The sequence below is a fragment of the Euphorbia lathyris genome, chromosome 8 (genome assembly GCF_963576675.1).
Source record: "Euphorbia lathyris chromosome 8, ddEupLath1.1, whole genome shotgun sequence".
NCBI lineage: Eukaryota > Viridiplantae > Streptophyta > Magnoliopsida > Malpighiales > Euphorbiaceae > Euphorbia > Euphorbia lathyris.
The window spans coordinates 60237537-60309625 of NC_088917.1; the positions used below are offsets into that span (position 1 = coordinate 60237537).

Below are 72089 nucleotides of genomic sequence, written 5' to 3' on the forward strand. Positions count from 1 at the left end.
GTAGATATATCAAATGGCTCAAACCTAATCAAAATGATAATACTACCACCAACATCAATCCTCCTAACCCTAACCCTAATTCCACCAATTTAGTTACTCTAATTACTCCTACTCCAATCCCTAATTCTGACCAAGAACTTCCTCTAAACTTCCTTCAAATTCCAAACCAACACCCCTACCAAACTTCACCACTTTCAGGTGAATCCACACTACTTCCAATTGAACCACCGCGGCCGGCCAATGCCACGTCAGCTTTAGGGTTACTGCTGCAATCATCAAAGTTCAAGGAGATGATGGAGATGACTGCAATGGCGGATTACTCGTCAACCGAGTTCGAACCGCAGCTATCTACGTTCCCGGAGGATATCCAAACATTTTTTGATACCGGCAGCTGCTACGCTGAAGGAGACGACATGATCTTTAGCGACCTCAATTCGTACGTGCCGCAAATGTTCCACTGCGATTTCTGAGAAAAATTGGTCCGGGATCGCTCAGATTATGCCACATCAACAACAATGTTGATGTGGCACAATATGAGTGTGTAGTCCGAGACCACAGTAGAATCACTCGATTTAAAAATTATTCTCTAAAAAATTTTAATGAATAGGTTTTTTTCTGTGAATATGAGAGGCCACTAAAGGTCTCTAGCCCTTCTAATGTGTTGAAGGGAACTTATAGATGTTTAGGGTTTACACAATAAATTTAATAAGGTAGAGATATGATATATAGATTGATGAACTAATCAGGCCAATAATTGATTTGGCTAATTAAATTATTTGCTTTATTTATTTTGTAGATCAACAAAACAAAAAATAAGGGTTATTTTTCTTCATTAATTTATTTTTTTTCTTAATCTTCAGTAAGTTGTAATTTTTTACATTTTTATCTATCAATAATATATTTGGATTTGGATTCTTTCTTTCCCATTTCTATCATCTTTCATATTCAGATTATCAATGTTCTATAATTATGTTTTGAAAATTGTTCTATAGCTCAGGGGAGCTTATCAAAGTATCTTTCAAGATGGTTTTAAAATTTCTGTTTTAAATGTTTGAAAGATAATATCTAGCTCAAGGGGAGCTTATGTTTTATGAATTTGATTAATGAACTATAAAAACCTGTAAATTTTGCTAATCATAAAAAAAATAGAGAGAATGTTAAATACCCATAATTAGACAATTAAGTTTTAAGACATGTTATTATATTTTAATAAATCAAATTAAGTCTTAGATAAGTTTATTCCACGAATATATCTAATTAAAAGGCTTATAATAAATAAATTATTTTTTAGTTCATTAATAAAGATTAAAATATTTTTCACTAAAAAATAATCATACATGCATGAAAGGTTTATCAAAAAGAGTATCCATAAATTAATTCTTTCATATGCATGTACATGTATACATGCCATGCTTAATGAAAATACACTATATAATATTAAACCAAACACATGGTATATTTGGTATATCATTGAGATAATATTAATAAGTAGTTATAGGCATGTATACTTGGCTAAAGAGTTGTAAAATAAATAAATGTGTTGATGAATATTAACCCTTCCATTTTAGTGTCAAATACTATGCTTAAAAGATATATACATTTATCTAATTAATTCCAAAACCATTTATAGTTAAAAGTTGACTTTTGGAAGTGGCATTAAAAGAATTATTTAGATGAATAACCTTACTATTTGCTTTCATGGAGTTAATGTATAAATTTAAATATTTCCCACATTGTTTTCTAGATTTATAGCTCTTCATTCGACCAAAAAAAATTCCCACACCATTTACCATCTCTAGTGGTTGTTAATTTGTTGTTTACTTATCTAGGTAGAATAACAACTGACCACTGGAGTGGTACGTAACAATCAAATTATATTCATTACATAATTTAGTGACAAACTATTTGGGTCTCACCTATTCCATCAATGGAAATGAGTGTTTACATAATTGAAATCAAAATTTTGTATTTTTTTAGGTAAAAAATATTAAGTGTATATCACAAGTGGGTCCTACAAAAGTTGGAAGTAACAAACTTTTGTTACTTATGGTTGTTATGTGGCACCAATAAATAACAAACATTGTCACTAATAATTGCTTATATATGGCATCAATAATGTTGACTTTAAAGGAATTAGTTTGATAATTAACTTACTATTTGTATTGGATTTGGATTGTCTCCCGTTCAAATATAACAGGAGATATCCTGTTAACTTAATCCAATCCACTAATTTCAAATGAAAGGCTAGGGTTAAAATACTCAATTTTTAAAAGTAAAAAAAAGCCTTATTATTACTGCACCTTAATGAGATGTGTACTATATACTAAAACTCCAATTCTATGATATGTATTCTTCATGTTTTATTGTGGAACGCAACTTTATTCCTTTTTCAACCGATTTCAAAATTCAATAGATTATACTCCATCCATTGCAAAATTATTGTTATACTTAAACAGATCACACATATTAAAGAAATAATTAATTATATTAATTAAATATAGGGTTAATTTCATATAAGTGCCATGTGGTTTCACTTTTTTGCAGATAGGTTCTTGTGCTTTGTTTTTGAGCAAATAAAGGATTGTACTTTTCTCCGTTTGCGGAATTGAGGAAGAGACACAAACGGAGTTAGAATCGATGATGTGTCCAATGGCAATTTTGCCATTTTTAAAAATCGGTATATAAATTTAAAAGGTTAATTTCATATAAGTGCCCTGTGGTTTCACTTTTTTGCAAATAGATTCTTGTGCTTTTTTTTTAGCAAATAAAGAATTGTACTTTTCTCCGTTTGCGGAATTGAGGAAAAGGCACAAAATCATGAACCCTAACTCCACCTTCTTCCTCAAATTCATGAACCTTAATCTCCATATTCTTTTCTTTTTTAAGAATATATGATCTAAATTATGAACCCTAACTCTACATCCTCCAGATTCTTCCTCAACCTAAAATTCTGAAAATTGAGAATAATATGCAATTGGGCATAAAAATATCAAAATATCAAAATATGAATTCATTAGATTTCATAAACTTTCCCAATCACATATCAAAATATGAATACATTATGTCCCAAAATGTTAATCTGTCCAAAAATTTGTTTAAATAATTGGCAAAAGCATAATTGTTTGAGCTCCTAATTGCTACTTTATCCAAAAAAAAAAGATAAACAAATTGGCAACTGATAGATGGTGTTTGCCATAAAGTGCTACTTTGTCCAAAAAAGATTACAACTTCAATCACACAAAAAACACTACAACCTTAACCATTAATTTTCTGATGGCCTCAGAAGCCCAAATCTTTCAGATAATCCTTCAAGACAAGATACTCTACTAGGAGGTTTGAATTGTTGTGAAGGAATGATGAGGTTGAGGGCATACTTGGATTCGAAGAACCTCTACCTAGATTTCCAAAACCTCTACCTAGATTTCCAGAACCTCTACCTCTGGTTTTTCTGCTACCTCCTCCTCTCATTGCTGTATAACAAAATACCACATAAATAAAGAGCTATGTAAAAGAAATGGGTCCTTAATCTAAAACCGAAATTAAATTGCATCAAACGAAACCAATACCACTGATTGGCTTTGTACCCTTCATGTTTCAACAGAAACAGTAACATTGTGCATTGGTGTAAGCTGAGAAGCAGTAGCATTGTGCATTGGTGTAGGCTGAGAAGTAGTAGCATTCATCTGTGAATATAGTTTAAAGTGTTAAGAATGAGAAAAAAAACATGAATTATTCACCAAGAGCAGTATTTTATGGGCACAAATTCAACTTTATTAGCACAAACTATAAATGGCATAACCTGTACATTTTGACCAGCCCTTTTGCGCCTCCTTCTTTACGATGGAGTTTCCCCAGTTATACTAGCTTTGCATCCCTTTGCATTATGTCCATATTGATTGCATTTACCACATTTGACAGCACCCCCTGCCCTAGAAACCTTATAGGGGTTCCTAGGCTCATCCGGCTGTCTAATTCTTCTCTTTTTAGGCCTATCAGGTGGCTTTTGAACAATCCAGGGGTGGATATCTGGGTATTGAGTCCTCTCCCACTCTTCCTTAGAAGGTGACGCGGCCTCGCGCGGTCGTGGAGCGAGGCCGATCTTAGGGATAAGTGTACCCCGTCGTTATCAAGTAATAAATTCTGGTTAAGTCCAGGTTATCGTCCACAGGATTTATTTCTGCAAGTATCGAGTTACTTGGTTTCAGGTGTTATCTAGGCTTAGGGGGTTTTGAGTTGGTTTTTCTAAGTTAATCTACTCCTAGGTTGAATTATACTATTCCTGGCTAAGTTATCTGATTCTAACTAAGTTATTCTACGCCTAATTAAGTTACTCTACCCCTAATTAAGTTAAACTACTCCTAAGTGATCTTTTACCAATGCAATTATCCGAAGGAACATGAAGGGGTACGATGATAATGAAAATAGATTGTTTGAGCAATTGAATTAAACCCTAAGTCACTTGTGTCCGAGGCGATTAACCCGACCTATCCTCCTAAAGTCCCTAGTTCGTGATTCCCTTGTAAGGCCGAAACTAGCTCTAAGGCTCAGCAATTTGGGCTTAATCTTCTATAGGGTCGTCAATCCTATAGGCACTGACTAGGTCAGATTCAGCTCGCAATATGTGCCAACTTGATTTTGGGATTATCGAATGAGTTAAACCAATCAGACAAAGCGTAAGACAAAGATTAAAGCATTAAAACAATTGAATGAACAAGAACTATAATATATATCAAAGATGAAAGTATTGTCACGAAGTTACAATGAGCTTAGGATTCATAACATGTATCAGAGGCTAGACAGAATATAAAAGAAGAAAAATCCCTTTCAGGGAACCTGTCTACCAATGCAGGCGTCTTCCTAGGACTTAAGGATGGAGCTTGAGCAATCCTCGGTGAACGGAGCTTCGGAGGTGTCTTAATGGAGGTTTGAAGGATATGGAGGAGGTGGAGAGGATTTCTCAAGATGAAAAGCTAAGAAAATTACAAAGATAAAAGATAGCTAATTTACATTGGAAAAATCCTATTTATAGACGCGGTTCGGGCCCTTTTCTTGACCTAATTCGTGTCCTTATGCGTGTAGGAAGTCGTGGGGTCCGTAGTGGCATCGTGGGGGCGAAATTGGTCTTTTTGACCAATTCCCGCAGGTCTGCTCGCCGAGCAGGCACTGCTGCTCGGCGAGCAGGCGCTGCTCGCTGCGAGCAGGCAATGCCTGCTCGGCGAGCTAGCCTACGAAGGCCAGTTCGTCGAGCAGTCCAGCCCGATGCGCTCCCGCGCGGTCGCCGAAATGCCAATAACGTGTCTTTTCGTCCGAACTTATTCCCTGCGCATGCATAAAAACTCCAAACAACATTAGTCCAAAGGCTAAATTGACCCGCCAATCGTTTATTTGAGCAAACGCTTCGTTTGGTGCGACTTTTGACGGATCAATTAGCTTCAAAAGATAACGGAATTATTAGATGCATGCTAATTTGGCCGTATTTGCATAAATTGATCACAAAATGACCCTAAACAGCGAAAAGTAAATAAAACATTTCCAATTTCTAACTAACTCACACAAAAGCATTTAAATGCGAGAATTGCTCGCTTATTAACCAAATAACACTAAAACCCGTCATAAAGCCATACCCAAAGATAGGGGTTTTTGACCCCTATCAAACCTCCTCGCACTTAAAACTTTACTTGTCCCCAAGTAAACTAAAAAACTAAACCCGCAATCACAAGCAAGCTAGAAAACCTCCCGGTTTGACTAGGTTCTTGACACAATTTCGAGCATCTGTAATTACATGCATTCGGAAATACAAAGTAGAGACACGATATCCAAAAGCCGCATTTCAATTATCATGGGTCATATGTTTTAAGGAAAAGGACACATGTTCAATTAAACGAGCTTGAGGGGATCGCTAAGTAAAACACCTCACCATAGGTGGTTCACTCATTTCACACAATTTTGGTGGCTAAAGTGTTTATTCTCGGCTTATGTTCTTGCTTAGGATTACGTTGATTTTGCACGTTCATCCGAGTTCCTCTACTATGCTATATGACTCCGATGATATCAAAAACAACCTCGAATTGGGGTTGTAATGTGGTTAGAGGGTTAAAGGTACAACAAGGGTTAATAGTTCTAGTGCTAGAAAAACAAAGTTCAAATGGCTTTAGCAAATATGAAGTGATTGAGCTTTTTATTCATCCATTGTTTTCTTGAGACGTTTTGATTTAAAGAACTGGGGAATGAAGTTCTCCCCCTTTAGTTTGTCTCTTTCCTTTTCTTTTCTTTTTTCTGTTTTTCTCTTTTTCTCTCTTTTTTTTCTTTTTTTTTGGATAGTGATGCTTATTCACTTCTTAGCCTTTTGGCTTGCTACTAGGATGCCATAAACAAAGATAAAGCGCTAGAACGACAAAGGCTCGATGTGAGCTTTGCAAAAACTTTGGGTTAAGTAGCAAATCAAGTGATGGTTTGCAAAAACAGGTTAGAACGAAAGAAAAATCTATAAACTACAAAAATATAGGCTCAAAAGGGCTTCCTAGAGTGGATGAAAAAGAGAAAATAAGGTAAAGAAAAAGGGTTAATTCTAATGAGGCTAATTTCATCGTTTATCATCTCAAATCATTGCATGTAGGTTCAACACAGTATTAGGTGCAAAATCTGTAATCTTCCACAAGTCAAAGCATTCACACAAAAATGTCAAGAAAAAGAGCTTTTTGATGTTCGCTCTTAGGCTCAAATTCAACTCACAATTCTTTGGGTTTCAATTTTGTGTTTACTAGTTCTCCCCAAACTCAAGTTTAACATCACATGCCTTCAATTCTTAAGTTATCTACCTAAGTAATGATTTTGACATTTCTTCAAAAGTAGGGTCTAAATGCAAACTTTAGCTCATGCTTTTACAGATACAAGGATTGTGTCCTACACCTAAACTAGTTGTCATGCAATCTTAGATTCGGTTCTCAGCCCTCAAAGACAAATAACGAAGTTTAGATTCGAAGGAGGTTCACGGTTTTAGGTCCTAAACATGCAAAACATAAATAAAACCCGAAAAACGCAAAACTAAACTAGACACAACGCAACAAAAATAAAAAATTTATACAATTTTTGTAAGTTTGTCTACCCCTCCTCCTCACACTAAAAATATGCAATAAGTTCCAACATTGCATCACAAATCATAAAGAACAAGTGTAGAGAGTTAGGGTGGAGAAGACAACTTACTGATCGGCGGGGGGGTATGGCCAAGGCATGTTGTAGCGTTCGCAGTAATCTGCCGCTACGTATTCAAGACCTGAAAGCCTTCGGTCCATATTCTGCTCAAAGTTCGTGAACCGTTGGTCCATCTGTTGAACAGTGTTAAAGGTCCGTAGGTTAAGATCTCGCATTTCTGCCATCATGGTGTTGATGGCTTGGAACTGGGCCTCCGTCCCCGGTGCTTGGTGTTCCGTTTGGTCACCTGCTGCTGCAGCTTCTCCTTCCTCAGGTTCGTCGTGCTCTTCCTCTCTTTGTCGTGGTGGGTTCCTTGCCCGTTTTCTTGTCCTCCCACTTGAGCTTGCTCCTCCAGATGGGTTCCTGTTCATAACTGAATGGAAAGTAGACTTTCCTAGAAATGCAGAGTTAAGCAAGGTGGGGTGGAAACCATCTTCCTGAATGTCCAAATCCTTGAATTGGCTATCAAGGAAGTTGGTAACCAAATGACCAAGGCCAACGAACCCGCGTTTTTTACTTGTTTGGCTTGAAAAGCCTTCAAAGATGGCTTTGATATTATCAGCGGGTTTATGGTTGGCCACACACCACAGTATGAGCAATTCTGTCTTTGAGACCTTATTGCTCTCATTTTTCCCTAACAAGTTGTGAGCCACAAACTTATGGACAAGGTTTAGCACTGGGTCTCGAAGGTGGATTGGGCTAGCAGTGCGGGAGTCAAATTCTGATAAGCCTGTTAATTGCTCCCAAGCTTTATCTTTTGTCATGGGTTCCTCAAAACCCGAGACTGCCTCTGGATGGTTATAGACTCCCATCAAGGCTGCTAACGTGATGTCATTGAGACGATAGGGTACACCGTTTAGTCTGAAAGAATGCTTACCACACCCCAAGGGCAGCTCTTTTCTCAAAGTGGTCAGAAACTCTACAGTGAGGTCATAGTACACTAGGGTCCTTTTCGTGGCCAGTCTATGCCAACCATGGAATTTTAGGACTTCATTGAAGTCCTTTTCTAGACCTATAGATGCTAGATATTTCTGATCAACAATGATTCGAGTGGCAAGGTCTTGCCTAGAAAACCACTGATATAACAGTCCCTCTCGCTCATCTACCAATCCAAAAGGTGAGTTATACATAGCTTGCAGGGTATCGCTGAATTCGACGTCAGAGTCGGCTTCATTGTCAACCGCGATCTTACCCTTGCCTTTCCTTCCCATCGTACCTGAGGAATAGACCAAACGGACTAGTTAGAATCTTTTCACAAAACATAAACATAAATCCCCAAACAACCAACAATTAGGTATAGACCAAAGTTTAGAAGCTTAGGGACAAAAACTATGCACTTTCAGTCCCTAAGCCTTTTACCCGTAATTCCAAATTCGTGTAAAATCAATGATGCCCAGTGACCAAAATGTGTCAAGAGTGTGATATAGAATTCTATTAGCAAGTTTTCAACTATAAATTGAATAGTTGGATTTTGAGCTAAAATGGAGATTTTACCCAAATTGAGCAATTTCTCCAAATTTTCACAAATTAAGAACAAAAATCATACCCAAATCACATATTGATCATAATGTAACTATAAATTGCAAGAATATCAAGAATTTAGAAGCAAGTAAAAGGTTATTTAAGAGAAAAGCTAAAAACCCAAAACTTAGGTTTTGTCCCAAATCCTAAAAATTAACACCCTAAACTAAAATTTAAACCTAGAAACATGTTAGAAATCAAAAATGGGTAAAGATTCATACCTTATTTGTTGAATTCGGGTTAGTATGGAAGATTTGAGGGGTTAGGTTTTGAGAGAAAGAAAAAGAAGAGAAGGAAAGGAAGAAAGAAAGAATGGAAAAAAGAAGAGAAAAAAGAAATAAGAAGAAAGTGGGGAAGGGGATGATGAGTCACCCCCCTCTTTTTCTTTTTTCTTTCTTTTTTCTTTTTCCTTTCTTTTTTTCTTTCTTTCTTTCTTTCTCTTTTTTTTTGGTTCGGGATTAAAATCCCGAACAGCTCGTGTCGGCCGAGCAGATTGGCTCGGCCGACCAGCCCGGCGAGCTGGGCGGCAGTGCCCAGTTCACCCGGGCTGGTTCGAATTTTTTTTTTTTTGGAGAGTATGGGGGAGGGAAAAACTTGACAATGTAAAAAAATGAGATTAAAATTCAACAACCAAAATCAACAAAAATAAAAGAACGGAAATGCAGAAGTAAATTGTTCAAGCTTTGAATTTAAACCGAGGAGAACTCGATTTCTCCCCCTTACTCAATCCTTTCTCAGGATCTTTGGATTCTTCTCCGTTATGCTTGGGAGAGAACCCTGTGGCCTTTCCTGCCTGTCCCTATTGATCTGAGCTACCTGATTGCTCAAATCTTTGCAGAAGGCTTCATTGTTGGCAAGCCTAGCTGAGATCTCCTTCAAAAGAGTGACCACCTCGTCAGATTCCTTAGGAGGTTGCATTGGCCCTTGATTCTGATGTTGATATGGGGGCATGCCAAGCCCCTGATCTCTATGCTCCTGAACAAAACCGCTAGGAGGTCGAAGCACATTCTGATTTGAATTCCCATAAGATAATTTCGGGTGCTGAGGCCTCCTGTAGTTGTTGCTGTTGTTGTAGGAGTTGTGATTGTTGGGGTTGTAGTTGTTATAGTTCTGGTTGTACCTCGGTAGTCCCCCAACGTAATTGACCATCTCCATCCCGTCTCCAGCGAAAGGGCTACCTGCTTGACATTCCTTTCCATGGTGGTCGCCGCCACAGTGCACACAGGTGGGAGGTTGGTTGAATTGAGCCAACAGGACGTCCATCTTCCTACTTATATCCGCAACACTCGAATTTTGTTCTTGTTCTTCCACAGCAAATACCCGCTGCCTTGTGGGACCAGCGAGCTTATGTTCTTGCCACTGCACACTCTTTCTGGCCAGCTCATTAATCATGTCATATGCCTCTGTTGCTGTCTTCCTAAACAAATCTCCACCCGCTGCGGAGTCCACAATAGCCCTGTTGGTGGGTGTCAATCCGTGATAGAAGACGCTCACTAATTGATGTTTGGGTATGTCATGATGAGGGCACATGCACAGCATTTTTCTGAATCGGGTCCAAGATGTGTGGAGCGCTTCGTGCTCGGGTTGGTGGAAGGATGTGATCTCACCCCTGAGCATTGCTGTCTTCGAGGGAGGAAAGTAGTAGGACAAGAATTCCTTCTCCAACCCTGCCCAAGTCGTGATTGATCCGGGCTCCAGTGTTCTCAGCCATTCCAAAGATTGCCCAGTTAGAGAAAACGGGAACAACTTCAGCCTAGCAGCATCTTGGGGAACCCCATTTGTTCTTGCAGTGTCTGCGCACATTAGGAAGCGATCCAGGTGATCATTCGGGCTCTCATGTGCTTCTCCTCCAAACAATCCGGTCTGTTGGATCAAGTGAATTATACCGGACTTGATTTCGTATGTATTAGCCGGAATATTCGGAGCGGCAATGCCGGACAAATGCTGGTGCCGGTGTGGTGCCAGGATCTCACTCATCAGACGAGTGTCATTTTCTGGCCCGGTGTTCTCAGTATTCCGTTCATTGTTCCGTTCATTGTCAGTCATCTTGATAGGCTCGATGATCTCGTCTTGCTTCAGCTTTCTGATTTGTTTGCTCCTGCGAAGAGTACGTTCAAGTTCAGGGTTAAGAGGGACACACGGTATTTTCGCTGATCTCGTAGGCATACGCTGAGAAGAGATAAATACAAGAAATAAATGAAAGCGGAAGGAAAATCATACACATCATACAAGATTGCACAGTTTTGTACAAGTATTGGTTTATATCGACAATTATGGGTTGATGTACATGGCATAGATTATTAGAGATAAACAAGTATGCATATGAACAAATATAAATGTAAGAGTGTACAAGTACAAAATGGTATAAACAAGCACATATAGACACGTATAGATGAAGTTGACAAGTATAAATACACATTCGTATAAACGAATATAAACAAGTGTAAGTATAAACAAGTATGACTATTATAAACAAGTATATATAAACAAGTATATATAAACAAGTATAAACGATATAGATACGTATGAACAAGTATCATGATTATAAACAAGTATATATATAGGCAAGTATAAGCTATAGGCAAGTATGAATGATATAAACAAAGATATTCACAATGAATGCCTAAACTAACAAATCGACCGAGCAGTCCAGCCCGATGCGCTCCCGCGCGGTCGTCGAAATGCCAATAACGTGTCTTTTCGTCCGAACTTATTCCCTGTGCATGAACAAAAACTCCAAACAAAATTAGTCCAAAGGCTAAATGACCCGCCCATCGCTTATTTGAGCAAACGCTTCGTTTGGTGCGACTTTTGACGGATCAATTAGCTTCAAAAGATAACGGAATTATTAGATGCATGCTAATTTGGCCGTATTTGCATAAATTGATCACAAAATGAGCCTAAACAGCGAAAAGTAAATAAAACATTTCCAATTTCTAACTAACTCACACAAAAGCATTTAAATGCGAGAATTGCTCGCTTATTAACCAAATAACACTAAAACCCGTCCTAAAACCGTACCCAAAGATAGGGGTTTTTGACCCCTATCAGAAGGTACGGGCTTGAATGTATGGCTGTATACATTTAAGTATGTGGACTTGTGGAAGTACTTGTCCACATACTTTTCCGGTTGCTCCCTGTTCATATAAATGGCAGAAATAGCATGCCTACAAGGGATACCTAACAAATCCCACATTCTACATGTGCATGTCCTAGAATTTAAATCTACTGAAACACATCTATTGAAGCTTGAGACTTCATATAATTTAGGACCAAAAGATGTACTAGAACAAGTCCTACTTGATAATTTCAATTGTTCTAACTTTTTTTTGAATCTTAGGGCATATTTCCCCACTGTACCTTCGCATACCAAGAAATTTTATATAGTGTCTCTTCATTAAATTTTTTCTAACACTTTCTACCATTGAAATAATAGGCAGACATCTAGCATCTTTAATATATGCATTGAAGGACTCACACATATTGTTTTGAAGTGCATCTGACTTTGCCCTCTGACTGAAATTATACCTGGCCCATGTTTTAGGATCATGTTGCATGACCCAATCATAAGCTTGTTGGTCAAACTCCTTCAATTTGCTCATATGATGCTCCCAAAGCTTGACCGTTCCATCAGAAGTGGCATCCCACAAATATGTCTTGTATTCCAAACCTTTGAATAACTTCTTCATGTTCTCGTACATATGTTTTACACAATGTCTGTGTTCAACATTAGGCATCAACTCCTTGAATGACTCAACCAAGCCCTGCAAATAAAAAACCAATAACAACATTAATCAACTCGTGTTCGCATTCAGTAGTAACAAATAATATGCATGAATGAAGCAAGTATAAATATCACCTTTTGTTGATCAGACATAAAAACCCAGCCAGTCTCTTCCACATTTCCAAAATCATCTTGAAGTAGTCCTAAGAACCAAGACCATGATTCTTTGCATTTTGAACCCACAACAGCCAAAGCAAGAGGGAACATGTTCTCATTCCCATCTCTTGCTATAGCAGACAGTATATGTCCTCCCATATAGCTCTTCAAATGGCAACCATCAAGACAAATTAAAGGTCTAATACCTGAGAAATATCCTTGTTTTTGTGCAGCCAACCTGTAATACAAATAATTAAACATAACTATTTCTCTAGGCAAATTGCCTATATCTGCTGCATCAGTCATCTCATTTCTATCCTCATGTACTAGAATTAATTATGTCTTCATCTTCGCCATACTTCTAGGATTAGTGACTTTCACTATCTCGACATAATCATACAATCTCTTGTATTGTTCCTTTACCTCACCTTCAATAATTTCCTTAGCTGCTGTTTTGGCCCTATAACATTCGAATATTGACACCTCAAAACCTAACTCTCTCTTTATTTTTTTTCTTTATCACATGTACTTTCCAGTCATCATCATCTCTAAAATCCTCTAGGAACTTCTCTGCTATAAATTCAACACTGATCAATTTATTGTCATAATCTCTTGGGCAACTACGAATAGGCTAGAAAGACTTGATCCGAAAGTTCATGCTATCCCTTAGTTTTGATGCTCTTATCTTAAAACTACATTTGTTGTCTTTACAACCCATATGTATCACATCTTTGCAGTTTTTCCTGAACTTGTAGGAATAACCTCTTGCAATTGCCCAAGCCCTAAGTGCTTTCCTAAATTGTGTTGCTGACATAAATCTCATCCCAAGAGCCAATTGAGTACCAACTTCTTCCCTATACACAATATTTGTGTCAAGACCATCATCATCCGAACCATTTACACTACCCAATTCATCATCTAGATCGGGTGCATCCTCATCAAATTCTCCCATATCTTCATCAGTCATTTCTAGTGGTGCATTTTGTTGTTCGGTTGGTGGTGCAATTAGTTGAGCATCCATTGTTTCAGTGTCTAATAAATTTGGGTCAGCAACATCATCATTCGGCTCATATACACTACCTAATTCATCATCTAGATCAGGTGCAACCTCATCAAATTCTCTCATATCTTCATCAGCAATTCAGTGTGTGGTGCACTCATTATTTCTGTGTGTGGTGCACTCATATCAAACATTGACATTCCCTCAAACTGAAAGAAAAGAGACATGAGATAGTTAAAAATTAAACTTCAAAATAAACTAACTTTACACTACACACAAATATCAAGTACTGATACATTCACATACTTTAGCCAAACACCCTAACCCTAAAAAACACATTAACAGTAAACTCTAACATATTTCAAGCGATTGAAAAATATATTACTATTTTTTTCGAAGAATAGGTTCATACCTGTATGCCATGCTAAAATCAACCAAAACCCCTTATTATTTAGGTCATTTGTGAACCCAAAATGAACCCACTTCAAAGATTTGATTATTTAGTATTCTATAATTTAGTAGATGTCAACAACAAATTGATTTAGAGAAAAAAAGTCCAAGAAGAGAAGAAAATCATGGTTTTATTGAATGGTTGGGTTGCTGCAAGTTGTAGAAAAAATAGTCGAAGAAGAGAATGTGATAAGCCATGGTTTAATTGAGGAAGGATCTAGAGATTTTTTTCAAATTTATATACCAATTTTTTAAAATGGCAAAACTGCCCTTGGACACATCATTGATTCTGACTCTGTTTGTGTCTTTTCCTCAATTTCGCAAATGGAGAAAAGTACAGTCCTTTATTTGCTAAAAAACAAAGCACAAGAACCTATCTGTAAAAAAGTGAAAGCATCGGGCACTTATATGGAATTAACCCTTAAATACATGAACTAAAATACCATTTATCTCTTTTTATTAGCAATTCTCATTTTTGTGTGTCACTCATTAAAGGTAAAATAAGAAAAAGTTACATGAAAATAATAAAAAGGGTTAATTACATATAGATTCTTTGTGGTTTCGCCGATTTGCAGATAGGTACTTGTGGTATTTTTATTTTTATTTTTTTTGCAAACCCAACCTTGTGATTTGCAAAATTTTGTATTTGGGTTCACTTTGTCCAGAATTTGATCGTTAACGACATCGAAATGAGAAAAACAACTTTTACAACTTAATACCATATGTTCTATTGTTTAAAACATTTATACTTCAAATAACTCGACCTCTCTATGGGGTCATCCTCATCAGATATGTTTTCGCTTATAATTCGTTTAGTTTCAAAAGAAATTGATTAGTCACCGATGACGAATTTCTTGCTATGGATTCAATTAATTCAATATCTCCAACTTTTCATTGCATTCTCATGTTTTGATATCTTCTACAGAAGTAAACATGATAATCTCGGTCAATTTGTGGGTAAAATTATTACTTTTTTGTTATAATTGATTGACGATATAATGTTATAGATTAAATTATTAAAACTTAATCTATAAAAATCAAAATGATAGAAGCTTTCAGTATAAGTTTTTCCTTTTTAATTCAAACATCAAATAAAAGGTGCTATTGTCACTGTTCTTCTCCCTTGCACTGTTAGTTCCACGAAAACTAGAAGTTCCCCTTGGTGGGGCATGCCTTCTCTTGGTTACCAATATACAAAGACTGAAGTCCAACTAAGAAACACAACTCTCTGGTTGCATTTCATCCTCTTTGAGTCTTTGCCTTTGTTCTCAGCGTTTTTACTTCTGAACTTTTAAATTTTGAAAAGGTAAGCTTTTTTATCCAGTTTCATTTTTTAATTTCATATATTGAATTAGCTTGTTTATTCAAGTTGAACTCTAAGTCTGATTAATTAGCTATTTCTAATCTTAATCTTAGTGCATTCTGGTCAAATCTAGTTCTGGTTGGACACTAAGACTGTCAAATTGATCTTAGTCCATTGAAACAATTAACTGAAATTTTGATCTTGCATAACTTGGTTTTTTATGGTACTTGTAGATACCCATTTTGTATAAATATCTATACTACTAGATATATCGATATTTTGTTATATTTACTAGAATATTGATATTTCAATCTAGATTATCGTCAATTACATTCTTACAATAAATAAAAAGGAAAAATAATATTCTAATAGTTTGTAAAATTAGTTAAATTTTTATATTGTAAAGATTTGATTAATTGATTAGGACATTAATTAAATTTTGAAAAAAATGTTATTCCTTTCTTTAGTTAAATATGGAAGCATAATTAATTGTAGTGGTAAGCCCTTTAGTTAAATAATTAAACAATAATAAATAAAAACCTGTTCACGTTTACAGTACAAAAAATTAATCAACTTGTTCTTATGACTAAGATAAAAATCAAACCAAATAAATAAAATAAAATGGAACTTTCATTAATAAGTTTTAGAATTACAACAAAAAAGGCCCAAAGACCCAAATCATTCCAACAGACCCACAAGATCAACCAGTTAACACATCATAAATACAACCTAAAATACAATAAAATGAATAAATTTTGGTGGGCAAACAGATGCCACACCACGTTGCTTGGCCACCGCTTGGCCACTGAATAAGCTTCGTGAATAAGCTTTGTTGTACAAATAAATAGAGAGCCACGCCACAATGAGAGGAAGGCACCAAGTCTGTCTCTGTTTAGAGGACAAAAAACATACAGCAAAGGGGGGACTTCTAGGGGGGAACTTCAGGTTCTTTCCCTCTTCACTTCTTTCTAAAACAGCAAAGGAGGATTGTTGACACTTCTCCAATGTAGACCATCTCCACTTCTTTTCATCTTCAGCATCTTTACTTCTGAAATCTGTAAACTTCAAAGTCCCTGTCAAAAGAAACCATTTTCAATATAAACAAGCAAGACCAGAAATAACAAAACAGAGAATCAACAGATTTATCAAACAGAAAGTGATAGACACAGGCAAGCCAGGAACACAAGTGGCTATAGTAAAATAGTGGTAAAAAAGGAGACTGAAAGTAACATTGTTGTTCTCCCGTTCTTCAAGTAAGATTTCTTATTTCTATAACTCCCGTCTTAAGTGTCTGTAACATTTGTTAATTAAGACACAATGTAGGGGACTTTTGGGGAGTTCCTATGCTATTAGGGACAAGCTGAATTTTCTCTTTTAGGAGGACGGTAAATGAATGGAAGGATATGCTATATTCTTTCACATCATTTAAAGTCCTCCAACTGTGCCTTCCAAGCATTTGTAATGAAAGCATGAAATAAATGGAAACAATTTGGCTATTTCCATAGATTTATTTCTGTTAAACATGAGTGAAAATAGTTGGCTGGTTCCTAAACTCTTGGCTGATCAAGATGCATCATTAAGCTCTGAATCCTATCAATTATTTATCTAACACTAATTAATCAAGTATGTAGTTAATAGACAATAAAGCAGGACTCCCTTAAAATCTTTTAATAATTAAGACAAGCTACAGATAAACAGAGATGCTGACATTTCCATATGCCCAAATGAACACAATATAGACGGACCCAACCATTCCACACAATAAAAGGGAAATTATCTTTTAGCTCCATTAATCTTCTTAGGGTTCGTTGTTCTTAAAACCAGTAAGGGTAAAACAGAATCTCAAAGAACAAACTCATCCTCATAGATCAAATCATTCTTTTATATTAGCAGGAAACAAATAAGAGAGCTAAGAATAAATTAAGGTTCACAGTCTTTGTGACTTCAACTCCCATAGGCATCTCATAAAACAGTAAAATCATAAAAACTCAGAGAAACTCAAACAGGATGAAACCTTTTCCACAAATCGGAACATGCAGTTGATTAATTTTATGGGAACATGCAATTGATTTATCAAACAAAATTGGAGAAATAGAAACAGAGAAAGTCACATGAACAGATCGAAACATACCTGAGGGGAATCCGGTACTCGTTTCGGTTCTGAACAGTCGTCCCGTCCCCCTTTCACTTCATGATTCCTTTGAGTTCCGGCGTTGCTGTCTCCTTTCCTCATTCTGGATTTGACGTCGTCGTCCGGTTGTAGATATAGCGGAATCGCTAGTCTAGAGGAGAGGGATCGTCGGAATAGAAACATGTCGATGGCGAGATGACAAGAGTAAACGATCTACCCACCGTCGAGAGAGACTCGTCGCCATTGAGAATAAATCGCCGTTGAGGGAGGTGGCTGGAAAGAGGGAAAGAACCCTAAGGTTTCGTTTTATTCGAGAAAGAAAAAGAAGATTCATAGCTTGAGTGTTAAGAGATGTTAGGGTAAAAGATTAGGAAAATGGATTTGGGTCAAGTTAGTTGAGTGGGCCTTAATTATACTTAGCCCGAATTTATCCATACATCTCCCTTTTTCTTTTTCTTTTTCTTTTTTAAGTTAGTTATTTATTTATTTAAAACTAGTATTTACCAAAATAAAACGACTTACTTTATACGCCTATGTCATAGGGGTACAAAGTCGGTTAAAATAAAATTAATTAAAATGAAATGACTTACTTTATACGTCTATGTTATAGGGGTATAAATCGGTCAAAATAAATAAATAATTTAGAACGGTTCAATTCGTACGTCTATGTCATAGGGGTATGAAATTGACCAAAATAAAATTAAAGGACTCAATTCATACGTCTATGCTATAAGGGTATGAAAACGGTCAAAATCAAGTTAATTTTAATGAAACGACTTAATTCATACGTCTATGTTATAGAAATATCAAAACGGTCAGATTAAATCGTCTTAACTTATACGTCTTTGTTATAAAAAATATACATAAAATAGAAGGAAATGAATCAGATAAATCAAATAAGTTCAATACAAAAAGCACATCTTTTAGTACCAATTTTGGGCGGGGTAGGGTGATTACTCAAAGTTTTCTTCCCTACACGTAACCGACAAACGAACCTAAAATCTCTATTTCGCAGACCTTTTATCCATTAAAATACACCTAATTTCGGTGTCCAATCACGCCTTAATTTTGATTGGTGGCGACTCTAAAAAATAGTCTAAAAAACGTAAAATTATTAACTAGTTAAATTTTAACGTCCGTCGTCCGCGTCCGGAAAATCCGGTTGCGACAGTACTTATACTGATGTCAAATTAGATTGTTTCTGCTATATTTTTTCTATATTCAAAGGTAATTTATGATTGAACATTGATCAGATCTATGTGTTAATAATGCACAATTGTTTCTCAGTTTACATTCCCAATTTGACTTTTACTGCTACGTTGGGAATCAAAAGTTAAGGACTCTATATAACTAAAGAGAAGAGAGGAAGACCGAGATTAACTTCGAATGGAAGTTATTGAAAATGGACTTTGATCATTATATTTTTTAGAGGTTTAAATCAATTTATCTTCAGAATATTAATAGGATGATTGACAATTTGGTGTTAAGAAATATAATATTGTTACCTCTAAAGAGGTTTAAATCAATTTATCTTCAGAATATTAATAGAGATGATTGGAAATTTGGTGTTAGAAAATATAATTTTTTTCTTTGACTGTGCTTTTCTAAGAAGCATGTGCTTACAAATAGGATTATTTTTTTATAATTCTTACAAAATAATGAATCATTTGTGAAAGAAATAATCTATGGCTCATATTATTTCTCTTCATTTCCATGGTTAAGGAGGGTGTGATGAAGAAATTATCGTATTTCTTTATAGAGGGAATGTTGATAAAAAAAAGTTATCACTCAATTGCAAGGCAAGGCGACTTGACTTCGTGATCAGGGGGAGTTGATTAAGGTTCGTGTGGTCCCTTAAACATATTTTATAGAGATTTAAGTAATTCTCTGTAGAGATTGATTCATCATCATTAATCATTACATTAACAAGCATATGTAAGTTTTTATCTGTCCCAATAATCGATCATATCATGTTCTGCCATTTCAGCAACACATTAATATGTGCCTTGTATTCACTAATGTCTAATCAAAAGTGCTAAGATAAAAAAAAAATAAGATCAAAAAAGTGTTAAGATCTATAATAGCCATTCTCCACGACACATCAAACACTTGTAAGTTTTTGATAGAAAACATGAACGTGTAGAGCAAATAAGGATGGTTACTAGCTAGGAATTAAAAGTGAGATATGGCTCTTAGTTGCAGTCTATTATGCCTTGGGACAGGTGTGAGATTTTGGTTGTTAAATATAGATGAGTTGTGAGAAGAGAAAGACAACTTTTGTGGTATTAGTTTTGGCCTTTGCTTGAAGTTTAGGAAGGGGTTCTTCCTTGTGCATTAGTTTCTCTACATTTCATTTTTATATCTTTTATTTATTTGTTGGTTTCTTTTTCTTTCTTCCATTAAAACTTGTTATCATTTCGTGATTGGAGGGGTTTTGAATTTGATCAATAAATTTTTGCCACCTATTTCTGTGTGTTTGGTTGAGTTGTTCTCTGTCAGTTTCTCAATTATCTTATGAAAATTGCTCTACTATTCAATATGTAGTTGATTTTTGGTATACTAACTTTCATTTTTGTTATTCTACCCGACAAGGGATATACTATAAATTCCACAAATCTATGAGCATGCATTTGAATGTTGCAGCTTCCTCTTCTTTTATAATCTACAAAATCAACTCACATTGTATCTATATGATTACAATAAATATCATATACATATTCTACCAATGCGAACTGAGCTAAAGGGAGGGTAGGTGATTAGAGTTAGAATTCATTTGGCAATTTGTAGTTTTTACTTAATACATGTTGCATAAGACGAATAATTTATCTGCTTCATATATTTTTTTCTTAAACTTGTGAAATTTATTTCCAGGAACGTAAGAATAACATTCAGAGAACCTCTAAACCCAAAAGGTATATACGTGGTTCATCTTGACAGAACAAGCACCAAAAAGCCTACACAACCAGTCAAACTACTTTATGTGGAATTGCTTAAGAAACCATTGAGGGTTGTCTGTAAGTAATCATACCATAAAGATGGTTATTTGATTTGATAGAAACCTAATTCAACTATATCTTTTTCTATATATATACCCATGAAAGTAAAATTGATTTTGAAAAAAAAAATTGAATTACAAATGGTTGAGAAGAAGAAGACCATTTAAAGTAACTAATAAGAGTAATATGGGTATTTGACATGTATTTAACCTACAAAAATGCTCGAAAACTGATGGAGAGATCTTATAGTGGGACAAAATCAAAATATAGGGAGGTTAAATATAGAAATGAAAATTATGAGGCTGTACTAGTATATTTGAGCAAAATACATGGAGGTTTAATTTATTTACTCAAAATATTATATGTGATATGTAGTGTATGCTATAATTGAAAATTTTCATAAGTTAAAATCCTAGACTAACAATTTGAGTAGAGAATTATGGTTTGCTAGTAGAAAAACATAGTTACTGGTATTACAAGTAGGTCAACGACAACAATTGTTATCCATGGCATTGCAGAAAAAAAAACACTACAAGAAAATAACAGCATACCAACGATATTTTACCAACGATAAAAATGTCATTGATAATAGCGATAACATACCTACTACTTACATACTAAATATTCAATCAACATAATAAAAGAAAATACTCAGAAAATGCAAACGACTTACATACGACATAAGTTACCAACGACTTATGTCGTTGGCAATAGTAATAAAATTAGGTGGAAATGACATGTCGTTGGTAGTATAGAGAACATACTGACGACATATAAACAAAATATTTATTTGAAAATTATATAAAAAAGAAAACTATTTTAATTTTTTATTACTAAATTACCACTCAAAATATAAACAAATTACTAATAAAAAATAAAGAATAAAATAAAATACCCAAATTTGCCCACTAAAATTTCCCCCTTTCCTCTCCGGCTTATATCCCAAACTTTCCCTCTAAAAAATTTCACTCAACTACAACCATTTTACCCTAATCAGAAGAGATAGGAACATCCCCTCTTAGTATGTCGCTCACTTAGTTCGAATTTCTCACCTTCTAGCTTCAATTTCTCATATTCTCCCAATCTTTACTTCGATTTCCCCCTAATTTCTAGCTTCTTTCACCGACACTGCTCCTCAAAACCATGTAATCGTTTATCCTTCTAGAACTAAGCTAAAAAGAAGGGAGGGAGGGATACTGACTAGCTCGTCATCCTCAACAAACTCAGAAATCGTCTAGCAGAAAGTTGATTTAGGGAAAAAAGAGACCTTGGCGATATGGGCAGTGATATGAATACCATTGATGGCAAGTACTTCGTTGATTGAGTTTGTGGTTTCTAGGGTTGAAGCCCATTAAAAGAGGTATATGCTTCTATTGTAATTACTGATATCGTTTACTTGAGGAATTGAAGTTTACTGATATCGTTTATTGGATCTTTTAATGTGATGAATCTGCAGTCTTCTATTTAGGATAAATTTTGGAGGCACATGTTTGTTGTACTTATAAGATATGTGCCTCAATACATAATGATGCAGAGCCAGCAATTTACTGGAGATCCTAAGTTTAATATACTATTGGGATGCATTATATTCTGCCTAAGATGATCAGGTATTGGTTACGGGTGTGTTTACTTTGGAATATTAGTATTAAAAACTTAGAATATAGGCTTGTATTTTCAATTTCCTGAGTTATTTCATCATTTTATTAATGAATTGGTTGTGACATCTGGTTGCAGCGAATGATTCTCTGAGAAATAACTTGATTTAGATAACGTAGAGCCTATCACTTATTCTAAGTTGCATTATTTTTGTTAATACAAGGGCTTTTAGGAGTGTGAAAACCTGTTTGGATAAGTTTTAAGAGTGAGGATGCGTATTTTATATTTCTTTTATGAATGTAGAAATAGATTTTGTTCAATTTTTAGTTGTATCTTTTGTACAAATTTAGATCCTAAATTTAGTTTTATGCAAAAAAAAGGAAGGTTAATGGTTATGGCATTAGATTAGACATGTTTATAATACTGTTATGATTCCTAGATTGGAGAATAGCCAAGTGGACATGATATAAGCATGGAAAGATAATAAAAAATAATAATTTGATTTCCAATGCTAACAAGATGAAGCAAGTGTTCTTTAGGGCTGATCACTTTTTGTTTAAGAATTTAACAGGTATTATAATTTGATTGGTTTTGAAAATAATTCTTTGTTTTAAAATGAGTTAAAAGCATAATATGATTGGACATTTACTTAATGTAATGTCAATGAAAACACTTATACTTGTGATGGTGAGGTTGATATTGGAGATAGATGGTTTATGTTGGTTTATTAGAAATTTCTATTTCTTTTTTCTTTATCAAAATCTTGTGGAAATGTGTAGGTTTTTTAGCTTAATGTTTGCTTGTGTTGTGCTAATTTAAATATAATTAGAAACTTTTATTTGGTCATAATTTTGTGCGAATAATCAATATAATCATCAAGGACAAACTATTAGAAACTTCTATTTTTTTTTTCAAAATCTTGTGGATGAATGTTTTTGTGGAAAAGTTTGAGAATTGTTTCATAGAAGAAGCGACTAATTTAATTTCTCTGTACAATGAGAAGCTAGGCAATTATTGAAGGGAAAATAAAGTCATTGAATTAAGCTGTACAATGAGAAGTTACATGACTTATCTCTTGTTTGTTGAGTAATCCGTTCTTCACTGTTTAGGGCTGATCAGTTTTTGTATAATTGCCAAGCTTGTGTTACAATTGCACTTGCTAGCTTGTGTAGTTGTTGCACTGATGTCTTTATATCGTTCAACGAATGCCCTAATGCTTTCCTCTCTACATATGCATGTACCCATCATTTATTTAATTCCTAACTAATCTAATCCAAACATAATTATGTAATCAAACGACTTTGTTATGATTCATAGTTACCACCCAAATTCTAAATGACAATTTTGTGATTTTCAAGTCTCAATAGCTCATTGGAAGGGAAATATGGTATGAACCTCCTCGCTCTTTAAAAATTTGAAGCAAATCTACCTTCTCTATGTACCTACTACAACATATATGCATGAAAAAGAAAGCATTTTAAGCTCCTCATTTTCGGGTAGGGGGTGATTTCTGCTGTCATAGTGGTGTCAATGTAGTCAGAATGTCTAGGCTCTTCAGTCGTCTTTCGTGCTTTTCACTAAGAAAAAGCCTTTGCTATTGATTTTAATTTAACACATTAAATCATTGATTGATTTTAATTATATTAATTAATAGCTTAGTTAAGCTGTTAAATTAATAGATTAAATGCTTATATTTTTTTAAAATTGTTTGATAATTGGTTGGTTTTGAAAGCATTCTTATGTTTTAAAATGAGATAAAAGCAGAATATGTTTGAACATGTACTTAATGTAAAGTCAACTAAAACACCTATGATAGTGCTCGTTTATGTTGGGATTATGAATATGAAGTCACGAAGATATGAAAATTGGGAGTCATGATGAGACTTGTTGATTTGGTGACATGGAATTTGGTAGTTGAAGTAATCAAATATAACCTCATCATGATGAACTTATCTCTTGTTTACCATTATTGAGTGATGTTGATGGCTAATAATACAAGCAATCTATTCTTCAATGCTTGTATGACAAGACAATCTATGTGGATATCAATTGTAATTAGATTCAAGTTTTCAAATTAGAGAATTTTTTTTGGAGTATAGTAGTATTGACATAACTTTTTAACTTTGGTTCATTTTTTTCATTTCAGAGTCTCTTCATTTTAGTATTTGACATCTTTTTTATTGTGTTGAACTGAGAAAAGTAATAAAGATTGTAATAAGTTGAGGTTGGAATTTGGCACATCAATTGGTGCTTTGTACTTCGATGTTATTAATCTAATTACATCTTTTTCTTTTGGCTTGATATATATTATTATCTCTTTAACTTCACTAAAAAAGTCATCTGACCAAATTATTTTATCTACAAATGCAGAACAATATATATATATATATATATATATATATATATATAAGGAAAAAAAGTTTTGAAACTTGTAATTGGAAATTGGAAATTGGAAATTTTACTAAATTTTACCAGATAAAGAACAGATCAGTAATTGGAAATTTTTCTAAATTTTCAAATCTAGTATGGCTTCCAGTTTCATTACTAGTATATGCATGATATTTTAATGGAAAGATAGATACCACTTAAAAGAAGGTGTGGAATTTCAAATCTGATTGATTATAGAAATTTCAAGTGAGAATTTAAGAAGAATAGAAAATAGTTAGTCGTTGTTAGTCTCTCTTTTCAATTGACATTCACTACATTTTTTTCTTGTGCTCTTTTCCCTGTTTTTGTGCTTAAATTGAAATAAAAATAGTGTCCATGTGGTGATTTCGTATGAATGTTTTTTTTGTTTCTGTAGAATTTGATTTAATGGACTTTTGCCACTAAACTTGGAGTGCAGAGAATAACAGGGGTTACATTGTTTGACAAAATAGAGAAGATAATTTGTGTTCGATTGCCTGAGTTAGAGGTTAGTTTTCTACATTGGAGTGTTGTGGTCTTAGAGATTACTAGGGATTTGGATGTTGCATATTAGTTCTAATTCTGTTTGACTGATGTGTTTTGGTGCAATTGTATGAGCTGAATTATTGCTAAAATTTAGAACTCTAATGGACTGATTCCTTACAGAACTCAACTCAGATTGAATCTGTTTGGGTTTAAGAATAGTTACATATGTCTATACTAGCAACCATGTAAAGTTGCATATAGGGAATATATCTTTGCTACGCCATTTACTTCATATGATCCCGCCTCTAATCACGAAAGAGTATGATAGAGATTCTCTTAAATATCACTTCGATTACAAAAATTGCAGTTTTGCTTGTGTTGATAGAGATTCTCTTAAATATCATGCATCCATTTTATCGATTTGTAAGGAAGGATATGATGACAAATCTTAAGTACCCCTTGAAAAGTAATACAATGCCTATTTGGGTTGTATCAGTAAATATCTTATTATATTCTCTTTCAAATAAAACCTACGTTTACAAATTGTCCATGTGAGCAGAGCAACAACAATATTGATGATTTAACTTTTCCTTCTTTTTTTTACTACTAAGGTGTATGCCATTCTTTTGCATGTGGTGATTTTCCTCTATCTATTTTCGTAGGAGAGACATTTATGATCTCCATCATGCCATATTAGGTGACTATCTTCTTTTGTCATTATTGTTTTTCCTGATCATCTTTAATTATTTCAGTGATGCAGTCAGTTGTAGGAAGTACCATTTCGTGTTCAATTAATGCTTGAAATGTATTATCTAGTGTACATGCCTCTTATATTCCATGCTAGTGATATGTGTCCTTACTAATGCAATAAGAAAATGCAGTTGGTCGGCCTAGAACTGATTTTTTTTGCGGTGTTTTCCTGATGAAAAGGATGTATGCTTTTATGTACCTGATGCTATTTAGTACCTTCACATTGAAGGAAAATAGGCAAACGTTTGGCAGCGGAAATATAAAAATTTTAACCTTTTCCATTAACCCAAGATCCGTTAATCGTTATTTCATATAAAGAGGGATAGAAGGAAATACCTTTCGATGTTCTATCTACTGTTGCAATCGAAGTGCCCACAACTCTTACTTCGAGTTCCCGAGCACAAGACAAAAACACAATCCAAAATCAAGTTAGATATCAACCGTATAAAACAATCAAGAATAGATTGTCTCTAATAAATCAACACAAGATCAAGGAATAAGAGAAAGAGATGAAAATCAATTGAATGGAAGGAAGCGGTGGATAATCTCGTCCTCTAGTGTGGGTCGAAATTCTCTCTCCCGGGTTGAGTATATGTGTTTCGAAAATCACATATAGGGGGGTATTTATATTCTTTTGTATCTAAACCCTAGTTAGATAGAATTAGGTTACTGAATAAGAATTTAATTCGGAATATAATTCTTATTTATTATTGGGTAATTAATTTATTAGTCCCTATATTTTGACAAAACACACTGTTTAGTCCCTATATTTTTAAAAATACATGGTAAAGTCCCTAACGTTTTTCTCGGTCAACTGTTTAATCTCTAACGTTTTTCTTGGTGAACTGTTTAGTCCCTGCCGTTAGACTCTCATGAAGATTCCGTTGGTCAATTTGGATCTGCGTTCTTCTTTTCTTTTATTTTCCTTTCCTTTAAACTCTAATGCATCTGAAATCAACTTTGAGTGTTCTTCTTCTTGATTTTCTTCTTAATCGTTCAAATTCGTAAGCATTGGGTCTGTTCTTTTTCTTGTTCTCCATACAAATAACTTCTTCTTCTAAATTGGATTTCTTTTTCTGAAGTTTGAAGGTAAATAGTAAAGGGTAATTTAGTTATTTCTGAAGTCATAAATGGTAAAAAATCTAAGAAACGGACGGAAGGACTAAACAGTTCACTGAGAAAAAGGTTAGGGACCTTACCATGTGTTTTTGAAAATACAGGGACTAAACAGTGTGTTTTATCAAAATAAAGATAATAATAATAACCTTATAGGATAATAATAGGAGCAATTTAATCTCATTAAAACTCCTAACTTATTTATCCTTTAATTAATTTAATTCACAATTATAATTTAATTAGAATTGTTAAAATCAAATTAAATATTTATGTATTTATCATGCATAAAAATCGCCCCACCCCTATCTACTGGGCCTTAGTGGACTCAGTTGGACTTCCATCAATTAATTAACATGTGTTTCTCTTTTGGGCTCCAAGTCTTATGTGTGACCCATTAGGTTCTTATTGCTTCTAGCCGTATGCAACTATTAAATTAATTTTCACAGAATTATATTTAATCTTTGCATAACGGAATGAGTACGCGAAATGTGATTAGCAAATCCGAAACATTCCCCCAGAGCTATAAGAAGACAGGTTGATTCTGTCGTTGACCTTTCCGTATTAGTTACAGTATAATTCGATCCTTTATCAACTACATCCTTGAACTGAATCTTATGACTATGGATAATGTCAAGTCACATATAGCGAGACGTTCGTTTTACTTGTACAGGCCGAGTCAACTCCAATTAGATAGGTTAAGTGAAATCTGTATTTCAAGTCTTAAGCTATCACCTTGCAAGGATTTAGAGTCAAGTCTTCCACAAGCGATCCTTGGACGTATCTCCCATTTATCGGGAGTGACAAATGCTCAATCCAATGTATAATTATCCTGCAATTACTTCCTGTGATACCCAACGTCTGTCGTTCACACCCCAGAGTCATCTCTGTTATGGATCGTGTTACAACAGGATCAAAGCATCACATTCCATAATCCAGAATCACCAATTAACATTCCTTTGAGTCTGAGGATTACTTATACCTATTAATACCAATGAGATGAACAGGTGACAAGGATGAATCTACCCATCCTATTATCTCAAGTTGGGTCCCCAATCCTAATGAACTCCCTTTCATTGGATCCATGCAACTGTCCAGATTATCTGTATATCTGAAGCTTGTGAGATCAGCTCTCTGTCTTGACAGAAGACATTGTTACATGCAAGTCTCAACAGTGATATGTCAATCCTAAACATATTACTTGACTTGGGGTGGTTTTAAGTTTATTAGTTTATTATAAAGTTTCGTCTCACTTCATGCATGTATGAACACTTTACAATCACTTTAAACAAACTTAGGGATTTCCTTTTATTAGACTTATTTAGTTCTTTAAAAGGGGTTGCCTTTATATAGTTACGAAACCATATCTTATTAAAACAAATGATATAAAGAACACTTCATTCATATTTAGTTTATATCCTAGAATAATTGTCTATAGGACACTAAACCCCAACACACATTGCAGATGCTAACATCTGGTCTTTTCAGGTTTATGACAAATTGGGAGATGTTATATGCCATAGTGATAAAAGTGTCATAAAGGAAGGGCATACAAGTTTTCCGAGTGGGCACACTTCATGTAAGTTTACTTTTGCAAGCATGATACATTAGGATGCCCTTTCATTAAAACATATATCTCTGGTGAAATTGTGGAATTTTTGCTAGGAGAAGCAACAAAAGTAAAAGCTTTTTAAACACATGATGTCGCATGTTATATTTACTCCTCTTTTCCTTATTAATTGTTGAGGTGATTATTTTCATTGTTAGGGTCTTTTGCTGGATTAGGTTTTCTATCATTCTACTTGTCTGGAAAAATACAAGCTTTTGACTGCAAAGGCCATGTGGTAAAACTGTGCATTGTATTTCTTCTGCTGCTTTCTGTTTGTTTTGTTGGCATTTCACAGGTGGATGACTACTGTCATCATTGGCAAGATGTCTTTGTTGGAGGTCTCTTAGATTTGTGCCTATATTTTTGGTTTTAGTGGTTGAGGAGATGACCAATTGGTATCTCAACTGAACTGACTCTTCAAGTGGCATGGCTTGCTAATTTTACCTATTAAAAAATGAAGGGTTAATTTGATGTACAGTCACATGGTTTCTTAGATTCAGAAAAATATAGGCTTTTAATTTTTCTATTTTGAGGCAGGAATGTGTGATCAAGATGTAATTCACAAACACTAATGTAAACAAATTTTCCAGTGCTTGAATGCATATAACTTAGCTTTTTGTATAACTAATATTAGATACTCAACTTTCCGGAATAATAGAAACTTAATAGTAGTCTCATTGACTACATCTTAGGAAGAAATAGGAATGTCACCTAAATTATTAGAAATTTAATAGCAGTTAAGTTTGAAGTAGAGTTACTAAATTTATTAGAAATGACAACTAGCAATTGGTTTTATGGTTAATAAAACTAGTTCATACAAAATCACCACATGGGCACCATTTTTATTTCAATTTAAGCAAAAAAAGAAAAATAGAGGGGGGGGGGGAGGAGTATAAAAGCAAATTGTATAGTCAGTTAACCTTTTTCTTTTATACCCCCCCCCCCCCCTCCTTTTTTTTTTTTGCTTAAATTGAAATAAAAATGGTGCCCATGTGGTGATTTTGTATGAACTAGTTTTATGGCTAAATTGAAACAAAAGTTGAATAATTGAAATTCTTTCTTAATTTGTTGTCCCATATTCAACAAAAGTTTCTATTTTTTGTAGGCAATAGAATTGGGTCGAGAACCTATGTTCCATGAGGTTTTCGTAAATAACCACAACATAAAAAAGGATAGCCAAACGTTTGTGGATGATAAAGCACGTCAAGTTAATGTGAGTAATAACATAAACCTTAATATTTTCATGATATGCATATGTTTTTGTATGGTAAATTAACTAATGAACTTTTAATGTATATAGGAATGTGTTGTTGCTTTACGTCAACAACGTTTGGAGGAGCAAGACGATAGTGAAGAGGAGTTAGATGAGAGCCAAGTTTTCTGTCACGACCCAACCCAGGCCATGACCGGTGCATAAATTAAGTTAACTTTAATCCATGCTAGTCTTAATTCTGAACTAATAGAAATTCCAAAATTTACTAACAGAATATCAAAGTCATCTCAATTACATCAATAAACCTTAAAAGAATCAAACTATTCAAGTCAAATCTCAATAATCAAAAGTCTCCAAAAAATAATATAAAGATAAATCATTAGGCAGTCTCCTTCAACATCAATCCAAGGGTTACCTCACGAACAGGGACCTTAATCTGAAAAAGAAATATTCAATGTGGTATGAGATTTTTGTCTATACGAGCGAAAACCTCTTTGAGCAGTAGCTATAGCACACAACCGAAAAGGAACATGCAGGCAGGCTGATACTCTTAAATCATGATAATTATAGTTCAAAATATAATATTTCAAAATCAGTTAAACTAAAGGGTCATTATAAGATAATCAATTCAAAATACTAGTAATCAATTGTCAAATCTAATACTGAAGCTTTTCAAAATATCAAATATTAGAACAATCAGAAAATAAGGTAAAAGCTTTAAAACACATGGTAGTGTATCAGAGTGGTGATACTGCACACCACCAGGGCCAGATAAATGGTAAGCGCTACCAATAACAGATACAGATAACAGATAATCGCATTCACCGATCTTATGCGTGATTCTAATGCTGACACAACTGATGACAAACAGACAACTGAGAACCCGACTCAAAGACAAATGCAAGGACCTAATGTTATGAAGATCGGTGAGAGGCCAGATAACAGATACAGATATACTGAGCACTTGTACCAGTTTGAAAACATGTAGTATACGTATATAAATCAGAAAATCATAACTGTTTGAACAAATTATCAGATTTCCAAAATAAAAGTAATAACTGCGATGAATTGCGTATCAGAAAGTACTGATCATATCAGATCGATTTTAATAACTTCTTTGAAACTGATAATAAAACAAATCAACTATAAAGGTATGTTCCCATAATACACGCTGTAATACTAAGGATATTTAGTAAACCTAAGGTTCAAAATATATGCTTTTATGAAAGAAAATATACAGTTAAATGTCAATTTTCGATAAACAGTTTTTTAGTCCGATATTTCAAATCAATAGAGTCATGTACTATAATTACCACTCACCTGATATCCAGCCGAATGATAAATCTAAGAATCCCGGTAGCTCACCACTCAACCGACTAGTGGGTACTGTTATCTCCTATAATTTAAATGAAAGGGAACAATAGTGAATCACTCTAAATCTAAAAATCTATGATTGAATGTAAATTGATAGGGTCCTGACTTCTTTTAGGGGACAAAACAATAGTTATAATAATATCATATTATTTCAAAAGAAGTTTATGTTGAATTAACAAAAAAAAAAAAAGATATAATGGTTTCTTTCAACATAAAAATAATACTTTAAAAAGAATAATATTATATCTATCAAGTCTTGAAAAGGTACCAATATAACAAAAGAACAACAAGAATCAACTTTCTAATCACAAATTGTAGATGGTGTTCAACATAAGGTTTTTGGCACGATTTTTAAAATGGGCAAGACAATTAAATGCCTAAATTATGAAATAATATTATAAAATTCCTTAATTATCAATCTTAAAAGGAAAGTGGTTTTGCAGGGATTCCCACTTGAAAAAAAAAAAAAAGAAGAAGACAAACTAGTAATGATGTGAAAAGTGCATGGAATTTTACAAGGTGAGTTTTGATAATTATTTGATTTTATAAAGTGGTTTTTAATCAATGTGATATACACTTAAAACAAAAAAAAAGGTTCAGAAAACACTTACTTAATATAGGTAGGTATATGAAATTTCAAGATGCTGCACTACCACACCGAGGAAGACGATGACGGCTACGCATAGAACCTTTTCTTTTTTAAAGACAATTTGGCGTAAAGGATTAACTAGGTTTAAGTTTAGGTTTTATTAAAAAAAATATAAAAATAATTAAATAACTGAATAAGAAAATAAAAAAAAAAAGTACTTTAACCAAATAAGATAACATAAATTAACCTTTAGATAAAAAAAACATAATGTTTAAATTTCGTATATGGGTTATATATCTTAAAATTGACACATGGTAAAATTTAGGATTATTACATTCTTTCCCCCTAAAAAAAATCGGACCCCGAATTTAGATTACGGAGACACTAACCTGTAGCATCGAACAAATGAGGATATCTAATTCGCATCTCAGATTCAGTCTCCTAAGTGGCTTCACTACTAGAGTGGTTTTGCCAAAGAACTTTAACTAAAGGAATCTCTTTTGAACGCAGCTTTCGAACTTGACTGTCTAAAATCTTTATAGGTTGCTCCTCATAAGACAGATCATTTCTAACTTGTATAGCTTGAGGTTGTAAGGCATGGGACGCATCAGGAATGTATTTCCTAAGCATCGATATATGGAATACCGGATGAACCTTAGGGAAATAAGGTGGAAGAGCTAAACGATATGCAACTGCACCAATCCTTTCAAGAATCTCAAACGGGCCTACATAACGCGGACTCAATTTTCCTTTCTTGCCAAAACGCATGATTCCTTTCATCGGAGAGACCTTCAGAAACACATGATCACCGATCTAAAATTCTACATTCTTGCGCCTCGGATCAACATAACTCTTTTGCCTACTCTGAGCTGTTAAGAGTCTATCACGAATAACACGAACTTTATCTGAAGTCAACTGTATCAACTCAGGTCTAGTGAGTCTCCTTTCTCCAACCTCATCCCAACAAATCGGCGACTGACACTTACGACCATACAAAGCTTCATAAGGTGCCATCTCAATGCTAGCTTGATAGCTGTTGTTATAAGCAAACTCTACCAGAGGCAAATGATGATCCCAATTTTGGCCAAAATAAAAAATACAAGCTCAAAGCATATCCTCTAAACTCTGAATAGTCCTCTCTGACTGTCCATCCGTTTGAGGATGAAACGCTGTGCTAAACTGAAGTCTTGTACCTAGTGCTTCTTGAAATTTCTTCCAGAATCGAGAAATGAATTGAGCACCATGATCTGACAAAATAGAGACTGGGACTCCATGAAGTCTAACAATCTCATCAATGTATAACTGAGCAAGCTTAGAAAAATCATAAGTTATCTTCACATGAAGAAAATGAGCAGACTTAGTTAAACGGTCGACTATCACCCAAATGGAATCGTACCTTCCTCTAGTGCGAGACAATCCTACCACGAAGTCCATAGCAATATTCTCCCACTTCCACTCAGGAATAGGTAGTGGTTGGAGCAACCCAGACGGTATCTGATGTTCTGCCTTGACTTGTTAACAAGTAAGGCATTTAGCAACAAAGTCTGCAACATCTCTCTTTATTCCACTTCACCAGTATAACTCCCTTAAATCTCTATACATCTTAGTGGAACCAGGATGAACTGTATAAGATGAACAGTGTGCTTCCTCCAAAATTTCCCTTTTTAAATCATCAACATCAGGAACACACAGTCTAGTCCCATAACGAAGAACTCCATCATCACCAATCACGAAGTCCTGAACCTTACCCTGACAAACACCATCCCTAACTTTACACAATTGAGGATCTTCTTGTTGGGCTGCCTTGATTCTATCTAATAGAATAGGTCTAACACGAAAATGAGCTACTAATGCTTCAGATGTTGCCTCAAATTTTACTCCTTGATCAATCAATTCATGAATGTCACTAATCAAAGGTCTCCTCACTACGGAAAGATGAGCTAAGCTACCCAGAGATTTCCTACTTAAAGCATCTGCTACAACATTTGCTTTCCCTGGATGGTACTGAATTGTGCAATCATAATCCTTGAGAAACTCCACCCATATTCTCTGCCTCAAATTCAAATCACGCTGATCAAAGATGTATTTGAGACTTTTATGGTCAGTGAAAATCTCACATGTCTCCCCATACAAGTAATGTCTCCATATCTTCAGCGCAAAGATCACTGCTGCCATTTCCAAATCATGAGTTGGATAATTCTTTTCGTGCTGCTTTAATTGGCGAGAAGCATATGCAATCACATGACCATGTTGCATCAATACACAACCCAGACCAACCCTTGAAGCATCACAAAACACTGTGTAGCCCCCTGATCCAGATGGAAGAGCTAACACTGGTGCTGAAGTCAAACGAACTTTCAATTCTTTAAAGCTCTTCTCACACGCTTCTGACCACTGAAACTTCACATTCTTTTGGGTTAACTTGGTTAAAGGAGAAGCTATTCGAGAAAAGTCTTGCACAAAACGTCGATAGTAACCCGCTAACCCAAGAAAACTTCGAATCTCCGACACTGAACTAGGCCTTGGCCAATGAAGAACAGCATCAACCTTCTTCTGATTAACACTCACCCCATCTTTGATACTACGTTCCCTAAAAATGCGACACTATCCAACCAAAATTCACATTTTGAGAACTTGGCATACAACTGGTTCTCTCTTAAGGTCTGAAGAATAAGCCTCAGATGCTGCTCATGTTCTTCTTTACTTTTAGAATACACCAGAATGTCATCTATGAACACTATCACAAAACGATCAACGAAGGGCTTAAACACCCTATTTATTAGATCCATAAAAGCTACAAGAGCATTAGTGAGACCAAAAGGCATCACCAGAAATTCATAGTGACCATACCTAGTCCTGAAAGCTGTCTTAGGTATGTCAACATTTTTAACCCTCAACTGATGATAACCGGACCTCAGATCGATCTTAGAAAAGTACTTTGCACCCTAGAGCTGATCAAATTGATCATCAATCCGAGGAAGAGGGTATTTGTTATGTATTGTGACCTTGTTCAACTGTCGATAATCAATGCACAATCTCATTGATCCATCCTTCTTCTTCACAAACAACACAGGAGCACCCCAAGGAGAGACACTAGGGCGGATGAACCCCTTGTCAAGCAAGTCTTGCAGTTGTTTCTTCAACTCTTTTAGTTCAGCAGGAGCCATTCGGTAAGGAGGCATAGATATGGGTCTTGTTTCGGGTGCTAAGTCAACACAGAAATTGATTACTCTTTCAGGTGGCAAACCTGCCAAATCTTCAGGAAAAACATCAGCAAACTCATTCACCATATCAACATTCTCCAACTCGACACCCTTTGCTTGAGTATCCTTAACATAAGCTAGAAACCCTTCACAGTTCTTATACACCAATCTTTTTACAGCAATAGCAGAAATAAGACTATGAGGAGCCATGCTACGATCTCCTTGAAATTGAAATTCTATCTCCCCAGGAATTTTGAAAGTTACTAACTTGCTATAATAGTTTAAAGAGGCATGATATGAGGCTAACCAATCCATTCCCAAAAGCACATCAAAATCTAACATTTCAAATAATACAAGATCAGCTAAGAGTTCCCTTTCCCCTACTTTTACTAAGCAATTCTTAAAAGTTAGATTTATGTCAAGGACATCTCCTATAGGTGTTGCCACAGATAAAGGACAATCTAACATAGTGGGTGGTACACCAAATTTCATAGAAAAATAAGGAGAAACAAAGGAATGTGTAGCACCAGGATCAATCAAAACTCTAGCATCAAATGAACATACAGAAATGGTACCTGTCACCACTGCATTAGATGCTTGGGCATCCTGATGTGTCAGAGCAAAGGCTCTAGACTAACCTCGACCTGTTGTTGCATGATTAGGAGCTGAATTGGGACCTCGACCACGCTGACCTCGACCTCCTGAACTCTGGCCTCTACCACCATATTGAGAAGATGGCTGAGTATTGATAAAAGGAGTAGAAACTGTATCCTGACTCACAGCTAGTGTTGTGTTACTGCTTGGGCAATCCTTTCTTCTATGTCCCACTTGACCACAACCAAAACAATCCCTAGTTGCTCGATGGCATGGAGAGTTACCATGGAATTTACTGCAAAGCTGACAAGTAGGGAATGAAGATCTAGAGGAACTTTGACTATTCTGAGTACCAGTGGACTGAGCTCTCTGACCATATCTCTGATTATTCTTGGAGTATTTCCCTCCTTGACCATGTAAGGAATGAGACCCATGAGATACTGAATAGTTACTTCCCCTACTATGTTGACCACTCTGGTTGTCATATCGAGCACATTTGTTCTGATCACGAGCCCTATGCTGATCATCAAACATCTCCATCTGCCTGGATCGATCCACCACTTCCTCAAAGCTAGACAATCATAGAGGAGCAATTCGGTATAATAGTCTGTCCCGAAGTCCCCTCTCAAACCTCCTTGCCTTCCTCTCCTCAGTTGGAATAAGATGCTCACCAAAACGAGCAAGTCGAGTGAATTTCATTTCATATTCACTCACAGTCATACCACCCTGCTTCAACACATCAAACTCTAAAGCTTTAGCCTCCTTAACACTAGGAGGAAGGAACCTCTCCAAGAAAGAATCACGAAACTGTGGCCAAAGGAAGGTGTTATCAAGTCCATTCCCTCTCTTGGAAAGATACCAACTACGTGCCACTCCTTGTAACTGATTCCCTGCTAACAATACCATCCTAACACTGGTGCATCCCAAGACCTCATAACATCTATCCATAGCATCTAGAAAATCCATAGGATCTGTTACAGAATCCTCACCCGAAAAGGTTGTAACCTCAAGAAGTCACTGAGATCTTGGAATTGAGCTTTATCATTAGGTGTAACAGGTGTTGTAGTTCTTGGTTGTCTGTTTTCCCCTACCACATTTGTTAGTCTTTCAACTGCTTGAAAGACCCCTTGCAATCCAGTAGCCAAATCAGTGTTAGATATTTGAGCAGGCTGAGAGGTTGAAGCTGTACGCGTGGGCTGAGATGACCCTCTAGCTGGTTGGAATATTGGTTCAGATGCTGGAGCTGGTCCTCCAATAGGGTGTGAAGCTCCCCCATCAAGTTGGGATGAATTCTCAACAGTCACCCTACTCCTAGTACTAACATTAACCGTATTCTTGCCTCTTCTTCTTCATTTAGGAGGCATGATTACCTATCCATGAAGCAGAGTTAGACACTTTAGCAAATGAGATATTGAAAATGAGTAAATAGGAAGACCCAGATAGATATGCAAGATAAGGGGTACGAACAGAACACGTGAATCCTATACAGTAAGTCTATAAGAACCTAAACCTAGGCTCTGATACCACCTTTGTCACGACCCAACCCAGGCCATGACCGACGCATAAATTAAGTTAACTTTAATCTATGCTAGCCTTAATTCTGAACTAATAGAAATTCCAAAATTTACTAACAGAATATCAAAGTCATCTCAATTACATCAATAAACCTTAAAAGAATCAAACTATTCAAGTCAAATCTCAATAATCAAAAGTCTCCAAAAAATAAAATAAAGCTAAATCATTAGGCAATCTCCTTCAACATCAATCCAAGGGTTACCTCACGAACAGGGACCTTAATCTGAAAAAGAAATATTCAACGTGGTATGAGATTTTTGTCTATACGAGCGAAAACCTCAGTGAGCAGTAGCTATAGCACACAACCGAAAAGGAACAGGCAGGCAGGCTGATACTCTTAAATCATGATAATTATAGTTCAAAATATAATATTTCAAAATCAGTTAAACTAAAGGGTCATTATAAGATAATCAATTCAAAATACTAGTAATCAATTGTCAAATCTAATACTGAAGCTTTTCAAAATATCAAATATTAGAACAATCAGAAAATAAGGCAAAAGCTTTAAAAACACATGGTACAGTGTATCAGAGTGGTGATACTGCACACCACCAGGGCCAGATAAATGGTAAGCGCTACCAATAACAGATACAGATAACAGATAATCACCTTCACTGATCTTATGCATGATTCTAATGCTGACACAACTGGCGACAAACAGACAACTGAGAACCCGACTCAAAGACAAATGCAAGGACCTAATGTTATGAAGATCGGTGAGAGGCCAGATAACAGATACATATATACTGAGCACTTGTACCAGTTTGAAAACATGTAGTATACATGTATAAATCAGAAAATCATAACTAATTGAACAAATTATCAGATTTCCAAAATAAAAGTAATAACTGCGATGAATCGCGTATCAGAAAGTACTGATCATATCAGATCGATTTTAATAACTTCTTTGAAACTGATAATAAAACAAATCAACTATAAAGGCATGTTCCCAGAATACACGCTGTAATACTAAGGATATTTAGTAAACCTAAGGTTCAAAATATACGCTTTTATGAAAGAAAATATACAGTTAAATGTCAATTTTCAATAAACAGTTTTTCAGTCCGATATTTCAAATCAATAGAGTCATGTATTATAATTACCACTCACCTGATATCCAGCCGAATGATAAATATAAGAATCCCGGTAGCTCACCACTCAACCGACTAGTGGGTAATGTTATCTCCTATAATTTAAATGAAAGGGAACAATAGTGAATCACTCTAAATCTAAAAATCTAAGATTGAATTTAAATTGATAGGGTCCTGACTTCTTTTAGGGGACAAAACAATAGTTATAATAATATCATATTATTTCAAAAGAAGTTTATGTTGAATTAACAAAAAACAAAAAAAGATAAGATATAATGGTTTCTTTCAACACAAAAATAATACTTTAAAAAGAACAATATTATATCTATCAAGTCTTGAAAAGGTACCAATATAACAAAAGAACAACAAGAATCAACTTTCTAATCACAAATTGTAGATGGTGTTCAACATAAGGTTTTTGGCACGATTTTTAAAATGGGCAAGACAATTAAATGCCTAAATTATAAAATAATATTATAAAATTCCTTAATTATCAATCTTAAAAGGAAAGTGGTTTTGCAGGGATTCCCACTTGCAAAAAAAGAAGAAGAAAACAAACTAGTAATGATGTGAAAAGTACATAGAATTTCACAAGGTGAGTTTTGATGATTATTTGATTTTATAAAGTGGTTTTTAATCAATGTGATATACACTTAAAACAAAAAAAGGTTCAGAAAACACTTACTTAATATAGGTAGGTATGTGAAATTTCAAGATGCTGCACTACCACACCAAGGAAGACGATGACGTCTACGCACAGAACCTTTTCTTTTTGAAAGACAATTTGGCATAAAGGATTAACTAGGTTTAAGTTTAGGTTTTATTAAAAAATATAAAAATAATTAAATAACTGAATAAGAAAATAAAAAAAAGTACTTTAACCAAATAAGAGAACATAAATTAACCTTTAGATAAAAAAAACATAATGTTTAAATTTCGTATATGGGTTATATATCTTAAAATTGATACATGATAAAATTTAGGATTATTACATTTTCATAGAGGCCGCAACTGGAAAAAGAAAAGATAGAATATAACTAACTCAGTTACGCCAACAGTTAAATAATCGTAATGATGAACAAATTAATCGCAATGGCGAATAATTTAGAGAATTGATTCGGGAGACGGTTCCTAATCTTTCTACAAAACAGACGGGACAAATTTCTGAGAGTATGCCACGTTTACCTCCTCATCCATAGTAACCTATTACTTCTTGCTAGCTTGATTATCTTTTTTTTTTCTTGTATTAGAATTGTGATTTTGGAATATTTTTCTTGTTAGCTTGATTGTTCTATCTTTTTGCTACATTAGGATTGTGAATTTGGAATAGTTCATATTACTTTCAAAACTCTAACCCTTAAAACTCCAAAAACTAGAACATTGGAGTAATTTTGGAGATATTGTGTGATTATTTTGGATATATTAACTTATTAGTTTGATGACTTGATTAGTATTTTTATTATTTTGTTGCATGAGATATTATTTATTAGTTTTAGAATTAATATAATATGCAAATTTAATGATTTATCATATATATGTACAGTTTGTAGTTTTACCGACAATATTGCTATCAACTTAAGATACATATTACCAACGACTGTATTACAAAAACGACTTCCATACGATTGAATTTAGAAACCACATACAAATGACTTCCCGACAACACATATTAGCAACGACTTAGCAACACCAGAATTACCGATGACTTACAAACGATACATATATTTCTAAATTGGCGCCAAAAATTATTTACAGACTGTTCACTAACGACAAAGTTGTCACTATTTTTCACGCCATTTAATTTGGCGCCAAATTCATTATGAATATTACCGACAACATATATATCAACAACGATTTAATGATGATATATGTCCTGTCCAATAACGACACCGATTGATTCTTATGGCTGGTCGCTTACAACTTACAAATGACTATGTTGTCGCTAATGCAAACGATAATGATTTTGTCGTCGATAACCATTTTCCCAATAAGCAATCTGACTACGACATGAGTTTCGTTTGTATGTCATCGGTAACCTATATTACCGACAAAAATCTTATTATTACCAACGACATTACGTCGTAGGTAAACTATTTTTTCTTGTAGTGAAAATGTTGAATCATTAGCAGCCAAATCTCTATTTTTTTCTTTTTTTAGAGATGTTACTGTAACCTCACTTTGCTTTGCTTTGATAGAGGTTGCTACATTTTCTTTTCTAGAGATGCTACCATAACCCCATTTTTGTTGTTTTTAAATCATTCATGTCATTTCTAAATAATAAATATCATGCCGCTAGATGCTATTTGAATTTTGCTTTCTTGGTTAGAAAAACTGCTTAAGCATCTCCATGTTTTTCAATTTCATGCGTCTGCCATTGTTGTTTTGTAGCTGATATTCATTCTTATAACTTTGGCAAATATAAGGTGTTTGAAGTTCGGTGCCTTCATTTTCAATTTTAGGATAGAACACCTTAGGAGGTAAGATTTTGGGGGATGTATGTTCTTTTGAATAATTTTACATTTGCTGAAAAAAAAGATAAACAAGTTTGGTCAAAATTAAATTTGCTAGAAACAAAACTGGATACCCAATGCTGGAAATAGAATGGTGTCCAGTGCTGGAAACAGAATTGGATACCAGTTCTATTTCCAGAATTGGAATATCGCTTTTGGAAACAGAACTGGATACCAATTCTTGAAACAAAACTCGATACTAGTTCCGTTTAGGTGTGATATGTTCTGTTGAGAAGAGCAATAGGAAAAGTTATTGGATGACTGATATAAAACCTTGTCACGTACTCCGTCAAAAGAATATAAATCACTGCGGTAATAACATCATTTACACCTAAAGCACCAAATGATAAAGAGATTGTTTGTGCCACATAAAATCCATCTAAGAACGAAATTCCTCCAAAAAGTTCTCTCCTTGAAGGACTTCTAAAGTAGGTCTTAGACAGTACATGCACAATTCTAAAATTGGACAGTAGTATGTAAGGCCATGTTCTTTATTACTTAATTTCAGTAACAATCAGTTCAGTTCAGTTCAGTATTCAGTTTCAGTATTCAATAATTTATCATTATTTATTATAATTATAATTATTATATATTATTATTATTATTATTATTTATATATAATTTATTATTATTATCATTATTTATTTATAATTTCAGCAATTTATTATAATTATTATAATTTATTATATATTAATTTATCTATTTTCATTATACTTATATTTATATATAATTTATGCTTTGTCATTATATATATTATCATTATTTATTATAATTATAATTATTTGGTGCAACTTATTTGCAAATTTTGCGAAAAGTAAATAAATATTATATTAATACGTTTACATTACAATGCTCTAAAAAATTAACTGGCTCAACTACCTTAATATCTCAAATAGTGCAATTTTATCCCTAATATTAGAAGCCAATAGCAATTTTACCCTTAACATTGATAAATTGAGTCAAGATTTTGTATTCATATGAAAATTCATATTTAGATGTTAGGAGTAAAATAACCCCGGACCCAAAACGTTAAAGGTATTTTTGTACCTTAATACTTAATTGTAATAAAAAGTTAAGAGTGTGTATTCATATAAAAATTTGTATTTAATTTCATAGGCTTTAAATTATATATAAATTTGTGTTTGTATGTAATTTATATTTTTAATTTAAATTAGACTCATTTTTATTTAATGTCATAGGATTTTATCGAGCCTAGATTTTATTTGATATTTAATTTAGTTTAATCTTAAAAATTATATGTTTATTTATTATTGATATTATTTTTTTGGTAGAAATATTATTATTATTATTATTATTATAAGCTTATTAATGTCCAATATTATCATTAAATTATTTTAAAGTCTAATATAATCATTATTGTTACGTTCGATTAAATTCGGTTAAGTTCGGTATCATTCAGTTAAGTTCAGTAGCATTCAGTTAAATTCAGTTCAGTTCAGTATTCAGTATCATTCAGTTCAGTTCAGTTTAGTTCAGTTCAGTTCAGTTTTTTTCAGTAATAAAGAACAGAGCCTAAATCAAATTACAGTATTCTATTATTTTGAGTCTATGTTGTTTTTTTTGTGCTATAATGGTGCTAGGTCAGTGTAATTTGGTGATTACCATAATAGTTGGTATTCTAGTCTATGAGTTAGGCTTTGTTTTTTATTACTGAAAAAAACTGAACTGAACTGAACTGAACTGAATTGAACTGAACTGAACTGAATGCTACTGAACTGAACTGAACTGAACTGAATGATACTGAATACTGAACTGAACTAAATTTAACTGAATGCTACTGAACTTAACTGAATGATACCGAACTTAACCGAATTTAATCGAACGTAACAATAATGATGATATTAGACTTTAAAATAATTTAATGATAATATTGGACATTAATAAGCTTATAATAATAATAATAATAATAATAATAATAATATTTCTACCAAAAAAAATAATATCAATAATAAATAAACATATTATTAAAGATTAAACTAAATTAAATATCAAATAAAATCTAGGCTCGATAAAATCCTATGACATTAAATAAAAATGAGTCTAATTTAAATTAAAAATATAAATTACATACAAACACAAATTTATATATAATTTAAAGCCTATGAAATTAAATACAAATTTTTATATGAATACACACTCTTAACTTTTTATTACAATTAAGTATTAAGGTACAAAAATACCTTTAACGTTTTGGGTCCGGGGTTATTTTACTCCTAACATCTAAATATGAATTTTCATATGAATACAAAATCTTGACTCAATTTATCAATGTTAAGGGTAAAATTGCTATTGGCTTCTAATATTAGGGATAAAATTGCACTATTTGAGATATTAAGGTAGTTGAGCCAGTTAATTTTTTAGAGCATTGTAATGTAAACGTATTAATATAATATTTATTTACTTTTCGCAAAATTTGCAAATAAGTTGCACCAAATAATTATAATTATAATAAATAATGATAATATATATAATGACAAAGCATAAATTATATATAAATATAATTATAATGAAAATAGATAAATTAATATATAATAAATTATAATAATTATAATAAATTGCTGAAATTATAAATAAATAATGATAATAATAATAAATTATATATAAATAATAATAATATATAATAATTATAATAAATAATGATAAATTATTGAATACTGAAACTGAATACTGAAACTGAATACTGAACTGAACTGAACTGAACTGAACTGAACTGATTACTACTGAACTGAACTGAACTGAACTGATTGTTACTGAAATTAAGTAATAAAGAACAGGGCCTTAATTGATATTGGGCTTCTTATTTGATTTGAGGTTATCTATTTGGCATACTAGGTTGGTCATTGTATTGATTTTGCTAACTTGGATACCTGTAGATTCACATATGCTTGTTATTGGCTATTGACTATCAAAGTATAGCTCAAAACTGTTCATTTTAATTTTGGATCAAATATGCATATCTTCTATTTTGGTGTTATCTTGTAAAGATGAATATCTTTTGTTTTGGTGTTATCTTCCAAAGTTGAATCTATTCATACATGCCACATATGTTTGCCAGTCTTAAACTTATTGGTGTGATCAACTAATAATGGAATTTCTTATTATTTCTTATAGGCTACTTGATGCAACAACTTTTTGTTACTTAATTGAGCAATTTTTTGGACAAGCTAAAATTATCAATCAACTTTTTGGTTCAAGATAGAGAGATTAAATTCCCAAAAAACTTTTTGGATATATTTTGTTAGTTAAATAGGAAATTGTTTGTATATAGCTTACTGAAATTAGCTTTACAAACAACTTTTTGGATATATAGTGTAATTATTGAATGGTTGATCTTTCAGTCTTTATTATATGATATCTTTATTATATATTAATAATTTCTAATAAGGGGTTTTCATCACTATAATTATTCTTTGGAGAATTAGTTATGTTAGGCAATATTTTGGCACTTAAATATAATAGAAATATGTATATAGTCTAAATGTATTTGAGAGAAATTCTCGAAAAGTATGGTATTTATGATATTTAGATAATTTGGAGACTCTTAAGTGTTGATTGCGATCTTTGTATATCACGTCCGATGCCGATTAAGGTTGTGTTAGGGACGGTGTGACAAGGAGACATGCTTCGTCACATTTCAACAATAAAAAATTTCAATAGAAAATTTCCAATAGAGTTGGTTGAATGTAGAAAACGGGAGACATGCTCCGCTACATGTCAAAAAGAAAATGCCAAATAGACATAATTAGAAACTTTTGAAAATTCATGTAACAGTTAAAATTTTGGGGATGTTGAATGTAATTGGATAAAAATAAGATGTTATTGAATGTAATTAGACAAAAATAAAGGGTTATTTTTTTTGGTAGGAAAGGGAAAGAAAAAACAAAAAAAACCCCAACAACTAACCCGGGATTAGCCTAGGAAAGCTAACCCCCACCCGATCATCCGACAGTAGCGAAAAAAGGAAGTCCGGAGGAGAAGAGAAGGTTGATACTCCCAACATCTCTGCATGGCCCTCAGCAGCAAGGCGGTCTGCCACCCTATTCTGCTCCCTGTACACATGTCCAAAGATGATGGTATCGAAGAAAGAACACAATCTGTTGACCTCTTTAACTAGGTTTTGGCTGCCTAAACACATAGCCTTATTATTAGATATCATTTTGACCGCTTCAAGGTTGTCAGATTCCACGAGCAGCTTTTTCAAACCCAGATCTTTGGCCAGTCTAAACCCAGAGAAGATACCCCAGAGCTCAGCAGTAAAGGAAGATCCCACCCCCAGATTCTGAGCAAAGCCAGACACCCAATTGCCACCAGCATCTCTCAAAACCCCTCCAGTCGCAATTCTACCGTCTACAAGACATGAGCCATCAGTATTTAATTTCACAATCCGTTCACCCGGTCTACTCCATCCCAATAGATGCTCAACAGTTCTCTGGCTAGTACTAGCAAAATTATCCCCCTTGAAGCTATTAATAATAGTGTTAATTTTCTTGGAGAAATAATCAAGTAGATTAGGAATAACAATAGCTCCTTCTCCAAAGATCTCAGTATTCCTCCACTGCCAAAGCTGGTGACAGACAACGGCAAAGAGGATAGCACCATGCTCTAGCTCAGGCAATAACAAACCGTTAATACCATTTATAAACCAATCATGGTCAGAATGGGCAAAGAAATCAGGTAGCAACTGGACCAGAATCACTTTCCTCCACACATTTTTACTTTTCACACAATCCCTAAGAACATGGCAGATGGTTTCTGGCTGAACTTTGCATCTACTACAAGTATCCGCCTCCACTAAATGGCGTCTCTTCCTTTCCATATTCGTAAGCAACCTATTCTTTGCACCAAGCCACAGGAAGCTCCTAATGCGATAAGGAACTTTTAAGGTCCAAAAATAGAATTTGTTGGATGCAAAAAATGAGAGACACGCTCCTTCACGTGTCAAAGTGCTCGCCACATTTCAAAAAGCAAAATGGTAAAATAGACAAATAATTATAAGCTTTTAAAAGTTCACAGGACAGTTGAAGTTTTGGGATTATTGAATTTAATTAGATAATAATAAAAAAGGTTATTGAATGCAACTGGACAATAAGAAAAAATTATTGAAATTTGTTTAGACAATAATAGATGATTATTAAATACAATTGAATAAGAATATGAAATTTGAACGTTTTAAAAATTTAAGAGGAAGTTAAAGTTTTCACCTAAATACGTGAAACAACAAAGGGTAAATTACACCCATGGTTGCGAACTTTACCATTTTTAACATTAGGACCATTGAATTTTAATTCTTAATGTTATGACCTTTGAACTTTATACTTTTTAACACTGGTGGCCACTGTGACCGTTGACCAATATTTTTTTATCTTTGACTCTCAATTTTTACCGTTCTTCTCCCCTCATTCTAAAACCTAAAATGTCAATTTTACCTTTCTCCTCATTCTCCTACGTCTCCATGGATCAATTCCTCTCTCTAAAACTAATATATCTCTTTCTAACTCTCATTTATCTCCCTAACACCATTAAATATATCTTCACTGCCCCTCCCCCTATCCACGTTTTCTCGCAAATAACGATCAAACCAAAGTTCTTACTTTCATTTCCGAGGTAAGAATTGCATATTGTGTTGTAGTTTCGCTGATTAATTTGGAATTTCTTTTCTAGGTATAATCGAACTTTCTTCAATAGAAGCATTTGAAATATAAAGTTTATACCTTTTACCTTTTCAATTTGTAATTTGTTGGTTGATTTTGGATCTAATTACTACATGCATATGATTTAGGATCAGTTTGTTGAGCTAGTCGGTTAAAACTCAATTAAGAAGATGAATAGAGGAGGAGATATGAATATGTTGGATGCAATGAGCCATATGAAGGTTAAAACTCAATGGACATGGTTTTAGAGAGAGAAAGGAGAGTTAGAGAGAGATGTATTGGTTTTAAAGAGAAGAATTGATCATTGGTTATGGAGGAGAATGCAGAGAAGTGTAAAATGAGTATTTTAGGTTTTGGAATGAGGGAATGAGAGAGGGAACCGGTGAAAAGGGAGAGTTAAAGATAAGAAATGCTGGTCAACAGTCACGGTGTGACCACCAGTGTTAAAAAAAATGTAAAGTTCAATTGTCATAATATTAAGAATTAAAATTCAGTCGTTATAATATTAAATAGGGTAAAATTCAGTGGTCACGGGTGTAATTTACCCAAACAACAAATATATAAATGTAAACTTCTATGGTTTTTTTATGTAAGAAGTTGTCACGTGGTGAGTCATTTTCTATTGGTAAAGTGTTATATAATAAGCTGCCATTTAAAAGTATCTAGACAACCAAAACAAATCATTAAAATTTTCATATATCTAAATGAAAAATCTTGAGTTTAATACGTTAAAAAGTTAAAATTAGTGATGAAAATACTTTTTACCTTTTAAATATAATAAGATAATATAACAAAATATTTTTTTTAAAATTTTCAATGGCATCGCTAGGGATGGCAACGGGTAGGGTACCCGCGGGTAGTGTCAATCCCAAGCCCTTACCTGTTTATTTTTTAATTACCCGTACCCGTCTCATTACCCTAACGAGTATATTCCATACCCTTCCCATTTAATTCGCGGGTACCCACGGATTCCCTTACCCGTTAAGAATCAATAAATAAAATAAAAAATATTACAAATTTAACAAAGTATAAATTTAATAAATCGTGTATCTAAAAATTGAACAAATTGAACCTTAATCAATAAGAATAAGTAGCTTAATAGTATCACTCAATGGTTGAAAAACAAAAGGTTGGGGTTTAAAATCTCAAATATTACATCTAAAAAACAATAATTTTTTAATATATAAAATAATTATGACGGGTAACGGGTACCGGGTACCTTGGGGGTATTCCCATACCCGTCCCATTACCCTAATGGGTAATTATTTTAATCTCATACCCTTCCCATACCCTTTTATACAGGGTACAGATAGTCCCATTAGGGTCGGGTAGTGTCGGGTATCCGCGGGTACACTACCCGTTGCCATCCCTAGGCATCGCTTATAATTTAAGAGCATAAAAAGAATGAAGAGACTAGTATGAAAATAAATAAAATTTAAGTTTATTAATTTTTTTGAGAAAATGCTTTTAGGAAGTATGTTCCAAACTTTGAAAACTTACAAAATATTTTAGAAATAATGTGCAAATTTATCTTATTATTTTAGGTGTAGTCTTGATTTATTTCTTAGATACGAACTTGTAAAATTTTTTTTACTATTATTGTTTCCATCCAAAATCAATTTTATCTTTATATAATAAATAACAGTATAAATTGATTTATTATTATTTGATTCGTTATTTAACTGTTAAATTAGATTTTATAAATTTTAATTATATTTAAATATTTAAATTATCACTAATACAATTATAAAAATCCATCACAATATCAATAATTAAGTTTTCCAGTATAAATCAACCATAAACAATATTTACTATAGTTTTAAAATACATGAAATTGCTTGAATGTATGAAATATCGGGATATAATTTTAATAAATATGCACTGCAATAAAAACATCCCAAATATTTTACTTATATAAAAGGCTTAATACATCATTTGCCCCCTGAACTTGTCCAAAAAGCTTGATTGGCTCCCTGAACTTTTAAAGTGTTCCGATAGCCCCCTGAACTTGCATAAAATGTTCAATTAGCCCCTTGAACTTACGTAAAATGTAATCAATTGATCACTCGGTCGTAAAAAAGTAAGTTAAATGCGGAAGATGTATTCCGTGCATCTTAGAATGATATTACATAATTAAAAAATAGATTAAAAATGAAGTTATTCCTTGTTCAACTATACAACTTGTCTTCTCTCATATTAGAATCGTATACGCCGATTTTGGTCGTTTTACTTTTTCTAATACTCGTGGAATATATTTTCCGCATTTAACTTACTTTTTAAAGACCGAGTGATCAACTGATTATATTTTACGCAAGTTCAGGGGGCTAACTGAACATTTTATGCAAGTTTAGGGGGCTATCAGAACACTTTGAAAGTTCAGGGGGCCAATCAAGCTTTTTGGACAAGTTCAGGGGGCAAATGATGTATTAAGCCTATATAAAAAGAGAAAGATTCGAGTGTAATTGACCGCGGGGGAAGATGACCCTATTCAATGCGCGCCTAAGATTAAGACAAGAAGATCAAAAATCACCGACACAAAGTCCAAAGTCTTTATCCACGTGGATTCCTATTTACATTTCTCTGCTCCAAACCAACGGCTACACTTCCATCTCAACTGGTATTTCTGTAAATTATTCAAAACTCAACTCTATTCTGGTCATTTTACTATCCAAATGACCCATTTTCTTTAAAAAATTCCTCAAAACCTAACATTTCCCGCTCAATTCCTCATTCCCTCTCTTCACTCTCTCTCTAGAAAACTTTCTTCTCCACTCCCTCTCTCTCTCTCTCTCTTCTCTTTTGGATTTTTCATAGTGAATTTTCAATGCCGGACTTGGGCAACATCTCTCTCGCTCTCACTTGTTGCCCTGCTATCAAACCTCTTTCTCCTTCACTTCCTGATACTCAATTGGATTCTGCTCCTTTCTGTTTTGACGCTGCATCCGTCAAAACCCTAGTCAAAGACTGCAATTGGGATCAGAAGCTCCGACTTCCTCTCGAGGATACCTGCACTGCCAAAGCAATTAGGGTTTTGAGGCGGAACCACCGGGGAGGTGCTAAGAAAGGCCCTAATTGTAAATCCTTGGACGATTATGTTAGAGCTTGGGTTCAGAAGAAAATGGATTCAGGCGTTCCGCAGTCTCGTTGCTTTCTTCCTTTTTTAGTTGGCGCAAAGAAATCTGTAATGAGTTCCCTTTTCTTTTTTCATTTAGTTCAATTTTTTTGGATCGCCCTGTTTTCTTGAGGTTTCATGGGCTTTTAATATTTTCCATGCTCGCAGATTCTTCTTCTTCTATTTTTTTTTCCTTGGTAGAGAATTGCTTTATTTAATTGTTAGTGAAATGATTTTCCATTTTGGTCAATCTTGTTAAAAAGCCAGCATTTTTTTTTTACTGTATTTGTTACATTGGATCAGTTCTTTCTTTGCATCTACATCTAGTACGAGCTTTTATCAGGACGATTATTTAACTAAGCACTGCGCTCCATAATGGTAGCTTTGGCCCTTTCACAACAATTCACATGGAATGGTATCAGTGTAAACTGTGGTCTGATTATGAGGGTAAACCAAGTAGGAAATGTGATTCTTAAGTTGACTTTTTGGAAAAAGGATAGTAGATGGCTGAAGAATAGAACTTCTGTTCAGGTAGTGGAAATGGTGCATTGCGCTCCATTCCAACTTGTAGTTGTTTTGCAGATTGCTCCTGGAGGTAGATGATTAGCAGTATATACCTCCAACACAATGGGCATTATATCTAATTGATGATACTAATGCAAAGTAATTTGGACTTTTGGAGTTGGCCAATTGTTGTCCTTCTCTTCTTTTAGTAACCGATGGGCTTTTTAGGCCCTCAACTTTATTTTTCTAAGGTAAGGAGGCCATGCTAAGTTAGCTTATATAAAAGATATTTTCATGTGCATATGTTTGCAATTTTGAATTGCATTAACTAGTTTGGGACTAATGCTTGGTTACTATTGTAAGGTACTGATTTTGATCTACATAGACTGATGTGCTTATCTCCGTAAATTACATTTGGATGAGATGCCACCAAAGAATAGCTTCATCTTTGGAAATCAAGGAGTCATTGCTTTCAAAATTATAGCACTCATTGGCTCCAAGCTTTGAAAATCTTAACATGCTTAACAAGCAGAAGAAAGTGAAATCCTTTGGAAGAAGTTTGTTTTGAAGTTAACTAAATTGCTTGATAGCTTATCTTGGGATTAAAGCATAGAAGATAGAAAATGGTTGAGCATGCAATTTGTTTGTGGGATTGCACTTGTATTTTATATCTGCTTGTTCATAGTTTTTCATTTAACTTGATTTCTGTTGAAATTGGCTCTTATTGAGAAGCTCATGATTCCTAACTTTGCGTTTTTGTTTTTATTTGTCACAAAAATTTGCATTGATGTTTTTGTGCATCCTTTTCAGGTTGAATGTTTGCTTTGCCATAGCTTTATCTACCCCGGTGACGGGATTTTATGCTCTGTTAGCAATTGTGAAGGGTTTTATCACTTAGAGTGTGTGAAGAAAAGGCTTCATGTCTCAAATTCAAGAAAATTCAAGTGCCCACAGCATGTAAGTTCTAGTTTTCTGCGCTTTTAATTTTTATGGTATTTATCTAGTTAATTAAGCTTGGGATTTTGTTGGTGTTTGAGATATCTTACTTTGTTTGTGTGATTTAGCTTGCCACAGAGCAAGTTTATCTTATCTCCTCGTAAAGAAAAAAGGTTGAAATGATGAGTAGGCTCTTTGAGACTGTCTTATGTTCTTATAACTCTCCTAGACTGTTATAATGTACAAATCTTTTCAAAGAAGATTATGCTGGGAAAGGATTTTTTCATTTGGATTTGGTGCTAGCCTTCTTGTGTGGTTGCTGTACCAGTGTATTGATGCTTGTTATTGCTATCTCAATGTATGAATTGGTCTGTCCGACTGCTTTTTTCTTTTGCACTATATTAATGTAAATATCATTTATTCCTTCCTGTTGAGTGTCTTTATTTTATTCAATGTATTCTGTGCAGTTGGTTGTATATTAGATGGTCTTTGATTGTAGTCTTTTGTGAATCTCTGTTGCAAAAAGGAACAAAATTCTTCTTGGTTAGTATCTATGATCATTTTTACCCCTACTTGCTGCTGCGCATGTCTTACTCTTACATATTGTTCTACACAGGCTTGCTTCATTTGCAATCAGAAATTTTATTGGCGATGTGTGCGATGCCCAATTGCATCACATGATAAATGTGGTGCGTGGCCAGATAAAGTAATTCATTTCATGAACCAGCCAAGGCGAGCATTATGTTGGAGGCATCCAACTAATTGGCTGCTAGACAAGAAGGTCAATCTCTTCTTTCCTTAATTAGCTACATCTAATTTCCTATTTCTTTGCGGTTTATATAGTCATTCCATTAGAACCTTGAAATTGAGGCGCTGTACAAAAGGCTCTCGCCTTGTGCGCCTTGCTCGCGCCTTGGAGCCTGGTGCGCCTGGCAGTTTTACTTAGTTTTTTTATTTTATTTTTACAGTTCTTTTTGAAAATATCTGCTTTATTAATCTCAACCACTAATCTAACTTAAATAAGATTAATTTTAACCCTTAATTTAAATAAGAATATGAAGAGTCCCAGTCATAATTAAATATATAAAGAATAGAGAAATATTAGGAGAAGAAGTCACGTTAAGTATATGGAGAGGACGGTATTAATTTGGAGGATGATCTTGATGATGATGATTATTAGTTTTTGTTGTGTGTTCTTTTTGATTGACAATGAATGGTTATTAATTTAGTAGCATTAGTTATAGTTAGGTACTTTAGGTTAAGACGTTAAGTATATGTTAGTGTCTTTATGAAGTATGAACTTAATTTGGTGTTTTTGACACTTATGATTTAGTATTATGTGGTTTTGTTTTGTTTGTGTGGTTATAAGTGTGCTGTTTTGGTTTATACTTAACTAGTAAAAGAGTATCTAATTTTATTTTATTTTATGCACCTCGTGTTTCTAAGGCGCGCGCCTCGCCTTGCGCCTTGAGCCTAGGCTCCAGGACCCCTTGGTGCCTTAGTGAGCCTTGTGCCTTTAACAACTATGGGTCCATCTAAAATTAATATATTTATGATGGATCTATCTCATAATTTTGACCCTACAGCCACATGCTCCTAGGTTATAGCAATGATGGCTGTACATTAACAGAGTCAATTATTCTGATGGATGCTACTTATAGAAACTACTACTGACTACTATAATCAAGATAATGATGATTTTCTGCTCAAATTGAACTTGGTGATTAATTGATTGTCAATTTTATTATTCAGTGATACTCGACAGTAGAATATTTTGACCTTTTTTTTTTGTTTTCTGAAATTTCTTATTTAGAACCTTAAACTTTTCATTCAGAGATGGAATGTGAAAAATAGCTTCTTCAGTCATCCCATAGTTGGAGCTGGCTAAGCACCTTATTGTTTATTTCGTGTTTATCTTTGTGCTGATCAGTCAGATTCTGTTCATTGGATACGTATCTGATGTCTAAATCATATCTCAGACAACATTATCTCCGTGTGATTTTAAACACAGCATATCAGCACAAACTTTCCATAAACAACAATGCAGAAAAGTAATTCAAGCAACTATGTATCTGAATCTGAGGAGTTAAAAAAGAACTGGTTTACAACATTTATTTGGCTTTGTACTGACTAGCAATCTACAAGCAAAGTTTCTACCATCTTGTACTGTTTGCTTTTATCTAGTTCATTTTATGGCCTGTCATTAAGTTTGTGAATAAGGAAGTCATTTTCACTTTGTTTTAACATTTCTCTTTTTGTTGAGATTTTGTTTCTCTATTCTTATTTTTTATTGATTAGGCTGGTTGACAGGACTGATGTATTTCTTGAATGAGCAGCATATGGATCAAACAAGTGATATAGAGGTCAGATTTATTACAAAATATTTATCCGGAGAAATGCAAATTTTATGTTACATTGACATAGGACTGCATATATATTATATGTTCTATAATTGGAAAATGCCTGTTAGAGTAGGAGATTGGAAACCACTGTTTTCATCAATGAGCCCCATAAAAGAAAAGGTGGCATATTTGTTGTTTCTAGAAAAACTTATTGCTATTCTTTCTTTTTTTTAATATGAAAAATGGAATAAAGAACAAGAATTGTTGCATCTTCTTGACTTCATGTTTCGATTCAGCCAATTCTTAGACATATGCACACTCCATATAACATAATATATTTGACTAAGCTGTACCCCCATCTCTACTAAACCTCAGCCTCGTCTAGATGCAGTCAGATACATGGTTCATGAATATTTTCATGCTGTTCAGATGCATAAATTATTTTAACTAATATTTGTGAAGTACTTTTATTGTATCTCTTATCTTCCTAGCTTAGTAGCTTCTGTAAGGTTGCTTCAGGTCGATCAAATTGGTATGTAGTAGAGGCATTATAATAATATATCACCCAGCAAGAACACAATAGACTGTCGGTAATCAAGAAACAGAAGCTAGTTACAATGTTTATAGAGGTTTTACAGTTATCAGAAATATGAAGCCATCTGAAGATGATTCTACCATGCCACAATAAGTCCATGCATCTGAAATTACTTTCATAAGAACCAATTACTCTACTATTTTCCCATGTTGAGAACACCAAGTTAATAGGACATAGTTGGTTAAAGGTTGCATAAGTCTATCTTTACAAAATATGTATGTCAAACTAATATATATTTATTCATGGCCATATTAAGCTTACATTTTTTTGTTTCTTATTTTAGGAAGTATTTGGTCGCTTGCCTCTACCTTACATTGACGAGGAGTTCAAGATTGACTTAACATGGAAGGATCTGATGGTGAATAAACTAGAACCACCTCCATATGTCCATATCAGGCGCAGTATCCAAATGTGTATATGCATACATATACATGTACTGTTATGTTAATGTAAAAAAAATTCACAAACTGACCGTACTAGTAATTTTATCTTGATGTGATAAATGACTTGCCACTTGTGTTGATATAACTTTTATATTCTTCATATTATTATGTTTATCGCGGTTATACACTTGTTTGTGGACTTCCTTAATTGAAATTAGATGTTTATCTCGTCAAGAAGAAGCGAGGTGGTGCTGCCAATGACGTTGGATGCACAAATTGCAGTTCTAAATGTTGTGAGGATTGTATGTGCAGGTAATACATGAATGGTTCCAAGTTTAATTTGGTATTTGCTAGGTCTCACTACATATTTATTCTCTCTTTTTCCTTTTATTTTAATTTTTTAGATAGATCGGCTATGCATGTAGCTATTGTTCAAATTTACTCAGCACATTTGCTTTCAATGTGTTATTTTTTTTTTTTTTTTCATTTTAAACAATCTGGCATGCTTGTTTGGTATCCCTTTGCAATATTTGGTCAACATCAACTTTTTTTATGTTGCATCACATTATGCTTGCTAAACCATGTTTGGCTCGTTATGTAATGGTATGTTCACCTGTTTATTATCTTTTAGGGTTCAATGCATAAGCTGCTCAAGGGCTTGCCATTGTCCTGAAAGTTGTAGCAACAGGCCCTTCCGCAGGGATAAAAAAATCAAAATTGTCAAGGTAATAACTTTTGCTGACATGGTTTAATAGTTTGCACATGACAAAACTTGGAATTTGGATAATCTATTGAATCTAATATTTTCTCAAAAACCACAAGTATAATTGGTATTTCGTATATTAACATACTTTAATAGTTTTAATTTCCTTATTTCAGACTCAACTTTGTGGTTGGGGAGTAGAGGCAGCTGAACCAATAAACAAAGGGGACTTTATCGTTGAGTATATTGGAGAAGGTAGTTTTATTTTTGGTTCTTATTTTTTTCATAAAATTGAAGCATGACTAAATTATTGTTTCAGGTTTGCAGTTATCATAAAATGGATAAAATTTGAATACATGTTTCTTTGTGGGCTTTTATCCATCTAACTCTGGCTAATGGCAACCTGGATTGTATATAAACATTATGTTCACGAATGCATGTGTAATGTCCATTAATTTTGGACAGGGACATTTATGGCTGTTGTTGCTGTTACATCGTCACCTCATGTACATAACAAGTACAATAAAAGTAAATATGTATGATAAGTTACAACTTCAAAGGCCAACTTTGTTATTAGTAGGAATTGTAATGGGCCTGGGGAGTTAACGCTTCTAATGCTGGGACTTATGCTGGCTAATAAGACATTAAGGAGTTGACATACAGCAGGCTGTTACAAGTGCACGTGTGTGTGGTGGGGGGTGGAGGGGGTAAAGGTTTTAAGGAAGGGTTTTTGAAGGAGAAGGGTTATCTGATATGTATGCTTTTTCTTTACTGTTTGGCTCTTCACGTTCAGTGAGGAGAGGGGGTGGTCTCACTGATCTCACTCACTCATATCTATTTTCTTATTGTGTTTCAGTTTCCCAAAAATATCAGTAGAGATGTTGCATCATACACTTTCTTTGTCCCCATATTGTTCAGTTTCTCAGCAACCTGTTTGGTCTAACAGTTATCCTTGCTAGAAGCTATCCCACATGACTATTTGAGTGTTTTTTAGATTTCATTTGCATAACTTAAGTGAAAAATGTAGCATTTTCTCTGTTGATTGTCTGGATTACTCTTAAGAATGACATGAAAATGTTAGATTTTTGATGCAATTGGAATGTTATTGACCGAAGTAATTGATTATTTCGATGTTTGTTTATGCTCAAAAATACATATATTATTTACTTTTATTACATTTAGCAAGAATTTCACAGAATTAATTCATTTATTGCATGTCTCCATTCTTAGGACATTTTACCCTATTAATGTCAAGATTGCTGTCTGATAATATCACACGACCAATAGCACAGGGTTCGTAGATTTAATACACAAGTGAAAAGATTTATCTTCTAATCATTGTCATAATGGATGATCAAGTTTTTTTCATAACATTACTATAAAATGATTTATATAGTTAATACACAAGTGAAGAGATTTCTCTTGTAATCATTGTCATAATCAATGATTACGTTTTTGCTAAGTTCATATCTCAAAAACTAAGAGCTCATTAATTGTCTACTGATTTTCAGTTATTGATGATGCACTATGTGAGCAAAGGCTTTGGGACATGAAATACAAAGGTGTAAAGAACTTTTACATGTGTGAAATAGGAAAGGACTTCACAATTGATGCAACTTTCAAGGGGAATTCATCTCGGTTTCTGAATCACAGTTGTGATCCCAACTGCATCATGGAAAAGTGGTTAGTACCTTTAGTATACTGCATTGGTTTATGTACTCATTTAAGAATCTAGAACCTCTTGTGTGGCTAATGTGTCAGAAAATTGATTCATACAAATTTGGGATATTTATTTAGCAATTGAGCTTGTTAGAGACATCTGATGTGTTATATTTGCATGAAGATTGTAGACTGTTACAAATGACTATCCTTCAACTACAATGAACTAGCTCCTCTACCCATAGTTGTGAAAGGCGCACTTGTGGGCAAGGCTCAGGTGCGCGCCTGAGCGACACAAGGCACACCAAAACAACATGACATATGAATTTATAAATAACAACACTTAACATTTCTAAAATGACACAAATAGTCAAATAACAACAATCTTAATCATAAAATGCATGAGATAAATTCTAATTAACTACTAAGACATAATTATACTTCATCAATAAAATTTAAATCTAAAGACCAAAGTTCAACTTCAACTAAACACTAAGTTAATAACTACTTTTCCTCAAGCAAGACTAAACACTTTAGTCTTTATAGTCCCTATTCATCATCAAAGTCACCAACACCATCATCACTATCATCTCCATAATCATATTTTTCTTCAAGGTTCTCGTTTTCAATCGCATCATCCTAATCTTCGAGGTACTCAGCATCAATAAAGTCAGTTTCCTCTTCGTCTCTATAAACTAATGGTGCTTTACCCTTATTCTTTGGCCTATGCCTTGCACTTGAACTAGAGGTATTCATAACATTTTTTCCTACTCTAGTATGATAAGCACATCTTTCAGCTCTAGCAGCTCTACTAACATCAGCCCATGTTAAATTTTCATTTCGGAACACTAGCTCATCATCATTCGACCCCTCAATCTACCATCAACCATTCATTGGCATTGTCTATATCTTGTAAAGATTTACTATGGCTGTGATTAGAAGATGAAAAATCCATAAAAACCCTACAATTACGCCTAGGCGCCCCCCACTCAAGGCGCGAGGCTAACCAAGACGCGCAAAGGTGCGTGCCTTGCTGACATCGCCCGCCTTACACACAAAGAGGCGCTGACCCCTGAGCCTTGCCTCAGGCATGCCTTCAACAAATATGCCTCTACCTAAGGTGTTTCTAATCAAACTTGAATCTGTATTTTTTGTTGTGTACAAAACATTTAAACATCAGCCTCACAATGGTCTGGATTTAATGATTCATGGATCTACAAGACAGTTTTTGGTGATCTTTTTGAAATTTCTACTATTTATTTAATTATAAAATTGATGCTTGGACAGGGTTTTAGTTGTTACTCTGAGTTGATAGTAATTGGAATATGGTATCCATTTAATAGTTGGTAATTTTGAATCTAAGGTAAACCTTCAGCCAGCATATCGTTTCAATTTTTAATCCATTTCATTTCATTGTGGTTAATCAGGCAGGTTGAGGGAGAAACACGAGTAGGCTTGTTTGCTTCTCGTTCAATAACAGTCAGGGAACCGTTGACATACGATTATAGGTATTTAACATTTAAATTTGAAGAATTCCATAATATTTCACTTCTCTGTTCGTGATCTTTAGATAACTGTATTCAATTCATTCTGTCCATATACTCAGTCCATATATCAGTTCTCTGTCAACTCTGCATGGTCTCGAACATTTTTGATTTACTATCAAACCCGCCCCTTGAAAATCAAGTCCTGAACATGTTGGAACATATTATAACAGGAGGTTCCACCAATTTCCTAGTACATATGGATGTATAATCAAGATGAGTTAGTATATTATCTTAGCAATCATGCTTTTTGTTGTCTCTGACTATGTTTGCTTCTCTCTTTCTCTCTTAAAGGAAAAGGAGAATCTAAGAGAAAATAGGGTAGCTAGATATTGTTGTATTTCGATCTAACGCTTGAGCAGCATAATGGGAAATCATCTTGAGCCATCTCAAAATTTCCCTCCTGCTATTCTAACATTTGAATCTTTGCTAGGAGTAGGACATTCAATTGGAATGTTAGTCTTTTAACCATTTTTCTTCTCTCTACTTGTTGGTTGCACAAAATCTAATCCACTTGCGGGTAGGACCTAGAACCAAATATCAGAAAGCGAATATTGATTTCATCTAATCCACTTATTGTAGATTTGTACAATTTGGATCAGAAGTGAAGTGCCAATGTGGTGCTGCAAAGTGTCATGGTTATCTTGGGAATAAAAGGAAGGTTGTCAGGTTGTTGAACATATGTTGGGGTGCAAAACGCAGAAGATCATCGACTTCTTGCTTAGCTGTTGTATCAGTATAAACTCATAACAGCATAGAAATCCATTTTCCGGTGGAGGATCAGTCATGTACATGTTTACAACGACAAGGGAATATGAATCAGGTGCACAAAAATATTCACTTTGGCATTTGGTATAAGCAAAGCAAAGCAATTTGTTTTCCCTAGAGTAAGTGTAACATTATTGAAAATGCAATGTAACATTTTGTAACTTGATGTAATTGATTTGCCCCAAGTGGGGACATAACCAATTTGTAATCCACATCTTTTTGAGGTATGGAGTTGAGGAATCCATCTATATTTTCTTCTTTCATTATCTAGAATGATATTCATCTAGTTACTTAAATGGTGGCAGATTATGGTCCTCTTTAAGATTCCATATATTCTTATTTTGCTGCAAATTGCAAAAAAATAGGTACAATTTCAAAGAATTTCTTCCCAAATTTCCTTTCTGGGGGCTGTTAGGTTCATGCATTATGCTCTTTTGATTCACATGTTCTTCACACTTGAGAGGGATTCTACTTTATAGATGTAAAAGGAATATTTACATACATAGAGAATAAGTACGTTAATTAAAAACGTCATGACTTTTAGATCCGGCTCCATTCCATCTTCGAACCAGTTAAGGAAAAATGTTAAGCAAGCTGTAGAGGGTTCAATTGGAGTAGATTTTGGTTTTTGATTGATAAAAAAAATCACTATTTTTTTTAATCAAATACTCATACTTCATTAATAAAAAAGGAGCCTGCTCCTTACAAATTGCATCTTCAAGCCATAAAAGTAAAATTGTCACTTCAAAATTGTTAGCATTGGACCGAGCTGGCCTAGCAATAAAATGGGCGGCCTCGTTCGTTAAACGAGAAACATATGAGACTGAATAGTTCGGATAAATTTTTAGATTTTCTTTGCGGTCCTTAATGAGAGCCCGAATTCAGATATATCAAGCAGCTCGGAGATTATGCCATCTGCCATTGCCTTGGCGTCTGTTTCAAATTGGACCCTTTGCCCCCCCTTTGAACTCATCCAGATAAGGCTATCCTTGAATGCAAGGACTTCCACAATTTTCGGTTCGAGGTTGCCTGTATACTTGCCGCTGCTGTACCGCCAAAACTGACCCTTTTCATCCGGTTCGGCTTTCATCCGAATTCGAGAAGACCGCACCGTCCACATTGCATTTGAGAAAACCCGAGATTGGGTGTTGCCACTGCGGTCTTACTGGTCTGTCAGTACTGCTGCTTCTGTCTGGCTTTCTCATGCATTCCTTCCATTCTTTGAAATCTCGGCAAGTCTGACGTAAACCGACCGCAACAGGGATTTTGTTTTTGTTCCACAGTAGGTTGTTCCGTTGATTCCAGATGGTAACTGGAATTCTGACCACTTTCACCACGTACTCCATGTTCGCTATCTGATAGATATTCAAGGAACAACTTGTGAACTCAGCAGCTGCAGCCGTCGGTGTCTGTATTCTCGCACAACGCCAATAATCTTCCGTGTACACACACTTCACGAACATGTGCCCATACTCCTCCGCCTGTAATCCACAAAACACACACTCATGCGGTACCTGAATCCTTCGTACAGCAAGGTGAGTTCGAGTTGGGAGACAGTCGGAGCACAATTTCCACAGAAAAGCTTTGAATTTTGGTGGAATCGGCATATCCCAAAGCTTTTCCCATCCCTGTAGTTCTTCCCCACTTTGCTCCGCCTGTGCGATGGCCATATATCCCAACTTAGGATTATACACCCCATTCGTCGTGAAGTGCCATATGAGTTCGTTCTTGATTGCCCGGATCGAGGGAAATTTTTTGTTAATTTGCGCAGCTTCCGTCTCGCTGAAGCACCCGACAATCCTTCCTTTATCCCATCGCCGTGACGTTGGCTCAAACAAGTCAGCCACCACCATTTCTTCCAAACCTACAATACAAAAGGAATTAATTATAAAACCCGGAAGCCATGGATCCTGCCATACTTTTATCTGACTTTCATCTCCCACTCTCCATCTGATTCCAAGCCGGAGAAAATCTATCGAGCCCCATGCACTCCTCCAAACATAGTTAGGATTATTGTCCAATTTAGAAGATACAAAAATTGTGTTAGTATAGTATTTAGCATTGAAGATTCTACTAACCAATGTATGCGGCTAATGGGTTAGCTTCCATCCTTTTTTCCTGAGTAGTGGTAGATTAAACATTCTTAGATCCCGAAAGCCTAAACCTCCTTGGTTATTACTACGACATAATTTTGCCCATTCAAACCAATGTATATTCTTTTTACCACATTTCTTCGATCCTCACGAAAAAGAGTTCATCATCCCCTGCAACTCATCACAAATCGACAGGGCTTGAGCCATATATTTTAATAATACTTCATTGCCTGCAGTAGATAGAAACCGGTACCCCCAACACCCAAGCTTCTTCCTTAGCATGTCAATAAGAAATGTGAAAATCCTTCGCTTGGATCAATCAATCAATGACGAGAGCCCCAAATACCTTCTAGTGTCCAGAGGGACAGTCACCTGCATTAGGGAGCTGATAGCTAACCAGACATCCACTTTCACATTCTTGTTGAAGAAAATGCATGACTTCTGCAGATTAATGGCTTGCCCGGAGGCCACCTCATACTTCTTCAAAATGTTCATCACCCCTGTAGCCTCAGCTAGTGATGCCCCCAAAAGAGGAAGCTATCTTCTGCAAAGAACAAGTGGGAAATCGATGGGGCTCCCGGGCAGACCCTACATCCCCAGATTAGTCCTTCAACCTCAGCTTTCCTAATTAATTGAGACAGTACTTCAGCACACAATATAAATAGGTAGGGTGAGAGTGGATCCCCTTACCTCAGACCCACCAAATCCCTATTTACCGATACAGAGTATGATATAGATGTGACACAAAGCATTATCTAATCAATCCATTTCACATGAAATCCCATTTGACTCATAACAACTTTCAAAAAGCCCCAATCCACCCTATCATAAGCTTTAGTGATATCAATTTTAAGTGCCACTTGACCCTCACTCCTCCTATTATTATTATGGTGCATGTAGTGGATTGTTTCAAAAGCTATATGAACATTATCTATTATAGATCGATCCGGGATAAAAGCCGACTGACTTTCATTAACAATATCAACCAAAAGAAGTTTTAATCGATTAGCCAGTACCTTAGCGATGATCTTATATAGGACATTGCAAAGGGAAATCAGTCTAAGGTCTTGCATCATTTGTGACATCTCACATTTTAGGATCAGAACTATGATTGTATGATTCAGATTTACAGGAAATTCGCACCTCTCAAGCCACCTTGAGCATACAGTAAAAATGTCCTTACCGATAGTCTCCCAAAAGTGCTGATAAAACCCTGGGCTTAGACCGTCAGGCCCCGGGGATTTGTCTTCCTGCATTGATATAATCGCATCTTTAAACTCTTCAATTCGGAACAGAGCAACCAGATCGACATTTTTTGCATTTGTGACGAGATGAGGAATGTTGTTCACCGTTTGAGACATTCCCGCTTGTGTTGGAGCAAACGAAGTCCAAAAATAATCCCGAGCATGATTGCCCATCTCGGCCTGATCAGTGATGATTAACCCGTTCCTATCCTCCAATCTCGTGATCATGTTCTGCTTTCTCCGTACCTACACACACGCATAAAAATACTTTATGTTTAAGTCCCCATTCTTCTGCCAAAATACTTTTGCACGTTGCCTCCAAAAAGTTTCCTCCTGCTCCAGAAGCAGGTTTAAACACTTATGCGTTTCAAGGTACAACTGAATCGACTTATTGTCATCTCTGTCCAGTAACTTGCCTAGCGACTTGTGCAACTCGGCCACCTTGCCAGTAATTCATCTTTGGAAGCCTCATCTCCACTGCTCCATAACACCTGCGCAACTCGCAAGTTTTCCAACCAATCTCCGATTTTGGTTTACCGTCCAGCTCGTCTTTACTAATTCACTAAAACCCGTCTCGTTTTCCCAGCCAGCCTCATATGGAAACCGTCCCTTCTTTCTCTGCTCGAGAGTCGATGTTAATCGCAAAATGATAGGCAGGTTATCCGAATATGAACATACTTGTGTTGTGTAATTGATAGTGCATAAACATTTTCATCCATTCATCACTTGCAACAGTTCTGTCAAATTTTTTACGGACCGATTCTCGCTGCTTCCATCGTTCCCAAGTAAACAAACTGCCATTCATAGTAGTTCAAATAAATTAGACTCCTCAATAATTTTACTGAAATCCCGCATTAATGACCCTAGAAGAGTTTGCAATAATACGTATTAGTTTCCACGATTCATGCTGCTTATTTCTATCGTCATATCTATAGAATCTAACAAACCTCCAATTTTCAATTACCATATCAGTGACCACCATATCAATGTGATGATCAGAATATCCAAATAGTGCAATATCAATCTTTTCCTTCCAAATGATTGCTAACCCACCACTATGGCCCCGATAGTTCACTGCAAAACAACCCTGGTACTTCATATTCCTTTTTCAGACCTTCTATTCTATTATCATCGACCAGTGTCTCTATCAGGAAAATTAAATCAGGTTTGCTAGCCCGTACTAGCTCCCCTAAAGCCCAAACTACCCGAGGATTTCCCAGAACTCGGCAGTTCCAACTTATGCAGCTCATTTGCTCCGACGTTCCTGATTGCCAGGCAAATCGATTCTGATTATAAGAAGGCTATACATCTCTTCTAGAATTAGATCCCTCATAATATTTTATACCCATATTTTCACATATCTCCTCCATCACAGACTTCTGCATTCTTGCATGCTGTAGTTCTCCCGCCCTCCTTCTCTTACGATCCTTTTGAAGCTCAAGCCCCACTATTTTCGCACTCTCCATATCATAGGCCTCTTGCCGCCCTCTTTTTGGATTTGATCTTCCGACTTTTCCAGTTCAGTAGCGTCGTGTCGCTGACCCGTCGAATCTAATTGTGGATGCATGGCTTTTTTGTAGCACGGAATGGTTAGGACCTCTGATAGTTGTTCTCGGTCATTACCGATTGAGGGTTTATAAATCTGCTTCCTCCTACCCGACTGCCTTTAGCTCATTTGTTTTTTGTTTCCCTTAACCACTTCGAACTTCCCTGACTTCCCTGACTTCCCTCATGCGCATCGGTGCCTTAATCTAGTCTCCCCATTCCTTTGTCAATTCTACCCCTTTTTCTTCGAACAATCTCTTGCAGTACCTGCCCGTATACCCAATCATTCCTCATATGTAATAGAATATTCCGAGTTGTTCGGATTTTAAGTTAACAAAAGACCACTCTCCTTGCGCTTTCATGATTTTCTTGCATCGTTTCAGTGGTCTTCTGGTATCCACGTCTACTCGAATTCTCATATACGAGCGATACAGGTTATTGGAGTTATTTGCATCACACTCCTTGTATTTCCAAATAAAATTGCCCAATTGTGATGCGGGGCATCTCCTTCTGGGATCGGGTCCGTATGAAGGAAGTCGGAGGAAGAACCAAGCACGAGCAACAAGTGAGTAAGGAGGCCAAAACAGTGCCACACAGCAGCTCAAGCACGCTCCACGTAGTTTATAGCACGCTCCGCGTAAAGCTTGGTTTGATCCGGAGAAGAGTTCAATAGCCAACCTACGCTCCACGTAGATTTGGGCACGCTCCGCGTAAAATGGCTACTGATCCGGAGAAGAGCTCAACAGCCAACCTACGCTCCACGTAGATTAGGGCACGCTCCGTGTAAAATGGCTACTGATCCGGAGAAGATCTCAACAGCCAACCTACGCTCTGCGTAGATTTGGGCACGCTCCGCGTAAAATGGCTACTGATCCGGAGAAGAGCTCAACAGCCAACCTACGCTCCGCGTAGAATTAGGCACGCTCCGCGTACCTTCACTTTAAGGAACTTGCTCCTTACTCCAGCTTCCCCCTTATTTACAATCCTGCCACTCCTTATTTACACTTTTGTCACTCCCTTATTACAACCCTACCACTCTCCTATTTACACCCATGCCACCATCTTATTATTACCCCATTTTACCCCCTAACCTTACTCTTTAATTAATTATGTATGTTAGCCTTTTATGTAATTTTGTTTTAGGGTTTTAGATGATATAAATTCATCTATTTGTCATTGTAATAGTCAACTTTTATCAATACAAAATATATCTTCTTCTTCATTGAAGTTTGTTAAGGTTTTTACCTTCAACAATGGAGATTTCACTATTCCTATGGATTTAGTCCATGAAACCCGGGATTCACTCCTTCTAGTTTAGCTAGAGAAGAACATCTTTGTTAGTTTACGATTAAAACTAACATGTCTCAAAATCGATCTATATCAGTTGGTATCAGAGCCGATCGTTTTCCTTGAACGGAGACTTCTTTCGACTATGGTTCAACCAAATTTATCTCCAAGATATGAAGAAACCTTCAACAAGGGGTTGGAAAATCTCAAAGCCATGGTGATAAGGTATAGAGAGAGTACTAATGAGGATTTTCGAGTGATAAATGAGCTAACGAGGAAGCTTGCGACATCCGTAAAGAGTCTCAAGCAAGAATGCCGAAATGGCTCCCAACCAACCATGGAAGCCCCTCCTAAATATTCATCACCAATCTTTTCTCCTTTACACATTGAAGAGGTAAATCCTAAACTTTCAAATTCTCATATTGAAGTTGTGGATAGTCCTATTGCTAGGAAGAGATTAGATGTTTGTGGTGTTGTTTGTAGTGTTGAGGTGGATTTAGATTCTCATTGTGGGTTATTTGCTAATGATGTTGTGAATGAGAATGTGGATTCATGTGTGGATGAGGAGGAAGGAGTTCTTGTAGGTGAGGATGTTGGGGAAACCCGTGTTGCAAGGGATGCTCCCCATGTGTTTGATAAAATACCCCTTAAGCATAACTTTACTTGTGCGTGTGAGGAAGGTGGGGGTATTACTCTTGAGGAAGGGGAGAGTGACCTTGGGCTTATTAATCTCTTTGGGAAGAATGATGAAATTCCATTATGTGTAGAGATTGATGACTATGGAGATGGGAGAGATGTTGGTGGTTCAACTATAGTTGGTTGTAACATGTCATTTGGGTCGGGTAGCTATTCAAATGGGTTAGCCGGCTTGAACTATAGGGAGAAGTGGAAGGAAACGAAAGGTCGTGGGAAAAGATGGATCGTGGACAAAGAGGGAAATGAATTTGAGTACGACCATGAAGAGGAGGAGTTAGAAGAGGAGATTGATGAAGAGGAGAACCAATCCGAGAATGAGCTAGAAAGAAAGGATGAGTGTGATTATTATGAAGGCAAGTTCGAGGATGAGGTTGAAGAGAGAGAGCACGATTCCGAAGATGAAATATGTGAGGATGGTGAATTTTGTCATAGTGCATATGAGTTTGATTATGATGAAGATGGTAGAGTTTACCATGGGGAGGATGAACGTCGAAGCATTGAGTGGAACCAATATGGGGCCGCTTATGAGGAAGACGAATATGGGGTCTACTATGATGAGAGTGGGCGTCGGTGTGTTGAGCGGGATCGACACGGGGCTCCTTATAAAGATAATGAAGGTAGATTCTATTGTGATGATGAGTTGGAGGATGTTGAACGGAACTACAACGAAGATATCTATGAGTATTATGGGGGTAGGTTCCATCATGATGATGAGTTGGGAAATGTAGAGTGGTGCCGAAACGAAGATACTTATGAGCATGATGAAGGTCGGTTCTAAGATGACTATGAGTCGGGAAATGTTGGGTGGAACCGAAATGAAGATGCTTATGATGGTGAAGAAAATCGGTTCCAAGATGAAGATGAGTCGGGAAGTGTTGAGTGGAGCCAAGATGAAGACACTTATGAAGTTGATGATGATGGCAATGAGCACAATGTGTATTTGGTGACTAGGGTGCCAATGCCTAGTGAAGAGGAGCCTAGCCAACGTCATCGATTATTTAGAACTCGATGCTTAGTTCTTGGGAAGAAGTGTGAGATGGTGATCGACGGAGGAAGCCAAGTGAATATCATTAGTCGGTCCATCGTGAGTCAATTTGGGTTGGTTCCCGAGCCACATCCTAGACCTTACCGCCTTGGTTGGGTCAACGAGGTGGAAAAGCTTCAAGTTACTCATCGGTGTAAAGTTCCTTTCACTATTGGAGCTTATGGGGATGAAGCTATGTGTGATGTTGTGGAGATGGGTGCTTGTGATGTGGTACTTGGTAGGCCATGGCAATTTGATTGTGATGCCTCACATGCGGGAAGAAGCAACACCTACACCATATGCAAAGGCGGAATCCGATATGTCCTTACACCTTTGAAGAGTTCTCCTAGTACGAAAACGGAGGCCACTTTGGAAAATTATCTAACTCGGGAGTTGAGTGTGAATGGGTGCATTGGTGGAATGGGTGAGACATTGAATCATCTTGACGTGGGTTCCATGGATGAGTTAGCTAGCCACTTTCCTAGTGAAGTCAAATCCAAAGAGGAGAATGAGGTTGAGAAGGGGGGTAGCAAAGTTGGAAGTGAGGAAGTAGAGCCGATGTTCATGGGTGACAAGCACATGTCTTTCAATGAGCCACCTAAAGGGCTTCCACCTTTGAGGAAGCTACCACGAGACATAGCTTGGGATCCGAGAGATAGTGCACCTAGCTCTACATATGGTGAATTGAGCTCTAGAGAGGAGGATAAAGGTTGCCCTATGAAGCCTATTGATAGCACCGAGATGCCTAGCACATGCCACATGCAAAAGCATCGAGTCACTCATTTAGTAAAATCTGAACTTATCCTTTTGTGCTTTGTTGAGATATTTGTGTTGGAATCTTGGATGTGTATGTTGAGGGAGAACCTTCCCTATGATGAGCCCATGAGAGGTGATCTTGTAGTGAGGAATGTGGACTATATGTTGAGGGAGAACCTTCCCTATGATGGAACCATGAGGGATGATCTTGTTGTGGGCCTTGGTGATTATTTATTGAAGGGGAATGGCTTCCCGTGGAATATAGAGAAGATGGAAGGAAGTCAAGACTTGGTAAATCCGGAATTCACTATTGTGTGCCTTATTGACATGTATATGTGTGGGTATATGTTGTGCTTGTTGAGGAAGCATCAACCTTATGAGGAGTCAATGAGAAGCGATCTTGTGATGAAGAGAGTGGGGTTTATGAAGTTTTTGATGAATGGGGATAGCCGCTCGAGAGATGTTGAGAAGATTGACGAAATTCAAGACTTGGAGAACAATGGCCAAGTTAGTAAAGTGGCAAGTCTTGAAGTTCCGGGATTGTTAACCCAAGGTGAGGGAGGAGCTACTATGTGTGTGCTTGGGTTCACTATGATGTGGGTTGAAAAATGTCGCCGGGATATTCCGTTTGATGTGGGCCATGGGCAAGGAGAGATTGAGCATGATAGTCAAGTTAGTGGAATGAGTGATAGCAAAGTCCGGGCATATTCAAGTCAAAATCATGTTTGGGTTGTGAAGAGTACTCAAGGGATCACTCCAATTTGGGTTGATATATGGCACCGGGACATGACATTGGAAGTTGGCTATGAGTGAGTGGAGATTGAGCCTAGCATTCGGGTTGATGGCGTGAGGTATATTGAGGTTCGGGCATATTCGACTCAAGGCCATGTTGGGGTTTTGAAGAGTGCTTATGGGATTGATCCTAGTTGGGTTGATACGTGTCGTCGGGACATTCCATTCGAGGTAGGCCATGAGCGGAAGAGGATTGTGTTGGTTCCTCAAGTTCGTATGGGGAGATCAAGAGGATCCAGTGGTGGTCCATTCAACGAAGTGAGAGGCATTGGAAGACCATCCAAACATTTATTGGGAAGTGGTTTGACAAGCTTCGCCAAGACATACCATTCGATGTTGGTAGAGGATTCGATATTGGTGGAGATTGGGAGATGAGTACCATGGAAGGTGAAAGACGGGGTGAGGCACTTGTGGAGATATGGGGAAAAGCTCGTGAGGAGAAGGTGATTCTGGCAATATTTGGAGTGGACTCCTTGAATTCATCTCGAACAACACCTTGGTTCGATTTGAGGGCTTGGGTCCGTTCACAACGAACATGTCTCATCAATATGTGGCAAGCAACTTGGGGTCAAGTTCTTTTTAAGAGAGAGTGTATGATGCGGGGCATCTCCTTCTGGGATCGGGTCCGTACGAAGGAAGTCGGAGGAAGAACCAAACACGAGCAATAAGTTAGTAAGGAGGGCAAAATAGTGCCACACAGCAGCTCAGGCACGCTCCGCGTAGTTTATAGCACGCTCCGTGTAAAGCTTGGTTTGATCCAGAGAAGAGTTCAGCAGCCAACCTACGCTCCGCGTAGATTTGGGCACGCTCCGCGTAAAATGGCTACTGATCCGGAGAAGAGCTCAACAGCCAACCTACGCTCCGCGTAGATTTGGGCACGCTCCGCGTAAAATGGCTACTGATCCGGAGAAGAGCTCAACAGCCAACCTACGCTCCGCGTAGAATTAGGCACGCTCCGCGTACCTTCACTTTAAGGAACTTGCTCCTTACTCCAGCTTCCCCCTTATTTACAATCCTACCACTCCTTATTTACACCTTTGCCACTCCCTTATTACAACCCTACCACTCTCCTATTTACACCCATGCCACCATCTTATTATTACCCCATTTTACCCCTTAACCTTACTCTTTAATTAATTATGTATGTTAGCCTTTTATGTAATTTTGTTTTAGGATTTTAGATGATATAAATTCATCTCTTTGTCATTGTAATAGTCAACTTTTATCAATACAAAATATATCTTCTTCTTCATTGAAGTTTGTTAAGGTTTTTACCTTCAACAATGAGAATTTCACTATTTCTATGGATTTAGTCCATGAAACCCAGAATTCACTCCTTCTAGTTTAGCTAGAGAAGAACATCTTTGTTAGTTTACGATTAAAACTAACACGTCCCAAAACCGATCTGTATCAAATTGCTTTCCTATGCCTTCCGACATTGCTCCAATTGGAAGGTCGTGAATCTGAACCCAGATATCCATAAAGTCTAGGTTGACGTGTTCCAGATTCTCTTCTATTTTCCAGTCACTGAGTACTAAGGAAAAGTTGTCGAATGTCTAGGGTCCTCCTGCTAGAACTCGATCACGATCCACATGATGGAAGAACTCGAAGTAGTAGATGTTCATGAGCAGTTCCTGTATGATAATCCCTCTCCCTGGCATCCAGGTTTGCCATCTTTATCTTCATGGCAGGGAAATTAACCACTCGCTGTCAAGAAGCGACCAACGAACCTCAGTCTGTTATCCTCTCCCTGAAAACCACTATTATTAATTTTAAATACAAGGATAATAACTATTATTATTTATAATTTGATATAGCAGTTATTATGTAATGTACATCAAATATGTTGCAATGATATTTTTTAAGATTTTAATAATATTATTTATAATTTAGTTAATATAACAATATTGAAGGATTAAAATAGAAGTTTTTATTATATAAAGGGGTGAGGTAAAAAAAATACCTATAATATTGATAACAAAGAGCAATTTTATCTTTAACATCTAAAATGGTGAATTGTACCTTTAACATTAACAGTAAAAACAATTTTACCCATAATGTTAACAAGTTGGATCAATTTCAGATATTATTATAAAAAACAAATAATGTGTTCCTTATTCTGCACCAGTTGCATATCGGTTAGTTCTAAATTTCTTTTGTTCAACTCGTACAAAATACAATATTTAAATTGACCCAACTTAACAATATTAGGGGTAAAATTACACAATTTTAAACGTTAAAGGTAAAATTACTCTTGATTGTCAACTACAAGGGTATTTTACTCATTATCCTCTAAAAGAAGGAAGAACATTAATTCTGACACACTGTCAAGGTCGTGACTAACGATGAGATTATATGTCCTGAGCATGATAGATGGTACCGTGGTCACGACAACTCTTCAACAGGCCACCCAAAAGTGCGACTTCTACCCCTTTTCACTCCATTCGACCCTAAAAGACTCATGGTTCGCACTGAATTCGAAATACGAGTTTATTAACCCATTTAAGACGTTATAGAATTAAAAATCATGATTTTATCAGCCTAAAAACGAATTAGAATCTTAAAATCACAAATCATCAAAAACCTCCAATTCACATGTAACTTGATTGAAACCTTAACGATAAAAAAATCAAAATTAGTCTCACTTGAAATGGTTTGATGTGAGGATCGAGAATATGGTGTCATTACTCTGTACGCTCGCCGAACATCTTTTATAGTGATTGGAAAATAAGAGAGAGAAAAAAGAATATTATCAATCATAAAACTCATACTAAGAAGACAAAAAACATAATTAAGCCATTAAACTTCACATGTTTTAAAGATCAAGCCTATGATCAATTATTTTTCCACATTGAGCTCTTGATCATTGATTTTGTTATGGATCCGGTCCTCATTTAACTTTTTCATCGAGTTTGAGAAAAGAGAAGATCGATTTGACGATTCTAATGCTGAAAATCGCAAAATGAAAGAAGAGAAGATCGCGCTTGGAAGAACCTACTGGAAATGGATTTCTGTAATTTCTTTTTACTTTTTACTTTCTATCTATCATAGTCAATAAACTCTTATTTTTATTTATCCACGTCAGTAGACCGAATCATCCTAACAATGCATGCCACCCAAACTCGACAAAAAATTTAAATAAAAATCGAATTCATAACAGAATCACTGATCAAGGATTTGTGTACATTTCATTAATAGCCGATTTTAATATTCACATAGTTAATTATTTTATTCATTAAGAGCATAATGTATATGATTTTAATTAATCAACAATTTGTTTTTGAGAAGAATTAAGAAGAATTTAATATGATAAAGAAAAATATGAAAAGGTCAATCATAAAATAAATTTAAAGAACAGTAGGAGGCATGTGAATTTTGTTTTTCACTGTAGAACGTCAAAGATCAAAAGTCGATTCAATGCCAATAATTGATCCATAATTATCAAAATAAATAAATAAAACGTGGCAATAGAAACAGACACATTACAATGAATCAATAGTAGATGTACAGTATTTGTATATTTTGTACAAATAATAGGAGAATTTTTTTTAAAGCCATGTTTGGTTCAACTGTGAATCAATCGCGGTTATTGTTACAGTTAGATGTTACAATTACCTGTTTGTTATTAGCTGACTAATTATTAGTGTTTGGTAAAATTGTGATTAACTGTTGCTATTAGAATGTAAAATGTTTAAAATAGACATATTTTAAATTAATCAATAAATAAATTATAAAAAATTTGTAATATATAAATTAATAAAAATAATCTAAATAAAATTCAAAATAACCATTTATTGAACGGAGTAAAACCTTGCATTTTCGGCAAGAATGTTATAGAGATATGAATAATGTT

General features: G+C 35.2%; 2 protein-coding genes, 1 long non-coding RNA gene and 1 pseudogene across 3 annotated transcripts in view; 3 read left to right on the forward strand and 1 right to left on the reverse strand.

The window, feature by feature from the left end:
• LOC136203532 (AP2-like ethylene-responsive transcription factor At1g16060) overlaps window positions 1-645 on the forward strand; it is a 4253-nt gene extending 3608 nt beyond the window's left edge. Inside the window, exon 8 of the mRNA XM_065994704.1 lies at window positions 1-645. This exon is cut by the window's left edge and continues 84 nt beyond it. Within this exon, the coding sequence (XP_065850776.1) occupies window positions 1-470 (470 nt within the window). The 3' untranslated portion in view covers window positions 471-645.
• A 15312-nt stretch (window positions 646-15957) lies between these two features.
• Window positions 15958-17876, reverse strand: LOC136203762 (uncharacterized). Its single transcript, XR_010674976.1, has 2 exons — window positions 17477-17876; window positions 15958-16418 (listed from the first exon to the last, which is right to left on the reverse strand). It is a non-coding gene; the product is annotated as an uncharacterized lncRNA (long non-coding RNA).
• Window positions 17877-25281: 7405 nt separating this feature from the next.
• On the forward strand, window positions 25282-29849 carry LOC136203959 (putative lipid phosphate phosphatase 3, chloroplastic; annotated as a pseudogene).
• A 19132-nt stretch (window positions 29850-48981) lies between these two features.
• LOC136202038 (histone-lysine N-methyltransferase ASHR3) lies at window positions 48982-59068 on the forward strand. Its single transcript, XM_065992488.1, has 11 exons — window positions 48982-49434; window positions 50680-50826; window positions 51422-51586; window positions 53142-53168; window positions 54026-54143; window positions 54344-54437; window positions 54757-54850; window positions 55005-55083; window positions 56340-56511; window positions 57915-57995; window positions 58614-59068. Exons 1-11 carry the CDS (start codon window positions 49078-49080, stop codon window positions 58771-58773), a joined length of 1494 nt encoding a protein of 497 aa, XP_065848560.1. The 5' UTR covers window positions 48982-49077; the 3' UTR covers window positions 58774-59068.
• Window positions 59069-72089: the final 13021 nt, after the last annotated feature.

Bases quoted from the DNA above. Each gene is read 5' to 3' on its own strand.
- LOC136202038 (XM_065992488.1), top strand. From the start codon at position 49,078: ATGCCGGACTTGGGCAACATCTCTCTCGCTCTCACTTGTTGCCCTGCT. The intron at 49,435-50,679 runs GTAATGAGTTCC...CATCCTTTTCAG, and splicing joins TAGTTGGCGCAAAGAAATCT to GTTGAATGTTTGCTTTGCCA. The intron at 51,587-53,141 runs GTCAATCTCTTC...TTGAATGAGCAG, and splicing joins ATTGGCTGCTAGACAAGAAG to CATATGGATCAAACAAGTGA.